Raw genomic sequence first — 72,089 nt, forward strand, 5'->3', positions numbered from 1 at the left:
ATACTGCAACCATCCACTAGAGACCTGGTGGGATTTTTGGGTGCACGAGTACCTATATTGGAATCAGTGTGGTTACAAACTACACTTGGTGAGAATCCTCTATCCAAAACTCTGGATGTTTAATACCTTATGGTTGATTGTTTTAGTCCTCACAACCTAATAATTGGCCGATCCTTTTTGAATAAGTTTGGTGCCATTGTCTCTATAATTCATCTATGTGTTAAGTTTCATGTGTAGAACAACCTTGTTGCAACAATTCACAATGACCACCGTGACGCTTGTCATTGCTATAACATCATTCTCAAAATTTCCATATCTAACTGAGCTATAGGTCCACAAATAAATTTCGTCCACAACTTGCTCGAGCTTTCCTCTTTAACCAAGTTAGACCCATTGGTAGCACAAATTGCGAATCACACTTTTCACAACGCGTACCACTGACCAGCAAGTGCACTGGGTCGTCCAAGTAATACCTTACGTGAGTAAGGGTCGAATCCCACGGAGATTGTTGGTTTGAAGCAATCTATGGTTATCTTGTAAATCTTAGTCAGGAAGTCAATTATGTTTATCAGTTGAATTATGAATAACCAGTAGAGCATAAATTAAAAGTTACTTGTTGTGCAGTAATGGAGAATATGTTGGAGTTTTGGAGATGCTTTGTCCTCTGAATCTCTGCTTTCCTCTGTCTTCTGATTCACGCACGCACGTCCTCCTATGGCAAGCTGTGTGTTGGTGGATCACCGTTGTCAATGGCTACCTTCCATCCTCCCAGTGAAAACTACGCTCACGCGCTCTGTCACAGCACGGCTAATCACCGGTTGGTTCTCGATCCGGTTGGAATAGGATTTACTACCCTTTTGCGTCTGTCACTAACGCCCAGCCTTCAGGAGTTTGAAGCTCGTCACAGTCATTCAATCATTGAATCCTACTCGGAATACCACAGACAAGGTTTAGACTTTCCGGATTCTCATGAATGCCGCCATCAGTTCTAGCTTATACCACGGAGATTCTGATTTAAGAATCTAGAGATACTCATTCAATCGTATATAGAACGGAGGTGGTTGTCAGGCACACGTTCATGGTTTGAGGAAGGTGATGAGTGTCACAGCTCATCACCTCCATCATAATTAAGCGCGAATGAACATCTTAGATAGGAACAAGCGTGTTTGAATGGAAAACAGAAATACTTGCATTAATTCATCGAGACACAGCAGAGCTCCTCACCCCCAACAATGGGGTTTAGAGACTCATGCCGTCAGAGAATACAAAGTTTAGATCTGAAATGTCATGAGATACAAAATAAGTCTCTAAAAGTTGTTTAAATACTAAACCAGTAGCCTAGGGTTACAAAATATGAGTGGACTATGATGGATGATGCAGAGATCCACTTCTGGGGCCCACTTGGTGTGCTGGGGCCCACTTGGTGTGTGCTGGGGCTGAGACTTTAAGCAATTCATGTGCAGAGGCCATTTGTGGAGTTGAACGCCAGTTTTTGTGCCAGTTTGGGCGTTCAACTCCAGTTTTTGACCCTTTTCTGGCGCTGGACGCCAGATTTGGGCAGAAGGCTGGCGTTGAACGCCAGTTTACGTCGTCAATTCTTGTGCAAAGTATGGACTATTATATATTTCTGGAAAGCCCTGGATGTCTACTTTCCAACGCAATTAGAAGCACGCCATTTCGAGTTCTGTAGCTCCAGAAAATCCACTTTGAGTGCAGGGAGGGCAGAATCCAACAGCATCAGCAGTCCTTTTTCAGCCTGAATCAGATTTTTGCTCAGCTCCTTCAATTTCAGCCAGAAAAATACCTGAAATTACAGAAAAACACACAACTCATAGTAAAGTCCAGAAACATGAATTTTTCCTAAAAACTACTGGAAATAAACTAAAAACTAACTAAAACATACTCAAAACTATATGAAATTATCCCCAAAAAGCGTATAAAATATCCGCTCATCACAACACCAAACTTAAACTGTTGCTTGTCCTCAAGCAACTAGACAAATAAAATAGAAGACTAATAGGTTGAGAAGCAATAATATCTCAGAGCTTTTGATTGAAGCTCAGATTCTAATTAGATGAGTGGGACTAGTAGCTTTTTGCTTCTGAACAGTTTTGGCATCTCACTTTATCCATTGAAGCTCAGAGTGATTGGCATCTATAGGAACTCAGAATTCAGATAGTGTTATTGATTCTCTTAGTTCAGTGTGATGATTCTTGAACACAACTTCTTTATGAGTCTTGGCCGTGGCCCTAAGCACTTTGTTTTCCAGTATTACTACCGGATACATAAATGCCACAGACACATAACTGGGTGAACCTTTTCAGATTGTGACTCAGCTTTGCTAAAGTCCCCAATTAGAGGTGTCCAGAGTTCTTAAGCACACTCTTCTTTTTCCTTTGGACCTTGACTTTAACCGCTCAGTCTCAAGTTTTCACTTGACACCTGCACGCCACAAGCACATGGTTAGGGACAGCTTGGTTTAGCCGCTTAGACCAGGATTTCAGTCCTTGAGGCCCTCCTATCCACTGATGCTCAAAGCCTTAGAATCCTTTTTAATTACCCTTGCCTTTTGGTTTTAAGGGTTATTGGCTTTTTCTGCTTGCTTTTGCTTCTTTTTTTTTTTTTTGCAAGCTTTGTTCTTTGCTGCTTTTTCTTGCTTCAAGAATCATTTTTATGATTTTTCAGATTATCAATAACATGTTTCATGTTCATTATTCTTTCAAGAGCCAACATATTTAACAGTCTTAAACAACAAATTCAAAAGACATATGCACTGTTCAAGCATTCATTCAGAAGACAGAAAGCATTGCCACCACATTTAACCAATTAGAATTTGTTTTATTTAAACTCGAGATTTTATTTCTTCTTATTCAAAAGATCTACTATTTTATTCATGTTTAATGATGATGAGAAAAATAAACTATAGCTTGATTGGAGATAAAATCAAAATAGATACTAACTACTACTATATGACTTCTAAGGTACTTTTATAAGGACACTTTCACAGAGTTAAGGCAGAAATTGGAAATTAACAACCTTTATTCTGGGGGTATGGGGGTTCCTCTGATCCTTGGGAGACTTGGTATCACAGAAGATTTTTGGCGCTTCAGTTCCCTTAAGTCACGTCCCTGCTCCTCTTGTTCTTTGAGCATATGGGTCAGCATTTGACTGTGTTTCTTCTGTTGTTTTATTATTTGCTCCATAGCTTCCTATATCTTGGTGACAGACGTCTCAAGATGTTCCCAATATTCTGCTTGAGGAATCTCTGGGAGGAATTCCTGTGCTCTCTTCTTGATATGATCCTCCTGTGCTTGTTGTCTCTCCATTGATGCTTTGGTGATTGACTTTTCAATCAGGATATATTCAGTTATTCCCATCTTGACTCCAGCGTCCTTGCATAGCAGAGAAATCACGCTTGGATAAGCCAACCTGGCCTCTCTTGAATTTTTGTTAGCAATCTTATAGAGCTCTGTTGAAATCAGCTGATGAACCTCCACTTCCTTTCCCATCATGATGCAATGAATCATCACTGCTCTTTTAACTGTGACTTCAGAACGGTTGCTGGTGGGCAACAGAGAACGCCCAATGAAGTCCAGCCATCCTCTGGCAACTGGTTTGAGATCCTCCCTCTTGAGTTGATTTGGGACGCCCTTTGTGTTGGTGGTCCACCTGGCTCCAGGAATACAGATGTCCTCTCCAATTTTATCCAGGCCAATGTCTGCTCTCATCATCCTCCTGTTGAAGGAGTCTGGATCATCCTTTAGCTGAGGTAGCTTCAGTATCTCTCTGATCTTGTCAGGGGTGGTATGAACAATTTTTCCCCTGACCATGGTCCGAAATTCGTAGCAGGCTGTTCCAGATAGTCTTTTCTTGTCAGTCTGCCACATATTAGCATAGAACTCCTGGACCATGTTCCTTCCTACTTTCGTTTCAGGATTAGCTAGGACTTCCCAGTTCCTGATTCGAATTTGCTCCTGGATCTCCGGATATTCTAGGACTTCCCAGTTCCTGATTCGAATTTGCTCCTGGATCTCCGGATATTCATCTTCTTTCAGATCGAATCTAAGTTCCGGGATCACTGATCTCAGACCCATTACTTTAAGATAATGGTCTGAATGTTCTTTAGATAAGAACTTCCCTTGATTCCAAAGTGGTTTTGGAACGCTCTCTTTCTTGTCTCTAGGAGTGTATTGTTTCCCTTTGGGAGCCATGATCTTAGTGATTTCGGAAAAACACACCAAACTTAGAGGTTTGCTTGTCCTCAAGCAAAAGAAAAGAAAGGAGAGGGATAGAAGGAGATTGAGTAGCACTTGTTGATGAAGGAGGGGGGGAGGCCGAACCCAATTTAAAGGGGGGAGGGGTGGATTTTCGAAAAATTGGAGGAGATAAGATAAAAAGATTGAGTTGAAAAAGATAAGATAGAAGATATTGTTTAATTTTGAAAAGATAGGATAGATTTTTGAAAAAGATAATTCTGGATTTTGAAAAAGATAATATGAAAGATATTGAAAAAGATATGGATTAGTTGAAAAGATTTTTGAGTAAAAAAAAAGATAGATTTTTTCAGAAAAGATTTTGAAAAGAGTTGGATTGAATTTGGAAAGATGGATTTTTAAAAATTAGGGTTCTTGATATGTTCATGTAAAAATCATGCATTGAAGCATAAAATTTGAAATTAAAATGGAAATACGTGTGGGATTGCTTGTATTTGGCTCCTTCTTGTCCTCCTGGCGTTTGAACGCCCAAACACTGCCTGTTTTGGGCGTTCAGCGCCCAAATGCTGATCTCCTGGGCGTTCAGCGCCCAGTTGCTGCCATTCCTGGCGTTCAACGCCCAGTGGGTGGCCATTTCTGGCGTTCAGCGCCCAGTGGATGCCCATTTTGGGCGCTGAACGCCCAAAATGCCCCTTTACTGGCGTTTTCTTGCCATTGAGCTCTTTTACTCTGTTTTGTGTGCCGAGGTCTTCTGTAAATGATTATTTACCTTGTTGTCAATGAACTCTATATAAAAAATAAAGATAGAAATAGGGCAAAATGCTTAGAGGATTGTTGCCCCATCGCTGGGTTGCCTCCCAGCAAGCGCTTCTTTGTTGTCTTTAGCTGGACCTTGCTGAGCTTTTAATCTAGCTGCAGCCTTGAGCATTCCTGCTCAGTGTTGCCTTCAAGATAATGCTTGATTCTCTGTCCATTGACAATGAACTTCTTATCAGAATCAATATCTTGAAGCTCCACATAACCATATGGTGACACACTTGTAATCACGTATGGTCCCCTCCACCGGGATTTCAGTTTCCCGGGGAATAGCCTGAGTCTAGAGTTAAACAACAGGACCTTCTGTCCTGGTTCAAAGATTCTAGATGACAGCTTTCTGTCATGCCATTTTTTTTATTTTTCTTTATAAAGTTTGGCATTTTCGAAAGCTGTGAATCTGAATTCCTCTAGCTCATTTAGCTGGAGCAATCGTTTTTCTCCTGCTAATTTGGCATCTAAATTTAGGAATCTGGTTGCCCAATAAGCTTTATGTTCCAGTTCCACGGGCAGGTGACATGCCTTACCATACACAAGTTGGTATGGGGAGGTCCCTATAGGGGTCTTGAATGCTGTTCTGTAAGCCCACAGAGCATCATCCAAGCTCCTTGCCCAATCCTTTCTACGGGTATTTACTGTCCGTTCCAGGATTCTCTTTAATTCTCTGTTAGAGACTTCAGCTTGCCCGTTGGTTTGTGGATGATATGGAGTGGCCACTTTGTGGCGAATTCCATACCGAACCATGGCAGAGTAAAGCTGTTTATTGCAGAAGTGAGTGCCCCCATCACTGATTAACACTCTAGGGACACCAAACCTGCTAAAGATATGTTTTTGGAGGAACTTCAGCACTGTTTTAGTATCATTGGTGGGTGTGGCAATAGCCTCAACCCATTTTGATGCATAGTCAACTGCCACCAGAATATAAGTGTTTGAGTATGATGGTGGGAAAGGTCCCATGAAGTCAATTCCCCATACATCAAACAACTCTATTTCCAAGATTCCTTGTTGAGGCATGGCGTAACCATGAGGCAGATTACCAGCTCTTTGGCAACTGTCACAATTACGTACAAACTCTCGGGAATCTTTATAGAGTGTGGGCCAATAGAAGCCACATTGGAGAACCTTGGTGGCTGTTCGCTCACCTCCGAAATGGCCTCCATATTGAGATCCATGGCAATGCCATAGGATTCTCTGTGCTTCCTCTCTGGGGACACACCTACGGATAATTCCGTCTGCACATCTCTTAAAGAGATAGGGCTCATCCCACAAGTAGTACTTTGCATCAGTAATTAGTTTCTTTTTTTGTATTCTATTGTACTCCTTGGGTATGAACCTTGCAGCTTTATAGTTTGCAATATCGGCAAACCATGGTGCTTCCTGAATGGCAAATAGATGCTCATCAGGGAACGTCTCAGAGATCTCAAGGAAGGGGAGGGACGTCCCTTCCACTGGCTCTATCCGGGACAGATGATCAGCTACTTGGTTCTCTGTCCCTTTTCTGTCTCTTATTTCTATATCAAACTCTTGCAGAAGCAATACCCATCTGATGAGCCTGGGTTTTGAATCCTGCTTTGTGAGTAGATATTTAAGAGCAGCATGGTCAGTATACACAATCACTTTTGATCCTACTAAGTATGATCTGAACTTGTCAATGGCGTAAACCACTGCAAGTAGTTCTTTTTCTGTGGTTGTGTAATTTTTCTGGGCATCATTTAGAACGCGACTGGCATAATAAATGACATGCAGAAGCTTGTCATGCCTCTGTCCCAATACTGCACCAATGGCATGATCACTGGCATCACACATTAACTCAAATGGCAATGTCCAGTCTGGTGCAGAAATGACTGGTGCTGTGACCAGCTTAGCTTTCAGCGTTTCAAACGCCTGCAGGCATGCTGTGTCAAACACAAATGGCGTGTCAGCAGCTAGCAGATTGCTTAGAGGTTTTGCGATTTTTGAAAAATCCTTTATAAACCTCCTATAGAATCCTGCATGCCCCAGAAAGCTTCTGATTGCCTTAACATTGGCAGGTGGTGGTAATTTTTCAATTACCTCTATTTTTGCTTGATCCACCTCTATTCCCTTGTTTGAGATTTTATGCCCAAGAACAATTCCTTCAGTCACCATGAAGTGACACTTTTCCCAGTTTAAAACTAGGTTAGTTTCTTGGCATCTTTTCAGAACAAGTTTCAGGTGATCAAGACAGGAGCTGAATGAGTCTCCATATACTAAGAAGTCATCCATGAAGACTTCCAAAAATTTTTCCACCATGTCAGAGAAAATAGAGAGCATGCATCTCTGGAAGGTTGCAGGTGCATTGCATAGCCCAAAGGGCATCCTTCTATAAGCAAACACTCCGGATGGACATGTGAATGCTGTTTTCTCTTGATCCTGGGGATCTACTGCAATCTGGTTATAGCCTGAGTAGCCATCTAAAAAGCAGTAGTAATCATGACCTGCTAGTCTCTCTAGCATCTGGTCTATGAATGGTAAAGGAAAATGATCCTTTCTGGTGGCTGTATTGAGCCTTCTGTAGTCAATACACATGCGCCACCCTGTAACTGTTCTTGTAGGAACCAGTTCATTTTTTTCATTATGAATCACTGTCATGCCTCCCTTTTTTGGGACGACTTGAACAGGGCTCACCCAGGGGCTATCAGAAATGGGATAAATAATCCCAGCCTCTAGTAATTTGGTGACCTCTTTCTGCACCACTTCCTTCATGGCTGGATTTAGCCGCCTCTGTGGTTGAACCACTGGTTTGGCATTATCTTCCAATAGGATTTTGTGCATGCATCTAGCTGGGCTTATGCCTTTAAGGTCACCTATGGACCACCCAAGAGCTGTCTTGTGTGTCCTTAGCACTTGAATAAGTGCTTCCTCTTCCTGTGAATTTAAAGCAGAGCTTATGATCACTGGAAAAGTGTCACCTTCTCCTAGAAATGCATATTTCAAGGATGGTGGCAGTGGCTTGAGCTCTGGTTTAGGAGGTTTTTCCTCTTTCAGAAAAAAGTTCAGAGGCTCTTTCATGTCCCCTGAATCCTACAAATCAGGCTGAACATCATTAAAGATGTTTTCCAACTCTGATTCGAGACTCTCAGCCATGTTGATCTCTTCTACCAAAGAGTCAATAAGGTCAACTTTCATGCAGTCTGTTGATGTGTCTGGATGCTGCATGGCTTTGACAGCGTTCAACTTGAACTCGTCATCGTTGACTCTCAGGGTTATTTCCCCCTGTTGGACGTCAATGAGGGATCGTCCAGTTGCTAGGAAGGGTCTTCCTAGAATGAGAGTGGCACTCTTGTGCTCCTCCATTTCCAGCACAACAAAGTCAGTGGGAAAGGCGAATGGCCCAACTCTGACAATCATGTCCTCAATCACGCCTGATGGGTATTTAGTGGAACCATCAGCAAGTTGGAGACATATCCGGGTTGGTTTAACTTCTTCAGTTAAGCCAAGCTTCCTGATAGTGGATGCAGGTATTAGGTTGATGCTTGCCCCAAGATCGCATAAAGCTGTCTTGGTGCAATCACCTTCTAATATGCATGGTATCAGAAAACTCCCAGGGTCTTTAAGCTTTTCAGGAAAGCTTTTCAGAATGACTGCACTGCATTCTTCAGTGAGGAGAACTCTTTCTGTTTCTCTCCACTCCTTTTTATGACTCAAGATCTCTTTCATGAACTTGGCATAAGAAGGTATTTGCTCAAGTGCCTCTGCAAATGGAATCTTTATCTCAAGAGTCCTTAGATAATCTGCAAAGCGAGCAAATTGCTTATCCTGCTCCTCTTTCCGGAGTTTTTGAGGATAAGGTATCTTCGCTTTATATTCCTCAACCTTAGTGGTTAAAGAAGCCTTTTTAGAGGGGTTGTTATCAGCACTTGTGTGTGTCTGATCCCTCACTGGTAATTGCGTACCAGAGTCAGAAGCTGGAGTGACGTTAGACGCCAACTCACTGTCTGTTCCTGGCGCCTGAACGCCAGAAATGTGCCCCTGTTGGGTGTTCAACGCTGGATTCTGCCCCATTTCTGGCGTTGAACGCCAATCTTGCCTTGTTTCTGGCGCTGAACGCCAGTTTTGGGCATAGTCTGGGCGTTCAGCGCCAGCCTTCCACCCATTTTCTGGCGTTTTAGTGCCAGAATTATTTTTCCCTGGGCTCTTACTGTCCTCAGGGGAATCTTTGGTGGGTTGCTCATTTCTTGAATTTTTGATGCCTTGAGGTGGGGTATTTAATGTTTTCCCACTTCTTAATTGAATTGCTTGGCATTCTTCTGCTATTTGCTTTGATAGCTGCTGCTTTGTTTGCTTAAACTGTTCTTCCATATGTATATTAGCTATCCTTGTCTCCTGTAACCTGTATTTGAATTCAGCTAGCTGCTTTGTTAGAAAATCTAATTGCTGATTGAATTCAGCAGCTTGTTTTACAGTACTGAATTCAGCAGTTACTGTTTTAACCTCTTCATTCATGGAAGGGTTGCTGCTTAGATACAGATGCTGATTCCTGGCAACTGTATCAATGAGCTCTTGAGCTTCTTCAATTGTCTTTCTCATATGGATAGATCCACCAGCTGAGTAATCTAAAGACATCTGAGCTCCTTCTGCAAGCCCATAGTAGAAGATGTCTAACTGAACCCACTCTGAAAACATTTCAGAGGGGCATTTTCGTAGCATCTCTCTGTATCTCTCCCAGGCATCATAAAGAGATTCATTATCTCCTTGTTTAAAGCCTTGGATGTCCAGCCTTAGCTGTGTCATCCTTTTTGGAGGGAAATATTGATTCAGGAATTTTTCTGTCAGCTGTTTCCATGTTCTTATGCTGGCCTTAGGTTGGTTATTTAACCACCTTTTAGCTTGATCTTTTACAGCAAATGGAAACAGTAATAGTCTGTAGACATCCTGATCTATTTCCTTATCATGTACTGTGTCAGTAATTTGTAAAAATTGTGCCAGAAACTCTGTAGGTTCTTCCTGTGGAAGACCGGAATACTGGCAACTTTGCTGCACCATGATAATGAGCTGAGGATTCAACTCAAAGCTACTAACTCCAATGGAGGGTATGAATATGCTACTCCCATACGAAGTAGTAGAGGGGTTAGAATATGACCCCAAAGTCCTCCTGGACTGTCCATCTCCACTTATGTCCATGATGGATCTATGGATATAACTTGGACTGATTTACCTTTTTATTTATTTTATTTTATAAGAAGTAAATACTTAAATAAAATAAAATAACTAAAAAGAATTTGAATTTTGAAATAAATTTTTTTTTTGTAAAAAAAAAAATTAAAAATAATTAGTTAAAAAAAACGAAATTTTTGAAAAAGAGGGGAGATATTTTCGAAAATTTGAGAGAGATAGAGTTAGTTAGGTAGTTTTGAAAAAGTTAAGAAACAAACAAAAAGTTGGTTAGTTAGTTGAAACAAATTTTGAAAAGATAGGAAGTTAGAAAAGATATTTTGAAAAGATATTTTTGAATTTAGTGAGGAAAGAGAAAAACAATAAGATAGTACAAGATTTAAAAATTTTAGATCTAATGCTCCTTGTTTTTGAAAAATTTGGAGGGAAAACACCAAGGAACACCAAACTTAAAAATTTTAAGATCAAGACACAAGGAAACTCAAGAACACTTTGAAGACTCACAAGAACACAAGAACATGAAGGAAGAACACCAAACATAAAATTTTTAGAAAACCAAACCAAAATTTTCGAAAATCAAAGGGGAATCAACAAGAAAACACCAAACTTAAAGTTTGGCACAAGATTTAATAAAAGAAATATTTTTGAAAAAGAAGGTTTTGAAAAGAGTATAAAAGATTCTAACCCAATCAAATTAATGTTCTAGCCAAATGAGTTATGGGACCTTCAAAAAATTTTAAGAAAGATTATTTTTGAAAACACCAAACTTAAAGTTTGGCACAGGATTTAATAGAAAAATTATTTTTGAAAAAGGTTTTTTAAAAATATGATAGCCAATTATTATGAATGTAAACACCACGTTCTAAATAACTAAGCTATAAGTTTAAAGTATTTTAACAAGGGGTAATTAATAAAAGACTCTAAACCAAAAAAGAAAGATTTTTCCTAATCTAAGCAACAAAATAATCCGTCAGTTGTTCAAACACGAACAATCCCCGGCAACGGCGCCAAAAACTTGGTAGCACAAATTGCGAATCACACTTTTCACAACGCGTACCACTGACCAGCAAGTGCACTGGGTCGTCCAAGTAATACCTTACGTGAGTAAGGGTCGAATCCCACGGAGATTGTTGGTTTGAAGCAATCTATGGTTATCTTGTAAATCTTAGTCAGGAAGTCAATTATGTTTATCAGTTGAATTATGAATAACCAGTAGAGCATAAATTAAAAGTTACTTGTTGTGCAGTAATGGAGAATATGTTGGAGTTTTGGAGATGCTTTGTCCTCTGAATCTCTGCTTTCCTCTGTCTTCTGATTCACGCACGCACGTCCTCCTATGGCAAGCTGTGTGTTGGTGGATCACCGTTGTCAATGGCTACCTTCCATCCTCCCAGTGAAAACTACGCTCACGCGCTCTGTCACAGCACGGCTAATCACCGGTTGGTTCTCGATCCGGTTGGAATAGGATTTACTACCCTTTTGCGTCTGTCACTAACGCCCAGCCTTCAGGAGTTTGAAGCTCGTCACAGTCATTCAATCATTGAATCCTACTCGAAATACCACAGACAAGGTTTAGACTTTCCGGATTCTCATGAATGCCGCCATCAGTTCTAGCTTATACCACGGAGATTCTGATTTAAGAATCTAAGAGATACTCATTCAATCGTATATAGAACGGAGGTGGTTGTCAGGCACACGTTCATGGTTTGAGGAAGGTGATGAGTGTCACAGCTCATCACCTCCATCATAGTTAAGCGCGAATGAACATCTTAGATAGGAACAAGCGTGTTTGAATGGAAAACAGAAATACTTGCATTAATTCATCGAGACACAGCAGAGCTCCTCACCCCCAACAATGGGGTTTAGAGACTCATGCCGTCAGAGAATACAAAGTTTAGATCTGAAATGTCATGAGATACAAAATAAGTCTCTAAAAGTTGTTTAAATACTAAACCAGTAGCCTAGGGTTACAAAATATGAGTGGACTATGATGGATGATGCAGAGATCCACTTCTGGGGCCCACTTGGTGTGCTGGGGCCCACTTGGTGTGTGCTGGGGCTGAGACTTTAAGCAATTCACGTGCAGAGGCCATTTGTGGAGTTGAACGCCAGTTTTTGTGCCAGTTTGGGCGTTCAACTCCAGTTTTTGACCCTTTTCTAGCGCTGGACGCCAGATTTGGGTAGAAGGCTGGCGTTGAACGCCAGTTTACGTCGTCAATTCTTGTGCAAAGTATGGACTATTATATATTTCTGGAAAGCCCTGGATGTCTACTTTCCAAAGCAATTGGATGCACGCCATTTCGAGTTCTGTAGCTCCAGAAAATTTACTTTGAGTGCAGGGAGGTCAGAATCCAACAGCATCAGCAGTCCTTTTTCAGCCTGAATCAGATTTTTGCTCAGCTCCTTCAATTTCAGCCAGAAAAATACCTGAAATTACAGAAAAACACACAACTCATAGTAAAGTCCAGAAACATGAATTTTTCCTAAAAACTACTGGAAATAAACTAAAAACTAACTAAAACATACTCAAAACTATATGAAATTATCCCCAAAAAGCGTATAAAATATCCGCTCATCACCCATGCGCCGAGTTTCAAAATCATCCTACTCCAATGAAGGAGTTACAAAAAGTCACTTTAACTAACGATCCAAACAAGTTTACTTTTGTAGGATTGATGAGTGAGATCTGTGCCGGTCTAGAATTTCTCAATAAAAGGATCACTTCGTTGATAGCATAGTCCAAGTAATTTAAAATGACAAGAAAAATAAGGAACAAGTAATTTAAATGACAAGAAAAATAAATTAATAATTAGAAAATCTCTTAGCAAGGTATGAGAACTGGAAATCCTATCCTAGTTATCCTTATCAGGTGTGATGAGAATTGGATTTTGCTCCCACTTAGTTAACCCTTACTAAATAAAGGAAATTCAAGTGGACTAATTAACATGATTCCTCAAGTCCTAGTCAACTCCTATGGAAAGACTAGCTTTAGAGGGATCCAAATTAATCAGCAATTCCCAAATCTCAATCAACTGCTGAGTTTGACAACTCAAGTGTTACCAATTACTTAACCAAAACCAAAAGGGAAAAATAAATCTAAATTAAATTGAAAGCATCATAAATTGAATAAAACAATCATTAATCTGAAATACCTCAAATTGCATTAAATAGAATATTCAAATCTTAACATGAAGAGTTCATAAGCCAATTGGGCAACATAAGTCAAATACAAGTAGAAGTATTAGAGTAAATAAAAGTAGAAGAGAACATAAAAAGTAAAAGAACATTGAACCTGGTATGAAGAAAATAACCATAAAATAAGAGAAATCCTAAATCCTAATCTTAATCCTAAATCCTAAGAGAGAGGAAAGAGCCTCTCTCTCTAAAAGCTACATCTAAAAACCTAAAATTGTGAATTATGAGGTTGTGTTAATTGTTCTCTGAATGAATGGATTCATTCTCCCACTTTATAGCCTCTAATATGTGTTTTCTGGGCCGAAAACTGGGTCAAAAATAGCCCAGAAATCACCCCCAGCGATTTCTGGTACGTACAGGTCACTGCAAAGTCACGCGGAAGCATCGTCTACGCATTCGCGCGGATTGGATTTTTGCCAGGTCACGCATCCGCGTGATTCACGTGTTCGCGTTATCTGACTTTGGGGTACCTATGGCAAATTATATATCGTTACGAAGCCCCGGACGTTAGCTTTCTAACACAACTAGAACCACGTCATTTGGACCTCTTTAGCTCAAGTTATGGTCGATTTAGTACCAGAAGGTCAGACTGGACAGCTCAGCAATTCCTTCAATTTCTTGCATTCCTTCCACTTTTGCATGCTTCCTTTCCGTTCTCCAAGCCATTCCTGCCCTGTAATCCCTGTAATCCCTTAACGCACATATCACGGCATCGAATGGTAATAAGAGAGGATTAAACATAGCAAAATAAGACCAAAGAAACATGTTTTCAATCGTAGCACAGAATTTAGGAAGGAAAACATAAAACATGCGAATTGTATGAATAAGGGAGTAAAGAATTGATAAAGACCACTCAATTGAGTACAAGATAAACCATAAAATAGTGGTTTATCAGGTGTCACAATCAAAACACAAATATTAACCGAGAGTTTGAAGTCCCAGGTCGTCTTCCCAAGGAACTACTGACCACAAGTGCACAAGTTTCGTTGCGAAATCGGGGGTTTCAATAATGAAATAAACAATTAAAGGAATAAAAGAACAATCAAAATTACAATTAAGAAACTAATAAAGGAGTTAAAGAACTATCAATGTAGTAAGAACAAGTAAAGCTCATGGAATTGCGGTTGAAAACATAAATGAAACCTTGGCTTGGGATGAGTTAGGGAATCCCTTCCTTGTCATAACCACAACTATGCTAATTATAATGGATTAATCTCACCTAGTCAACCCTTAACATCGAAGAGTAAGTCAAGTGAGTATAATTGTTCTTAATCCACAAATCCTAGCTAACTTACTAATTAACTTAGTAAAAAGCTAGCGTTAGTGAAAACAAGGCCAACTAACAACCCAAGAATTATCACTAAATGTTGGACATTATGATTCTAGTATTCCATATACTCATTTCTCCAAGTCAAGGAGTGAAAATTTACTCTATAATCAAAATTGACATTTCATCAAACATATGGTAGGCATATTCTCAAAACATGAAAAAATTGTAAAAATACTTGGAACTATGAACAACCAATGAACAAAATCAATAATGGCAACCAAACAAATATATAATAACCCCTAAATATCAAATTCATTAACTAGAACTCAAAATTTCAAAACTATATATGTATTGGTAAAGTGAATTAAAATATAAGAAAGTGTAGAACAAGTAGTGTAATAAAAGAGAAAATTAAAAAATACTTACAATGGAAATAAGCTAGAATCCAAGATCAAAATTAGAAAATGCAAACTTGTAGTATAAATCCTAACTGAAGCCTAAGAAAGTTGAGAGAAAACCTAAACTAAAACTACCTAAAAACTATCTAAAAATATGTCTAAGTGTGTTGTGTCCCATCTCCCCTTGCTAGCCTTTCCATATATGCTTCAAACCAATCAGAAATGAGCCAGAAAGCCCTCAAAATTGTGAGCCACGTGACTTTTTAATGAAGTCATGCACTGGGACTTGTGCGTACGCATAGATATATGCGTACGCACACTTGCTGATTTCGTCACTTGTGCGTACACACAGATGATTGTGCGTACGCACACTTGACTGAGTGATTCTCCTTTGTTTTCTCCCAATTGCATGCTTCTCTTCCACTCTTATCAAGCCATTCTAACCTATTACACCTGAAATCACTCGTCAAAAACATCAAGGCATCAAATGAAATAAAAATGTAATAAAATTAATTAAATTAAGTGCAAAATAGTATGTTTTCACAATTAGACATAATTTAGAGAGAAAACACAAAAGTATGCTATTTAAGTGAATAAATGTGGGTTTATATGATGAAATCCACTCAATTCAATCCAAAATTTATCGTCAAATATGGACTCATCGAGGATCATCCATGCAAGAAGAAGAGAAAGAAAAACTTCCCAAATTCCTTCAACAAAATGCTGACATATTCTCTTGGACTCCCGCTGACATGCCCAACATTGATCCTTCTGTAATATCTCACAAGCTGGCAATTAACTCCTCAATCTGACCTATAGTGCAGAAAAAGGGTAACCTTGGCTTGAAAAAGAAAGAAGCATCCTTAGATGAGACTGGTGCACGAAATTGTGATCATCAACAATGACGCCAAAGAATTGGAGCTCTCAAACGTGAATCACACTTTGTCACAATTCCGCACAACTAACCAGCAACTGTACTGGGTCGTCCAAGTAATAAACCTTACGTGAGTAAGGGTCGATCCCACGGAGATTGTCGGCTTGAAGCAAGCTATGGTCATCTTGTAAATCTCAGTCAGGCAGATTCAAATGGTGATGGAGGATTGATAATTAAAAGATGAATAAAATATAAAATAAAGATAGAGATACTTATGTAATTTATTGGTGGATTTCAGATAAGCGTATAAAGATGCTTTGTTCCCCTTGAACCTCTGCTTTCCTATTGCCTTCTTCCAATCATTCATACTCCTTTCCATGGCAAGCTTTATGTTGGACATCACCGTTGTCAATGGCTACATCCTGTCCTCTCAGTGAAAATGGTCCTGATGCTCTGTCACAACATCAGCTAATCAGCTGTCGGTTCTCGATCATGTCGGAATAGGATCCATTGATCCTTTTGCGTCTATCACATGCCCCATAATCACGAGTTTGAAGCTCGTCACAGTCATCCCTTCCCAGATCCTACTCGGAATACCACAGACAAGGTTTAGACTTTCCGGATCTCTGGAATGGCTGTCATTAATTCTAGCCTATACCACGAAGGTTCCAATCTTAGATTAGAAACCCAAGAGATTCACACTCAATCGAAGGTAGAACGGAGGTGGTTGTCAGGCACACGTTCATAGGTGAGAATGATGACAAGTGTCACGGATCATCACATTCATCAAGTTGAAGAACAAGTGATATCTTAGAGAAGAAGTAGGCGTGAATTAAATAGAAAAACAGTAGTAATTGCATTAATTCATGAGGAACAGCAGAGCTCCACACCTTAATCTATGGTGTGTAGAAACTCCACCATTGAAAATACATAAGAACAAAGTCTAGGCATGGCCGTGAGGCCAGCCTCCAAACGTGCATAAGACTCTCAAAGATCAAAAGTATATCAAGTGTCTCTAAATACAATAGCAAAAGGTCCTATTTATAGAGAACTAGTAGCCTAGGGTTTACAAAAATCAGTAATTAATGCAGAAATCTTCTTTCGGACCCACTTGGTGTGTGCTTGGGCTGAGCATTGAAGCATTTTCATGTAGAGACTTTTCTTGGAGTTAAACGCCAGCTTTTGTGCCAGTTTGGGCGTTTAACTCCAACTTTTGTGCCAGTTTTGGAGTTAAACGCCAGAATTCTTGAGCTGAATTGGAACGCCTGTTTGGTCCATCAAATCTCGGGCAAAGTATAGACTATTATATATTGCTGGAAAGCCCAGGATGTCTACTTTCCAACGCAATTGAGAGCGCGCTAATTGGGCTTCTATAGCTCCAGAAAATCCACTTTAAGTGCAGGGAGGTCAGAATCCAACAGCATCTGCAGTCATTTTTCAGCCTCTGAATTAGATTTTTGCTCAGGTCCCTCAATTTCAGCCAGAAAATACCTGAAATCACAGAAAAACACACAAACTCATAGTAAAGTCTAGAAGAGTGATTTTTAAATAAAAACTAATAAAAATATAATAAAAACTAATTAAAATATACTAAAAATATACTAAAAACAATGCCAAAAAGCGTATAAATTATCCGCTCATCACAACACCAAACTTAAATTGTTGCTTGTTCCCAAGCAACTGAAAAATCAAATAGGATAAAAAGAAGAGAACATACAATGAATTCCAAAAACATCTATGAAGATCAGTATTAATTAGATGAGCGAGGCTTTTAGCTTTTTGCTTCTGAACAGTTTTGGCATCTCACTTTATCCCTTGAAGTTCATAATGATTGGCATCTATAGGAACTCAGAATCCAGATAGTGTTATTGATTCTCCTAGTTAAGTATGTTGATTCTTGAACACAGCTACTTTATGAGTCTTGGCCGTGGCCCTAAGCACTTTGTTTTCCAGTATTACCACCGGATACATAAATGCCACAGACACATAACTCGGTGAACCTTTTCAGATTGTGACTCAGCTTTGCTAGAGTCCCCAATTAGAGGTGTCCAGGGTTCTTAAGCACACTCTTCTTTTTGCTTTGGACCTCGACTTTAACCGCTCAGTCTCAAGTTTTCACTTGACACCTTCACGCCACAAGCACATGGTTAGGGACAGCTTGGTTTAGCCGCTTAGGCCAGGATTTTATTCCTGTGGGCCCTCCTATCCATTGATGCTCAAAGCCTTGGATCCTTTTTATCACCCTTGCCTTTTGGTTTAAAGGGGTATTGGCTTTTTCTGCTTGCTTTTTTTTTTTCGCAAGCTTTTCACTGCAAATCAATTTTATGATTTTTCAGATCATCAGATAACATTTCTCCTTTTCCTTTCATTCTTTCAAGAGCCAACAACTTTAACATTCATAAATAATCAAATTCAAAAAGATGCACTATTCAAGCATTCATTCAGAAACACAATAGTATTGCCACCACATCAAAATAATTAAACTGTTTTAAAATTTGAAATTCATGCACTTCTTTTTCTTTTTCAATTGAAAACATTTTTCATTTAAGAAAGGTGATGGATTCATTTTCATAGCTTTAAGGCATAGACACTTAGACACTAATGATCATGTAATAAAGACACAAACATAAACATAAAGCACATTTTTCGAAAAAAAAAAACAGAAAAATAAAGAACAAGAAAATTAAAGAACGGGTCCACCTTAGTGATGGCGGCTTGTTCTTCCTCTTGAAGATCTTATGGAGTGCTTGAGCTCCTCAATGTCTCTTCCTTGCCTTTGTTGCTCCTCTCTCATGATTCTTTGATCTTCTCTAATTTCATGGAGGAGGATGGAATGCTCTTGGTGCTCCACCCTTAGTTGTCCCATGTTGGAACTTAATTTTCCTAGGGAGGTGTTGATTTGCTCCCAATAGTTTTGTGGAGGAAGATGCATCCCTTGAGGCATCTCAGGGATTTTATGATGAGGAATTTCCTCATGCTCTTAATGAGGTTCTCTTGTTTTCTCCATCCTTTTCTTAGTGATGGGTTTGTCCTCATCAATGAGAATGTCTCCCTCTATGTCAATTCCAACCGAATTGCAAAGGTGACAAATGAGATGAGGGAAGGATAACCTTGCCAAAGGAGAGGACTTGTCCGCCACCTTGTAGAGTTCTTGGGATATAACCTCATGAACTTTCACTTCCTCTCCAATCATGATGCTATGTATCATGATAGCACGGTCTATAGTATCTTCGGACCGGTTGCTAGTGGGAATGATTGAGCGTTGGATGAACTCCAACCATCTCCTAGCCACGGGCTTGAGGTCATGCCTTCTTAGTTGAACCGGCTTTCCTCTTGAATCACTCTTCCATTGAGCGCCCTCTTCACATATGTCCATGAGGACTTGGTCCAACCTTTGATCAAAGTTGACCCTTCTAGTGTATGGGTGTGCATCTCCTTGCATCATGGGCAAGTTAAATGCAAACCTTACATTTTCCGGACTAAAATCTAAGTATTTCCCTCGAACCATTGTAAGCCAATTCTTAGGGTCCGGGTTCACACTTTGATCATGGTCTTGGTGATCCATGCATTGGCATAGAACTCTTGAACCATTAAGATTCCGACTTGTTGAATGGGGTTGGTGAGAACTTCCCAACCTCTTCTTCGGATCTCATGTCGGATCTCCGGATACTCATTCTTTTTGAGTTTGAAAGGGACCTCGGGGATCACTTTCTTCTTGGCCACAACTTCATAGAAGTGGTCTTGATGCACCCTTGAGAGGAATCTCTCCATCTCCCATGACTTGGAGGTAGAAGCTTTTGCCTTCCCTTTCCTCTTTCTAGAGGTTTCTCCGGCCTTTGGTGCCATAAATGGTTATGGAAAAACAAAAAGCTTTAGCTTTTACCACACCAAACTTAGAAGGTTGCTCGTCCTCGAGCAAAAGAAGAAAGAAGATAGTAGAAGAAGAAGAAATAGAGGAGATGAAGTGGGCTTTGTGATTCGGCCAAGGGGGAGAAGTGTTGGTTAGGTTGTGTGAAAATGAAGGAGTGAAGATGGGTTTATATAGGGGTGAGAGGGGTGTGTATGGTTCGGCTATAGAGGATGGGTTTGGGAGTTAAAGTGGTTTGAATTTGAATGGTGAGGTAGGTGGAGTTTTATGAAGGATGGATGTGAGTGGTGAAGAGAATGGTGGGATAGGTGGGGATCCTGTGGGGTCCATAGATCCTGAGGTGTCAAGGATATCTCATCCCTGCACCAAGTGGCGTGCAAAACGCCCCTTTCTGCCAATCCTGGCGTTAAACGCCAGGCTGCTGCCTATTTCTGGCATTTAACACCAGCTTCTTGCCCATTCCTGGCGTTAAACGCCAGTCTGGTGCCCATTTCTGGCGTTAAACGCCCAGAATGGTGCCAGACTGGGCGTTAAACGCCCATTCTGCTACCTTTACTGGCGTTTAAACGCCAGTAACTGTCTCCTCCAAGGTGTTCTGTTTTTTATTCTGTTTTTCACTTTGTTTTTGCTTTTTCAATTGTTTTTGTGACTTCACATGATCATCAACCTACAGAAAACATAAAATAACAATAGAAAATAGAAATTTAATATAGATAAGTAACAATTGGGTTGCCTCCCAACAAGCGCTTCTTTAATGTCAATAGCTTGACAGTGGGCTCTCATGGAGCCTCACAGATGTTCAGAGCATTGTTGGAACCTCACAACACCAAACTTAGAGTTTGACTGTGGGGGCTCTGTTTGACTCTGTATTGAGAGAAGCTCTTCATGTTTCCTCTCCATGGTGTCAGAGGGATATCCTTGAGCTTTAAACACAAGAGAGTCTTCATTCACTTGAATGATCAATTCTCCTCTGTCAACATCAATCACAGCCTTTGCTGTGGCTAGAAAGGGTCTGCCAAGGATGATGGATTCATCTATACACTTCCCAGTTTCTATGATTATGAAATCAACAGGGATGTAATGGTCTTCAACCTTTACCAAGACATCCTCTACAAGTCCATAAGCCTGTTTCTTTGAATTGTCTGCCATCTCTAGTGAGATTCTTGCAGCTTGTACCTCAATGATCCCTAGCTTCTCCATTACAGAGAGAGGCATAAGGTTTATGCTTGACCCTAGGTCACACAGAGCCTTCTCAAAGGTCATGGTGCCTATGGTACAAAGGATTGAGTATTTTCCAGGGTCTTGTCTCTTCAGAGGTAATTGATGACATGTCACCATGTCATGTTTTTCTATGCTTTTTCATTTGTTTTCAATAGGTTTTATGCACTTTCTTGAGCCATAAGCAAGCCAATTGGGTAGATTTTCATGTTTCCTTTGATTTAATCAACCATGTATGAATTCATGCTATTTCATGAGGTTTTGTGCTATAATTGTCACATATTATGAAAGAATGAATATCTCATGATTTTGAGCATAGCTTTGATGTGTTTGGTTGATTAATGATAGGTGAAGAAAGCTTGGAGAAAGGTTGATGCAAGAAGGAAGGGCTAGGAGGAAGAGAGAACAAAAAGTTTGAGCAAAAGTTTGCCTCAAACTTTAGCTCAAACTTTTGGATTAATTATGAACCAGGAAGTAAAAGCTGGAGCAAAAGTTAGACCCCTAACTTTTTGGCTAACTTTTGGGCAAAAGTTGGAACAAAAGTTAGACCCCTAACTTTTTGGCTAACTTTTGGCATGAAAAATACTCCCTGGACTAGCAAAAGTTTGCGCCAACGTTAGCCCCTAACTTTTTGGCTAACGTTGGCGCCATGAATAACCAAGGGAAGGCCAACGTTGGAGCAAAAGTTAGACCCCTAACTTTTGCCCCAACGTTGGTATCAGCAAAACAAGGGTGCTGATGTGAAAAGTTGGAGCAAAAGTTAGCCCCTAACTTTTACTCCAACTTTTACTCAAGCTTTCATGATTCCAAACCCGGTTCAATTCGGTTCTTCTCCAAACTCCAAGAGCAATCAACCAAGGCCTCTATCAACTCAATTCCATCAAGAGCAAGGGCCCAATTGTCATCACTCAAAGGCACAAGAGATAGATAAAATAGGAATTTCATTTAATTGTAATTTGTTTTTAATTTCATTTTCATTTTCATTTTGTAAAGCCTATATAAGGCATCATTTTCATATTTGTTAGGAGGAGGCGAGCTCTACTAGGGAGCATTAGGAATATAGAACTCTCTCTCTTTAGTTTTTCTTTTTGTTTTGAATCTTGGGTTGAGAATTGAAGAAATTCTGTTTCAATCTCAACTTGAGAATTCTCTCTGTTTTCCTCTTCTGCAAACTTTCAGTGAATTGCAATTTGAATTAAAACTCTCTTTACTGCTTTCATCTCTATTTCTTCTGCAAATTGTTTACTGTTGGATCAAGGAAGGAATTGAGATCTAGACTTGTTTTCTAGTCTCATTGATTTCCTGAGATCTTTACTTGTCTTTTTAAATTTCACAATTGAACTGCATTTCATTTTCTGTTCGGTTCCTCAATTCAATTTACATTAAGCCTGCTGCAAATCTCATTTACTTTCCTGCACGTGTGTTCCTCTGCATTTTACATTTGAGCCACTGTGATCTGAATTTACTTTTCATGCAATTTTAATTTCCTTGCAATTGTTCTAAGCTTTGATTTACTGCTTTCATTTAATTTCCCTGCACCCAGTCCCCTTTACTTTTCATGCAAATTTACTTTTCTTGCAATTTAAGTTTCAGCTATTTTACTTTCTTGTTCTTTAAGTTACTGTCCAATTTACTTTCTGCACTTTAATTTTCCTTGTCATTTACTTTCTGCTGCATCAATTATCACACAAATGTTAGCTTGACTAAACTAATCACCCACTAAAGTTGCTTGATCCATCAATCCCTGTGGGATCGACCTCACTCCCGTGAGTTTTATTACTTGATACAACCCGGTGCACTTGCCGGTTAGTTTTGGGTGTTTTGGAGAAATTCGTTTCTCTACGAAAATATCCCATCAGTAATCTCTGCTTAGTCAAGTCATCCACTTCTTTAATGAGCAATGGAGGTTAATCCTCCCAAGTCTCATTACCAAACAACCTGGCATTTAGCTTCATGATTGCTCTAAGGTACTTAGCAACTTGCTCCTCAGTAACATCTTCATCCTCTTCAGAGGAAGAATACTCATCAGAGCTCATGAATGGCAAGAGTAAATTCAATGGAATCTTTATGGTCTCAAAATGAGCCTCAGATTCCCATGGTTCCTCATTAGGGAACTCCATGGAGGTCAGTGGGTGTACATTGAGGTCTTCCTCAGTGGGAATTACTGCCTCTTCCTCCTCTCCATGTTCGGCCATGTGAGATGTGGTTATGGCCTTGCACTCTCTTTTTGGATTCTCTTCTGTATTGCTAGGGAGAGTGCTACGAGGGAGTTCAGTAATTTTCTTACTCAGCTGACCCAATTGTGCCTCTAAATTTCTAATGGAGGACCTTGTTTCAGTCATGAAACTTTGAGTGGTTTTGATTAGATCAGAGACAATGGTTGCTAAGTCAGGGGAGTCCTGCTAAGGATGCTCTGTCTGTTGCTGAGAAGATGATGGAAAAGGCTTGCTATTGCTAAACCTGTTTCTTCCACCATTGTTGTTGTTGAAACCTTGTTGAGGTCTCTGTTAATCCTTCCATGAGAAATTTGGATGATTTCTCCATGAAGGATTATAGGTGTTTCCATAGGGTTCTCCCATGTAATTCACCTCTTCCATTGCTGGGTTCTCAGGATCATAAGCTTCTTCTTCAGAGGAAGCTTCCTTAGTACTGCCTGTTGCTGCTTGCATTTCAGACAGACTCTGAGAAATCATATTGACTTGCTGAGTCAATATTTTATTCTGAGCCAATATGGCATTCAGAGTATCAATCTCAAGAACTCTTTTCTTCTGAGTTGACCCATTATTCACAGGATTCCTTTCAGAGGTGTACATGAATTGGTTATTTGCAACCATTTCAATGAGTTCTTGAGCTTCTGCAGGTGTTTTCCTCAGATGAAGAGATCCTCCAGCAGAGCTATCCAATGACATCTTGGATAGTTCAGACAGGCCATCATAGAAGATTCCTATGATGCTCCATTCTGAAAGCATGTCAGAAGGGCACCTTCTGATCAATTGCTTGTATCTCTCCCAAGCTTCATAGTGGGACTCACCATCCTTCTGTCTAAAGGTTTGGACTTCCACTCTAAGCTTACTCAATTTTTTAGGTGGAAAGAACTTTGCCAAGAAGGCATTGACTAGCTTTTCCCAAGAGTTCAGGCTTTCCTTAGGTTGTGAATCCAACCATGTTCTAGCTCTGTCTCTTACAGAGAAAGGAAAGAGCATAAGTCTGTAGACTTCAGGGTCAAACCCATTTGTCTTGACAGTGTCACAGATTTGCAAGAATTCAGCTAAGAACTGATGAGGATCTTCCAATGAAAGTCCATGAAACTTGCAATTCTATTGCATTAGAGAAACTAATTGAGGCTTAAACTCAAAGTTGTTTGCTCCAATGGCAGGGATAGAGATGCTTCTCCCATAGAAATCAGGAGTAGGTGCAGTAAAGTCACCAAGCACCTTCCTTGCATTGTTGGCATTGTTGTTATTTTCGGCTGCCATGGTTTCTTCTTCTTTGAAGAGTTCTGTTAGGCCCTCTAAAGAGAATTGTTCTTTAGCTTCTCTTAGCTTTCTCTTCAAGGTCCTTTCAGGTTCAGGATCAGCTTGAACAAGTATGCCTTTATCTTTGTTCCTGCTCATATGAAGGAGAAGAGAACAAGAAAGTGGGGAATCCTCTATGTCACAGTATAGAGATTCCTTGAGGTGTCAGAGGAAAAGAAGAATAGAAGGAGGAGGTGGAGAAGAGGGAATTCGAACTTTTCAAGAGGGACAGAGTTCGAATTGCACCTTGATGAGGAGTCTTAGTCCCTTAAATAGAAGGATGTGAGAAGAGGGGAAGAATTTTCAAAAATAAAGTAAAAGATTTTGAAGAAATTTGAAAATTTGATTGAGATTTTCGAAAACTAAGATTGGGAAAGAAATCAAGTGATTTTTTGAAAAAGATTTTGAAATTAGAAAAAGATATGATTGAAAAAATTAATTTTGAAAAAGGGTGTGATTGAAAAGATATGATTGAGTAAATATGATTGAAAATCAAATTAAAAAGAGAAAGTTTTAAAACTAAAGTTGATTACTTGACTAACAAGAAATTAAAAGATATGATTCTAAAATTTAAAATTTGATCCTTTCTTAATAGGCAAGTAACAACTTGAAAATTTTTGAAGTAAATCTTGAATTATAACATGGATTTTCGAAAATAAAAAAAATGGAAAGAAATTGATTTTGAAAGAGATATGATTGAAAAGATATGATTTGAAAAAGATTTGATTTTGAAAAATTATGAAAACTTGAAAAAAATGTGAATTAAAAACAAAATCTTCCCTCTAGTGTGATCCTGGCGTTAAACGCCCAGAATGGTGCCCATTCTGGCATTTAACGCCCAAATCTCTACCTTTTTGGGCGTTAAACGCCCAGCCAAGTACCCTGGCTGGCGTTTAAACGCCAGTTTTCCTTCTTCACTGGGCGTTTTGAACGCCCAGCTTTTTCTGTTTGATTCCTCTGTTGAATGTTCTGAATCTTCAATTCTCTGTATTATTGACTCGAAAAGACATAGTTTTGAAAAATATTTTTGAATTTTTGATGATGAGAAACAATAAAAATGCAACTAAGATCAAATAAACAATGCATGCAAGACACCAAACTTAAATGTTTGTATACTAAGGACTATAACAATGTAAAAATGCATATGAAAAACAACAAAACACACAAAACAAGAGAATTTAAAGATCAGAGCAATGAAATCATCAAGAACAACTTGAAGATTAACGAAGAACATAATGCATGTATTCGAAAAATGCAAGAATAAAGACATGCAATTGACACCAAACTTAAAAGTTGATACTAGACTCAAACAAGAAACATAAAAATATTTTTGATTTTATGGTTTTATAATTTTTTGTATTTTTTTCGAAAATTATATAGAAAAGAAAATAAAGAGAATCAAAACTTTTAATGAGAATTCCAGGAATCATGCAATGTTAGTCTAAAGCTTCAGTCTAAAAAGATTAGACATGTTTGGCCAAGCTTCAGCAGGATATTACATTCAATAGCTAAATTGATGAGAATCAATCAGCTTTTGTGATGGTGGGAACATCACCTTGAAACTCTAGAATTCATTCTTAAAAATTCTGAAGAAAAGATACCTAATCTAAGCAACAAGATGAACCATCAGTTGTCCAAACTCGAACAATCCCCGGCAACGGCGCCAAAAACTTGGTGCACGAAATTGTGATCATCAATAATGGCGCCAAAGACTTGGAGCTCTCAAACGTGAATCACACTTTGTCACAATTCCGCACAACTAACCAGCAAGTGCACTGGGTCGTCCAAGTAATAAACCTTACGTGACTAAGGGTCGATCCCACGGAGATTGTCGGCTTGAAGCAAGTTATGGTCATCTTGTAAATCTCAGTCAGGAAGATTCAAATGGTGATGGAGGATTGATAATTAAAAGATGAATAAAACATAAAATAAAGATAGAGATACTTATGTAATTCATTGGTGGATTTCAGATAAGCGTATGAAGATGCTTTGTTCCCCTTGAACCTCTGCTTTCCTATTGCCTTCTTCCAATCATTCATACTCCTTTCCATGGCAAGCTTTATGTTGGGCATCACCGTTGTCAATGGCTACATCCCGTCCTCTCAGTGAAAATGGTCCTGATGCTCTGTCACAACATCGACTAATCAGCTGTCGGTTCTCGATCATGTCGGAATAGGATCCATTGATCCTTTTGCGTCTGTCACACGCCCCACAATCGCGAGTTTGAAGCTCGTCACAGTCATCCCTTCCCAGATCCTACTCGGAATACCACAGACAAGTTTTAGACTTTCCGGATCTCAGGAATGGCTGCCATTAATTCTAGCCTATACCATGAAGGTTCTAATCTTAGATTAGAAACCCAAGAGATTCACACTCAATCGAAGGTAGAACGGAGGTGGTTGTCAGGCACACGTTCATAGGTGAGAATGATGACGAGTGTCACGAATCATCACATTCATCAAGTTGAAGAATAAGTGATATCTTAGAGAAGAAGTAGGCATGAATTGAATAGAAAAACAGTAGTAATTGCATTAAGTCATGAGGAACAGCAGAGCTCCACACCTTAATCTATGGTGTGTAGATACTCCACCGTTGAAAATAGATAAGAACAAGGTCTAGGCATGGCCGTGAGGCCAGCCTCCAAACGTGCATAAGACTCTCAAAGATCAAAAGTATATCAAGTGTCTCTAAATACAATAGCAAAAGGTCCTATTTATAGAGAACTAGTAGCCTAGGGTTTACAGAAATCAGTAATTAATGCAGAAATCTTCTTCCGGACCCACTTGGTGTGTGCTTGGGCTGAGCATTAAAGCATTTTCGTGTAGAGACTTTTCTTGGAGTTAAACGCCAGCTTTTGTGCCAGTTTGGGCGTTTAACTCCAACTTTTGTGCCAGTTTTGGAGTTAAACGCCAGAATTCTTGAGCTGACTTAGAATGCCTGTTTGGGCCATCAAATCTCGGGCAAAGTATGAACTATTATATATTGCTGGAAAGCCCAAGATGTCTACTTTCCGACGTAATTGAGAGCGCGCCAATTGGTCTTCTGTAGCTCCAGAAAATTCATTTTGAGTGCAGGGAGGTCAGAATCCAATAGCATCTGCAGTCCTTTTTCAGCCTCTGAATCAGATTTTTACTCAGGTCCCACAATTTCAGCCAGAAAATACCTGAAATCACAGAAAAACACACAAACTCATAGTAAAGTCCAGAAGAGTGATTTTTAAATAAAAACTAATAAAAATATAATAAAAACTAATTAAAATATACTAAAAACATACTAAAAACAATGCCAAAAAGCGTATAAATTATCCGCTTATTAGAGACCCAAATGTTCATTGATGCCAATTTCATTCGCAAAATCAGGTTCACAACATGGTTAGCTAATGTTGTCATCGTAAAGAAACATAATAGTAATTGGCGCATGTGCGTTGACTTCACTGATTTTAAATAAAGCATTTCCTAAATATGCATATCCTTCCATCCATTGAACTTTAAGTTTTATGGATGCATATTCTGGTTATAACCAGATCCTCACGCACCTATCAAACCAAGATAAAACAGCTTTCATAACTGAATACGGTAATTTTTGCTATAAAGTTATGTCTTTTACCCTTAAGAATGCAAAGGCTACTTATTAGAGACTCATGGACAAAATGTTTGCCAAGAAAATTGGTTGAAGCATCGAAGTCTACGTCGATGACATGGTTGCAAAATTCAAAGTCAGGAAATCTCACATGGATGACCTTTTGGAGATTTTTGCACAAATCCTAAAATATAACATAAGATTAAACTGTGACAAATTTGCCTTTGGTGTCCAAGGATGTAAATTTCTCGGCTCTTTGCTGACAAGAAACCTTGAAAAATGCTAAGCTATTTTGGATATGCAAAGTCCTCAGACAGTTAAAAAGGTCCAACGATTAACAGGGAGACTCGCTGCTTTATCAAGATTTTTACCTTGTTTAGCTTCCAAATCTTTCTACTTTTTTCAATCACTCAAAAAGAAAAACAAATTCAGATGGGATGATTAATGTGATACTGCTTTTTAAAATTTAAAAAACATTCTTTCAAAACCTCCCATTTTGTAAAAGACTGAACTTGGAGAAGAGCTTTATCTTTATCTATCCATTACTGACTGGGCAATTAGTTCTGTTCTTGTTATAGAGAGGGACAAGATGCAAAGGCCTATTTACTTCATTGGCAAATCTCTCCAAAATTCCGAGCTTCACTATCCGAAGATAGAAAAGCTCGCCCTTGCCTTGGTCTTCTCCACTAGGTGTCTCCGACCTTATTTCCTGAGTCATATCATCAATGTTCGAATTGAACAACCGCTATGACAACTCCTGACAAAACCAGAGTTAGCTGGACGATTAATAAAATGGTCTATCAAACTATCCCAATTTGATATCAGATATCAAGCCCGAAGATCAATCAAATAAGAATACCTTGCTGACTTTGTTGCCGAGTTTACTGCTCCTACCTCCGATGATATGCGAGCAGAATGGACATTTTACGTCAACGGTGCCTCTAACTCTCAAGGGTTAAGGGCGGGGATTCTTCTCGAAGATGGTAATGAAATTATTTTAGAACACTCCTTACACTTCTCTTTCAAGGCTAACAATAATCAGGCCGAATATGAAGCACTAATGCAGGCCTAAGGTTAGCCATTGAGTTAAGCATTGCTGAAATAAAGGTACATTGTGACTCCTTATAAGTAGTGCAATAGGTAAATCAATCTTTTCAAGTCAAAGATTCTCTCCTAACAAAATACCTAGATATTGTCAACTCACTCATATCTCATTTTTCAAAAATTGAAATTCATCATATTCCAAGGGAACGAAATTACCGAGTTGACATTTTGTCAAAACTCGCCAGTACACAATCACACACGGCTACTCTCTTACAATCCACTATGATTACACCAAGCATTCATTTCATTAATATTTGCCACATTTCTAATGAGGATGATTGGTGATGGCCTTATATCCAACATCTAAAAACTGGAAATATTTCCCCTAAAATTAGTAATTTGAAGAAATTCAGGAGACAAGCTTCATTCTTTACATTGTTTAATGATAACTTGTATAGGCGAGGATATACTCGTCCTCTGTTAACACAACTAGAAAATGGATTAATACAAACAGATTTACAGATAGATTTAGTCTTTGTTACAGACGGATTTTTGGATACTGACGAAATTACCGACGGATTTTGTCCCTTTGTAAAAGCCTCGTCGGAAATTACTTACCGACGGATTTTTTTCCGTTGAAAAATTACCGACAGATTTTTACCAGTTATCGACGGATTTTTCCTCTGTAAATTCTCCATCCATTTTCCTGAAACGTCGAACTTTTTGACAAATTTTTTGACGGATTTTCCGTCGGTAATTACAGACAGATTTTCCGACAGATTTTCTGTCGATAATTACAGACAAATTTTCTGACAGATTTTTCGTCTATAATTATAGACAGATTTTTCGACAGATTTTTTGTCTGTAATTTGAACCTTGGAAAATCATCCCACACTCTGAATACAGACAGAAAATCCGTCTGTAAATCCGTCAGTAAGATAAAATAGAATTTTTTAAAATTTTTCTATTGCAAAATAAATACTTTAGATTTGTTTTCTAAATTACTCCATCAAACACACTGTAAATTGAAAAAAAGAAAGCCAAAAATCACATAGATAAACATAATATTCATTACATGATATCTATAAAATTGGATGTTATTTTTCAACACCATTATCCAATATCTCACTGTCTCAATAAAAAAGATACCCCAAAATTTCTTTTAAACTACAACAGATAAGGGCCGGACTTTCAGCCTAAATTTTAAAACTATTTCCTCATGCTCTCTTTAAAGTTTAAACTCTCCAATCTAATCTGAGTTACATGATTCTTCACTCCATGGTAGAATGTTGTGTGGCTGAAACTTGAAAATATTTGTTCATCTACTTATTCTTCTTTGATTTGTTTGCATTGGACTGAGCATATGCAGTTCCCTAGTGTCAAAAAATAGGACATGGACAGATTTCAGAAGCCTAGCAATGTTTTATTGGATTAAGAAAAAGTGAAGGAGGATAACAAGAACACAACTTTAAAATAGAACTGCAAGAAAGAGAGAGATGCTTGCATGCTCTTGAAGCACATTTAATTTGTTCTACAGGAACACTCACAGCCACTGATTTCTGATTTTTTATGTAACTTCTAGAAAATGTTATAAATAAATAAAAAGTGGCTATAAATTTTCCTAGAACATGCATTGAAAATTCTGCAGGAGACATAGAATCCGATATTGTTGTATACGGCATTCATACAGACCTCGATCCATTCATCCATTGAAGCATCTGTTGATCTAGTCCCAACTTCAACCATTGTTCAAACAATCTGCCACAGTGGTAGAGCATTTATTGAACATGTTTTTCACTCAAGGGACCCTGGCCTAACTAACGTGGGTCCACCACTCCAATGTAGCAAAACAATAATATCTTTGTGTAAAGTTGCAAACAATAGTTTCCTATTCCTATAGCACAAGGACACTACTGTATAAGCTATCAAATTTTCTAAATGGAACTAAAAACTGAGCTTAATTAAGTTAAGGGAATTAACTAACCTCAATGTCCTTAGTCATTTGGGAGAGCAAGAATTCCTCAAATTTCGGCAAGCTGTATTGCTTTGGGCGAGTATCCTCCAAGAAATAGTTTTGTAGGAAATCATTTGTGCTCATACTTATCACATACAATGCATTCCTTATAATGAATTCAGCTCTTTTCTCTCTCAACAATTTCCTCATGTGAATCTTGTAATGCTCAAAATACTCTAGTTGTTTGGATACTGGTAGAACATTCTGTTTCACGAAATTAAATAGACTCCACATTAATTTTCAAATATATGTTTGTTGCATAGTTATAATAATATAGAAGCTAAGTTAGCTAAGAGGTCATCATCATACATAGATTAGAATGTCATACCGAAATATTGGTAGTAAGATCATCATACATAGATACTACTTCCAAGTTCCAATAATAATAACTGCTAGAAAAGACTAAGGTCTTAATCAATTGAATGAAAGTATAAATAATAATAACTGCTAGAAAGACTAAGCATCTGTTGGAGCCCTCTTTGTTTTCTGAGAAAATATTCATAACATTATCAGAAAGAGTATGAAAGTGGCTTGAGAGATAGAAAAAAAGTTTAGAGTTTTATTTTATAATTTAAATCATAATCAGCTTCGTTTCTCAATATTATATATGCTTGAACAAAAAAAATGTAACAAAGCCACCGGCCTCGGCAACTTCAACAGTGCCATTAAAGAAGGTATTCTGGTAAGGATGCTAGTCTATCTCATACAAAATAGTGCCAACAAGGTCAAAAGTTCCAGGCTAAAATCACATGTATCAAAGTTTATTGAGTTACCATCATTTTTCAAACCAACAAGCAGTTCTGTCTCTTCTCTAGTGGTAGTGTCCACAACTTTATCTGAATCTGAATCAGACTGGCATCTAGCAACTAGCAAAGAAGAAAAGAACTAACTTCAATCATGGTCATGCACAGAATGCATAAAAACAAACATGCATACAAGTTATTTGTCAGACTGAGTGAGATCCAATTCCTAGGGAATGAGAGCAAATAAACCAAAAGATCATAGAGAGAGTAAAATACTAAAATACAAGCTCTATCAAGCTTATCATCAAAACCATGCTAACAGAACAACCATGCATATGAACAAAACCAGATAAATGTAGCATTCATTTAGTGGCATAACATTTTGTCAACACTTCACGAGATTCATGATTCGAATTGAGAATTTGCTTTGAAAAATTCACTAACAAATCAATATCGAATTTATTTCAACCCTATTGAATGTTTCCATAATTGGTCCTAAAATATAATGCCAGTAGTGAAAAGTGAGACCTATAAAAAAATGCAGAATTCAATTTCCTATGATTTCTCAACAACCTAACAGTAACGGAAACCAAAAAATAAAAAAGGAGAGATTTTTGCAAAAATGAACCTGAGAGAACAGCTTGAATAGCGTCCAATTGCTTGCCCCTGAAATTTGGGTAACCAAAATGCCATCGCAGAAGCTTCACCAAAGCTTCCTTGCTGCACAGAGCCTTCATCTTGTTCGCATTGCCGCTTTTTGCGTCCCTCAACGGCAATGCTGCTTTTCTCTGCATTTCAATTCCAACCTGGAGGGTGAAAAAAAAAACAAAAATAGAGGATCGATTAATTGATCACTCGAATTTGAAGCAGAATTGGGAAGTTCTGTATCAATAGAGGAACAAAAAGTAGACGCCTTTTGTGTCAGGGTTTCGTGTGTGTTGCAGTGTTCGCGGGATTTTCTTTCTTGCTTTCAGTTTTCTTTGTAGAGTTAATTATAAGTATTAAAACCTCAATAGCCTCAAAGTGTTTGAGATCATTGATAAACCCCTTTGTAGGGTGATGAGAGAACTTTTGCGTGGTCTAGAAATTACGGATAAATCCTCGTTGTAAGTATAGTTTCTAAACCTTCAAAAGTCCTTTCATACAAATATTTTGGTTGTCACAAGTAACAAACCCCTTTGAAATTGATAACCGAGTATTCAAACCTCGGGTCGTCTTCTCAAGGAATTGCAGGGAAGTATGTTCTTATTATTGGTTATGAGTTTTGTAAATTGGGGGGTTTTGGAGCTTGGGCAATGAGCACAGATATATTTAAATGACAAATAAAATAAATAAATAACTGTAAAATAAACTTTTGGCAAGGTATGAGAAATTGGAAGTCCAGTCTAGTTATCCTTATCAATGATGATGAAAACTGAATCTTAATTCCACTTAGTTAACCTTTGCTATAACAAGGGAAGGTCAAGCGACTAATTAGTTAGATCTTTGAATCCTAGTTAATTCCTAAGAAAAGATTGGGATTATTGAAGATTAATTCAATTAGCAAGGATAACAATTATCAATTATGCTATTGAGTTAGATAATTCCTGAGTTACTGATTTCTTAACCAAGACCAAAAGGGAAAATATCTAAATTAAATTAAAAGCATTCATATAAATAAAGCAAAGCAAAATTAAGTCTGAAAATACCTCGAATTGCATTCACAAAAGAACTTAAATCTGACATACAAATTAAATTAGAGAAATAAAAAAAAAGAACATTGAACCTGGGATTGAGAGTCACTCCTAAAACTAAGAGAAGTCCTAAATCCTAATCCTAAGAGAGACGAGAGAACCTCTCTCTCTAAAAAACTACATCTACTTCTAAAATTGTGAATATGAAAATCTGTTCATGAATGGATGTATTCTCCCACTTTATAGCCTCTAATCTGTGTTTTTTGAGCCGCAAACTGGGTCGAAAACAGCCCAGAATTCGCTGGTCTCGAATTTAACCACGCTGGAATTCTGTCACTGCGACGCGGCCGCATGGAGCACGCGATCGCGTCACCTAGCGTTAGGGAAACTATAGCACATTATATATCAAATCAAAGCTTCGGACGTTAGCTTTCCAACGCAACTAGAACTGCGTCGTTTGGACCTCTGTAGCTCAAGTTATGACTGTTTGAATGCGAAGAGGTCAGGATGACAGCTTTGCAGTTTCTTCAACTTTTTGTATTCCTTCCACTTTTGCATGCTTCCTTTCCATCCTCTAAACCATTCCTGCCCTGTAATCTCTGAAATCACTTAACACACATATCAAGGCATCTAGTGGTAATAAGAGAGGATTAATATTAGCAATTATAAGATCAAAGAAGCATGTTTCCAATCATAGCACAAATTCTGGGAAGGAATTGTAAAACATGCAAATAGTATGAATAAGTGGGTAAAGAGTTGATAAAAACCACTCAATTAAGCACAAGATAAACCATAAAATAGTGGTTTATCAACCTTCCCACACTTAAACAATAGCATGTCCTCATGCTAAGCTCAAGAGAAACTATAAAGGTGAAGAGGAATGATAGAATGTATGAAATGCAACCTACCTATATGAATGCAACTACATACAAAAATGTTTCTATACTTGGTTAAAAGCAAATAAGTTCTCCAAGACAAACATAAATCAGATTTCACTAATTCAAATTATACAATAAGAGACAAGTAAACTTGTAAGAAGATAGCTCATGAAAGCAGGGAACATAGAATTAAGCACTGAACCCTTACTGGTAGTGTATATCACTCTAGTCTCTCAAGTGTATAGGGTAATTCACTCTAGTCTTCTCTAATCATGCTTTCTAAAACTTTGTTCTTCATCTAACCAATCAACAAAATTTAGTATACCAATGCAAACATCATGAGGTCTTTTCAAGGTTGTAATGGGACTAAGGTAAGGGTAAGGATATATATATATATATATATATATATATATATATATATATATATATATATATATATATATATATATATATAAGGCTAAGTGAGCTAACAAATTGAATCCTTGACTAGTCTAAGATCTCACCTAACATATACATACTTTATACAATTTTAAAATACTTTACCTAACTACCCAAATTTTTCCCACTTGTATTACATGCTCATGTATCAAACTTATTTTTTAATTTTGTCCCATGTGCATTGATTCTTTTTATTTTGCATTTGGGATAATATTATTTTTCTCTTTTATTTTTCTCTTTTATTTTCTTTTTTTTCTTTCTTTTTTCTTTTTTTTTGTATCCCCTTATTTAATTACTTATATATATATATATATGTTATTTTTTTTTTCAATGCACATGGTAATTTAATTATTTTGATTTCGCATGAGCATGCTTTCCAAATTTTCAAATAACTTATTCAATTTAATTCCCTACTTTTTCATATCATCCCATGTTCCCATAAAATTTCCCACACTTAAATTATACACAATATCTATCTTAAGCTAACCAAGGATTCAACTTGGGATTTTTATTTTATTTTTCTGCTTAAGGCTAGTAATGTGGTTATGAAAATAGAAGGGGTAAAAAGTTCAAAGTGGCTAACAAGGGTGTTGTAAAAGGTAGGCTTATTTGGGATAAGTGAGCTAATAACAAATAATGGCCTCAATATGCAAGCATGTAAATACACTAAATAGTGGACATATAGAATGGAACAAAGTAAAGATTGCAATCATAATGAAGAAAACACACAAGAATAAAAATTTATGGTTAAATAGTGTAACCATATAAATAAGCTCAAATCTCACAGGTTGTGTGTTCTTTAGCTCAAAAACCATGTTCCAAATACAACTTCCAAACAAGTTTTAATATAAATTTTTTCAAATTAGTGAAATGCTCTAAAAGGTTTCTTGAAAAAAGAAAATATTACTTCAACCAAGTGGTAAAATATGCAAAAAATCAAACAAATATGCAATCAAACATGCAAATGCAACAATAAACAAACAGATAAAATAAAAAATTTGGTGTTGAGTCAAGAAATAACTAACCCATGGAGATCGGTATCGACCTCCCCACACTTAAAGATTGCACCGTCCTCGGTGCATGCTGAGATGTGCAAGTGGACGGGTGGCTTCAACTGATGCTTTTCGCTATAGATTGTGCAGATTGACTTGCTTGTCTCCCCATGTAAGCGTCTTTCGGTTCTCTTCCTGGTGGCCATCCTGAAAGAAAAAGGGAAGAAGGGTAACCCAATAATAGAGATAAGAAAATAAATGAAGTATGGTTGGGTTAATGCCAAATGATAAGGGTCTCATTTACATGGAAGCTTCAACATGTACGTGAGAAAATAATATAAGCACATGGCATACCAGTGGTGCAAAATTTGCAACAATGGAGAAGATAGTGGGGAAAGAGAGATAATATAAATTCATGTCAATGCAAGAGTAATACAGATATAAAAGATTGGCATTGATTTAAATAATATTACTCAATAAGAATGAAACAAGTCACTAAGCACCAAGAAAATACCAGAAAAGATGTAACAGTTGAATAAGAACATTTGAACACCAATAATAATTTTAAAAATATGCAATGAATGAAAGTATGCAAATAAATTAAATAAAATAGAATGGAAGTGAGAGAAAATAAGAAAGCAAGAAGAAAGAAATAAGAAAAGATAAGAAAAATAAGGATTAGAGAAGAAAAGATAAGAAATTTGGCTGATCTGGATATTCTGTGCGCCGCTTGTGACGCGGACGCGTGAGTGACGCAGTCGCGTGGTGCGCAAGAAGGTCAGGAGACGCGGACGCGTGGGTCACGCGATCGCGTGGCTTGTTTTGTGCGATTGGCGCGAGTGCAGCCTCGCGGTCGCGCAACTCTCTGTTCGAAACTCTTTTTGCCAAAAATCTGGGTGACGCGATCGCGTGGTTGACGCGGTCGCGTGGGTGGCCATCTTTTGAAAACGACGCGAACGCGTAGGGCACGCGTTCGTGTGGGAGGGCTTGGGCTTCCAGCACGAGTCCAGCCCAACTCTAGCTCAACTTTCTTCCATGCACCCATTTACGTCGACTTCTCAGAGCCACGCGGTCGCGTGGGTGACGCGATCGCGTGGGAAGCTATTTTTCCAATTGACGCGGCCGCGTCAGCGATGCGGTCACGTGGATCAATTTTTGCCATTAGCGCGCCTCCAGCCACGCTTTCGCGTGACTCTCTATTCAATTCTTTTCTCCCCAACGCACTAGTGACGCGGACGCGTCAGCGACGCTGCCGCGTCGCGTGCGTGCTTTTTTTTTATCTGAAAAAAATGTAGAATGCAGTGTTAATATGAATGTGATGCAAAACTCCAGGTTCAATATAATAAAATAAAATAAAACTCAAAAACAAATAAAACTAAATAAAAATAAAAAAGGAACGATCATACCATGGTGGGTTGTCTCCCACCTAGCACTTTTAGTTAAAGTCCTTAAGTTGGACATTTGATGAGCTTCCTGTTATGGTGGCTTATGCTTGAACTCATCCAGGAATCTCCACCAATGTTTGTAATTCCAATGGCCTCCGGGATCCCAAATTAGGCACAGAAAGCTTTCAAGTAAGTTAAAGCAAGTGACAAGGCCCCAAGAGTGTTGATTTCTAGACTGGATTCCGGGGTCCCAAATCTTGCTTTTGCAACTGTTTTCTTGTTGATCATCATGATTCCATCCGGGTAGCAAGCAATCTGAATTCTCACTAAAGTGGCCAAACAACTTCCTAGACCCATTCAGCTGAGCTTTACACCAACCTTTGCGTTTAAACTTAAAGCTTCCAACCATGATGAACTTTGCAGGACAATTCTTACCACTGACCATCTTTCTCTTACTCTTTATGCCATAAAGAGCTCTAAGTTGACCATCCGTCTCCAGTAGCCCATATTCAAGTGGAATTAGAAAGCTAAGGGATATGAATTTTACCCACTTGAATTTTGTGAAGGATGATGGCAACTTAGGGGGATGGGTCTCCAATAACTTTGGCAAGGTGATTTCAAGCTCCACTCCCTTGTGCTCTTTGACAACTTCCACCTCTTTGCAAGCTTCTTCAATTTTAACCTCTTCCTCTTGGTAGCTTTCTTCCAGTTCAATCTTTTCTTCACTGCTCACCAAGGGCATGGAAGGAGGCTCTGTGACTGGACTTCCCAATGGAGGTACAACATCTCTTAAGTCTGCAACCACTTCTTCCTTTTTAATAATTGCTACTTTGTCCAGTTGTTTAAGTATAAAATCGTACTCATCCTCGATGGTTTTCTTTCCATGAGAACTCCTTTAACCGACTCTTTCATCTTCAAGGGTCTCTACTACCTTCACCTTTAGGGCCTCCTCTAGCTCCTTATGAAGTATAGATTCGCGAAGATGATCCATTCTCTCTTTTTCCATGTCAATAGCATCATTGAGATCATGTTGCTCTTGGATTGATGGATGTAGGTACTCTTCCATGGATGGTGGTGATGGGATAGAGAGATCATTCTGTGGTTGACAAGGAAGTGCACTAGAGCTTGAGGGTTGATTATTGAAGGTATTTGGTGGTCTGATTTGGGCGAAGAGAGCTTGTATAGTAGAGTTTAGATCGGCAAGTGCTTTCTCCATGGAGGTTTGGGGTGGTTCTATGTATGGCTCATTCGGTTCATAGGGTGGTTGGTATGGTGGATGTGGGTTAGGGTCATATGGAGGTGAATGGCGGAAAGGGGCTTGTGAGTATAGTGGTCCAAAGTCATGTTGAGGAGAGGATTCATAGGCATATGGTGGTGGTTGTTGATAGTCTATTGGAGGTGGTTGTTGTCATGAGGGTTGATCAAATTCTTGTGGCTCCTTGATGAGCGGATAATTTATACGCTTTTTGGCATTGTTTTTAGTATGTTTTTAGTAGGATCTAGTTACTTTTAGGGATGTTTTTATTAGTTTTTATGTTAAATTCACATTTCTGGACTTTACTATGAGTTTGTGTGTTTTTCTGTGATTTCAGGTATTTTCTGGCTGAAATTGAGGGACTTGAGCAAAAATCAGATTCAGAGGTTGAAGAAGAACTGTTGATGCTGTTGGATTCTGACCTCCCTGCACTCAAAGTGGATTTTCTGGAGCTACAAAACTCAAAATGGCGCGCTTTCAATTGTGTTAGAAATTACACATCCAGGGCTTTCTAGCAATATATAATAGTCCATACTTTGGCCGAGTTTATATGACACAAAAGGGCGTTGAACGCTAGTTCTACGCTGCAGTCTGAGGTTAAACGCCAGAAACACGTCACGAACCAGAGTTGAACGCCAAAAATACGTTACAACTTGGCGTTCAACTCCAGAAGAAGCCTCTGCACGTGTAAACTTCAAGCTCAGCCCAAGCACACAGTAAGTGGGCCCCGGAAGTGGCTTTATGCATCAATTACTTATTTCTGTAAACCCTAGTAACTAGTTTAGTATAAATAGAACTTTTTACTAGTCTTTTAGACATCTTATGATTTTTAGTTCATCTTAGGATCATATTGATCACGTTTGGGGGCTGGTCTCTCGGCCATGCCTGAACCTTCATCTTTTATGTATTTTTCAACTGTAGAGTTTCTACACTCCATAGATTAAGGTGTGGAGCTCTGATGTTCCTCATGATTTAATGCAAAGTACTACTATTTCTTTATTCAATTCAACTTATTCCGCTTCTAAGATATTCATTCGCACTTCAATATGAATGTGATGAACGTGACAATCATCATCATTCCCTTACGAACGCGTGCCTGACAACCACTTCCGTTCCACCTTAGATTGAATGAATATCTCTTGGATCTCTTAATCAGAATCTTCGTGGTATAAGCTAGATTGATGGCGGCATTCATGAGAGTCCGAAAAGTCTAAACCTTATCTGTGGTATTCCGAGTAGGATTCAGGGATTGAGTGACTGTGACGAACTTCAAACTCACGAGTGCTGGGCGTAGTGACAGACGCAAAAAGAGGGTGAATCCTATTCCAGTATGATCGAGAACCTCAGATGATTAGCCGTGCTGTGACAGAGCATTTGGATCTTTTTCACAAGAGGATGGGATGTAGCCATTGACAACGGTGATGCCCTTACATAAAGCTTGCCATAGAAAGGAGTAGGACTGATTGGATGAAGACAGCAGGAAACCAGAAGTTTAGAAGAACGAAAGCACCTCTATACGCTTATCTGAAATTCTCACCAATGAATTACATAAGTATTTCTATATTTATCTTCCATTTATTTATTATTATTATTCGAAAACTCCATAACCATTTGATATCCGCCTGAATGAGATTTACAAGATGTCCAAAGCTTGCTTCATACCAACAATTTCCGTGGAATCGACCCTTACTCACGTAAGGTTTATTACTTGGACGACCCAGTGCACTTGCTGGTTAGTTGTGCGAAGTTGTGAAGATATGTTTGGACCATGGTATTGTGCACCAGTTTGTTGGCGCCATTACCAGGGAGAGAAAGAACAACAAATTTTACAACTTCAGAGTAACAATTTCGCATACCAAGTTTTTGGCGCCGTTGCCGGGGATTGTTTGAGTTTGGACAACTGACGGTTCATCTTGTTGCTCTGATTGGGTAACTTTCTTTTCGTTTTCTTTTCAAAAAAAAATTTTTTTTATTTATGTTCTTCAGAATTTTTAAGAATGAATCCTAGTGTTTCATGAAGCATGTTGAAGCCTGGCTGGCTGTAAAGCCATGTCTAAATTCTTTTAGACTGAGGCTTCCAAACCACCATCACAAGAGCAAGCTAGCTGTTGCTGATCCTCCTGCTGCTGTATGCCTGATGTGTATTCTAAAAGCTTGGCTGGCCATTGGCCATGTCTAGTATTTTGGACCGGAGCTTTCATTGAAAGCTTGGCTGGCTAGTGAGCCATGTCTAATTCCTGGACTGGAACTTTAGACTAAGAATGCAAGATTCCTGGAATTCATATTAAAAATTTTGGAATTCTTATTTTTCTTTTTCAAATTAATTTTCGAAAAATACAAAAAAATTTAGAAAATCATAAAAATAAAAAATATTTCATGTTTCTTGTTTGAGTCTTGAGTCAAATTGTAAGTTTGGTGTCAATTGCATATTCATTTTACATTTTTCGAAAATTCATGCATTCATGCATTGCATTCATCATGATCTTCAAGTTGTTCTTGATAAACCTTCTTGATTGATCTTCATATTATATTGTTTTGTGTCTTTTCTTGTTTTTCATATGCATTCTTGCATTCATAGTGTCTATACATGAAAAATTTCAAAGTTTGGTGTCTTGCATGTTTTCTTTTCTTGAAAATTTTTCAAAAAAAAAAAAAATAAGTCTTGATGTTCATCTTGATCTTCAAAGTGTTCTTGATGTTCATCTTGACATTCATAGTGTTCTTGCATGCATTCATTGTTTTGATCTAAAAATTCTCATGCATTGAGTCTTTTTCATATTTTTCTCTTTCATCATTAAAAATTCAAAAATAAAAAAAAATATCTTTCCCTTTTTCACTAATAAATTTTCGAAAATTTGAGTTGACTTTTTCAAAACTTTTTAAAATTTAGTTGTTTCTTATGAGTCAAATCAAATTTTCAATTTAAAAATCTTATCTTTTCAAAATCTTTTTCAAAAATCAAATCTTTTTTATTTTTCTCATTTATTTTCAAAAATTTTAAAAATATTTTTCAAAAATTATCTCATAATTTTCGAAAATATCATCAAAAATTAATGTTTCGATTCAAAAATTTCAACTTTTGTTACTTGCTTGTTAAGAAAGATTCAAACTTTAAGTTCTAGAATCATATCTTGTGATTACTTGTGAATCAAGTCATTAATTTTGATTTTTAAAAATCAAATCTTTTTCAAAAACTTTGATTTCAAAATCTTTTTCTAACTTCTTATCTTTTCAAATTTAATTTTCAAATCTTATCTTTTTATTTCAATCATATCTTTTCTAACTTCTTATCTTCTTATCTTTTCAAAATTGAATTTCAAATCTTTCTCAACTAACTAATTGACTTTTTATTTGTTTCTTATCTTTTTCAAAACTACCTAACTAACTATCCCTCTCTAATTTTCGAAAATACCTCCCTCTTTTTCAAAAAATTCTTTTTAATTAATTAATTGTTTAAATTTCAATTTTAATTTTAATTCTCCTTTAATTCTCGAAAATCATTAACTCCTTTTCAAAAATTATTTTCGAAAATTCTCTTCTCTCTCTCATCCTCTTCTATTTATTTATTCATCTACTGACACTTCATCTCACCCAAATTCGAACCACCTCTTTCTTCTGTGTTCGAATATTCTCTTCTTCCCTTCTTTACATTACATTCTTTTCTTCTTCTACTCACACAGGGGAACCTCTATACCTGGGTAAAAAGGATCCCTATTATTATTATTTTTCTGTTCCCTCTTTTTCATATGAGCAGGAGCAAGGACAAGAACATTCTTGTTGAAGCAGACCCTGAACCTGAAAGGACTCTGAAGAGGAAACTAAGAGAAGCTAAAATACAACAATCCAGAGATAACCTTACAGAAATTTTCGAACAAGAAGAGGAGATGGCAGCCAAAAATAATAATAATAATGCAAGGAGGATGCTTGGTGACTTTACTGCACCTAATTCCAATTTACATGGAAGAAGCATCTCCATCCCTACCATTGGAGCAAACAATTTTAAGCTAAAACCTCAATTAGTTTCTCTGATGTAACAAAACTACAAGTTTCATGGACTTCCATCTGAAGATATTTTTCAGTTCTTAACTGAATTCTTGCAGATCTGTGATACTGTTAAGACTAATAGAGTAGATCATAAAGTCTACAGGCTTATGCTTTTCCCTTTTGCTGTAAGAGACAGAGCTAGAGTGTGGTTGGACTCTCAACCCAAAGATAGCCTGAACTCTTGGGATAAGCTGGTCACGGCTTTCTTAGCCAAGTTCTTTCCTCCTCAAAAGCTTAGTAAGCTTAGAGTGGATGTTCAAACCTTCAGACAGAAAGAAGGTGAATCCCTCTATGAAGCTTGCGAGAGATACAAGGAACTGACCAAAAAGTGTCCTTCTGACATGCTTTCAGAATGGACCATCCTGGATATATTCTATGATGGTCTGTTTGAATTAGCTAAGATGTCATTGGATACTTCTGCAGGTGGATCCATTCACCTAACGAAAACGCTTGCAGAAGCTCAAGAACTCATTAACATGGTTGCTAACAACCAGTTTATGTACACTTCTGAGAGGAATCCTGTAAGTAATGGGACGCCTCAGAAGAAGGGAGTTCTTGAAATTGATACTCTGAATACCATATTGGCTCAGAATAAAATATTGACTCAGCAAGTCAATATGATTTCTCAGAGTCTGAATGGAATGCAAGCTGCATCCAACAGTACTCAAGAGGCATCTTCTGAAGAAGAAGCTTATGATCCTGAAAACCCTGCAATAGCAGAGGTGAATTACATGGGTGAACCATATGGAAACACCTATAATCCCTCATGGAGAAATCACCCAAATCTCTCATGGAAGGATCAACAAAAGCCTCAACAAGGCTTTAATAATGGTGGAAGAAACAGGTTTAGCAATAGTAAGCCTTTTCCATCATCCACTCAGCAAAAGACAGAGAACTCTGAACAAAATACCTCTAATTTAGCAAACTTAGTCTCTGATCTATTTAAGGCCACTATGAGTTTTATGAATGAAACAAGGTTCTCCATTAGAAATTTGGAGGCACAAGTGGGACAGCTGAGTAAAAGAATCACTGAAACCCCTCCTAGTACTCTCCCAAGCAATACAGAAGAAAATCCAAAAGGAGAGTGCAAGGCCATTGACATTGTCAACACGGCCAAACCTAGAGAGGAAGGGGAGGACGTGAATCCCAAGGAGGAAGACCTCCTGGGACGTCCAATGATCAATAAGAAGTATCCCTTTGAGGAACCAAAGGACTCTGAGGCTCATCTAGAGACCATAGAGATTCCATTGAACCTCCTTACGCCCTTCATGAGCTCTGATGAGTATTCTTCTTCTGAAGAGAATGAAGATGTTACTGAAGAGCAAGTTGCCAAGTTCCTTGGTGCAATCATGAAGCTGAATGCCAATCTATTTGGTGATGAGACGTGGGGAGATGAACCTCCCCTGTTCACCAATGAACTAAATGCATTGGATCAACTGAGATTGCCTCAGAAGAAACAGGATTCTGGAAAGTTCCTGATACCTTGTACCATAGGTACCATGACCTTTGAGAAGGCTCTATGTGACCTTGGGTTAGGAATAAATCTCATGCCACTCTCTGTAATGGAGAAACTGGGAATCTTTGAGGTACAAGCTGCTAAAATCTCATTAGAGATGGCAGACAATTCCAGAAAACAGGCTTATGGACAAGTAGAGGACATATTAGTAAAGGTTGAAGGTCTTTACATCCATGCTGATTTCATAATCCTAGATACTGGGAAGGATGAGGATGAATCCATCATCCTTGGAAGACCATTCCTAGCCACAGCAAGAGCTGTGATTGATGTTGACAGAGGTGAACTAGTCCTTCAATTGAATGAGGACTCCCTTGTGTTCAAAACTCAAGGTCATCCTTCTGTGAACATAGAAAAGAGGCACAGTAAGCTTCTCTCAAAACAGAGTCAACCAGAGCCCCCACAGTCAAGCTCTAAGTTTGGTGTTGGGAGGCCACAACCAAACTCTAAGTTTGGTGTTGTACTCCCATATCCAAACTCTAAGTTTGGTGCTGGGAAGTCTCAACAATGCTCTGAACATCTGTGAGGCTCCATGAGAGCCCACTGTCAAGCTATTGACATTAAAGAAGCGGTTGTTGGGAGGCAACCTAATTTTTATTTATCTAATTTTAATTTATTTTTATTGTTATTTCATGTTTTTTTAGGTTCATGATCATGTGGAGTCACAAAATAAATCAAAAAATCAAAAACGGAATAAAAAATGCCAGTAAGGAGCATCTGGCTGGCGTTCAACGCCAGAACAGAGCATAGAGCTGGCCCTGAACGCCAGAAACAAGCATAGAACTGGCGTTCAACGCTAGAAACATGCTGCATTTAGGCGTTGAACGCCCAGAACAAGCATCAGTTCGGCGTTTAAATGCCAGAATTGCATGCAAAGGCATTTTACATGCCTAATTGGTGCAGGGATGTAAATCCTTGACACCTCAAGATCTGTGGACCTCACAGGATCATCTCAGGATCTGTGGACCCCACAGGATCCCCACCTTCCCTCTTCATAATCCTAGATTCTTCCACACCTTCTTCTTCATCTATTCTTTCTTCTTTTGCTCGAGGGCGAGCAACATTGTAAGTTTGGTGTGGTAAAAGCATAGCTTTTTTTTTTGTTTTTCCATAACCATTGATGGCACCTAAGGCCAGAGAAACCTCTATAAAGAGGAAAGGGAAGACAAAAGCTTCCATCTCCGAGTCATAGGAGATGGAGAGATTCATCTCAAGGGTCTATAGCTCAGTGGTAGAACATTTGACTGCAAATCAAAAGATCCCTGAGATACCTTAGGGGATACATTTTCCCCCACACAATTATTGGGAGCAACAAAGATAAAGAAGAGACATAGAAGAGCTCAAGGACATCATTGGTTCCTCAAGAAGAAAACGCCACCATCACTAAGATAGACTCATTCCTTGTTCTTAAATTTACTGTTTTTCGATTTTTGAGCTTTATGTTTAATTATGTTCGTGTCTTATTACATGATCATTAGTATTTAAGTGTCTATGCCTTAAAGTAGTGATTATGAATCCATCACCTCTCTTAAATAAAAAAATGTTTTAATTCAAAAGAACAAGAAGTACATGAGTTTTGAATTTATCCTTGAACTTAGTTTAATTATATTGATGTGGTGACAATACTTTTTGTTTTCTGAATGAATGCTTGAACAGTGCATATGTCTTTTGAAGTTGTTGTTTAAGAATGTTAAATATGTTGGCTCTTGAAAGAATGATGACAAGGAGACATGTTATTTGATAATCTAAAAAATCATAAAAATGATTCTTGAAGCAAGAAAAAGCAGTGAATACAAAAGCTTGCAGAAAAAAAAAAAGAAAAAAATAGCGAAAAAAAATAGAAAAAAAAAGAGAAAAAGCAAGTAGAAAAAGCCAAAAGCTCTTAAAACCAAAAGGCAAGAGCAAAAAACCAATAACCCTTAAAAACAAAAGGCAAGGGTAAATAAAAAGGATCCCAAGGCTTTGAGCATCAGTGGATAGGAGGGCCTAAAGGAATAAAATCCTGGCCTAAGCGGCTAAACCAAGCTGTCCCTAACCATGTGCTTGTGGCGTGAAGGTGTCAAGTGAAAACTTGAGACTGAGCGGTTAAAGTCAAGGTCCAAAGCAAAAGAAGAGTGTGCTTAAGAACCCTGGACACCTCTAATTGGGGACTTTAGCAAAGCTGAGTCACAATCTGAAAAGGTTCACCCAATTATGTGTCTGTGTCATTTATGTATCCGGTGGTAATACTAGAAAACAAAGTGCTTAGGGCCACGACCAAGACTCATAAAGTAGCTGTGTACAAGAATCAACATACTGAACTAGGAGAATCAATAACACTATCTGAACTCTGAGTTCCTATAGATGCCAATCATTCTGAACTTCAATGGATAAAGTGAGATGCCAAAACTATTCAAGAGGCAAAAAGCTACAAGTCCCGCTCATCTGATTGGAGCTATGTTTCATTGATAGTTTCGAATTTATAGTATATTCTCTTCTTTTTATCCTATTTGATTTTTAGTTGCTTGGGGACAAGAAACAATTTAAGTTTGGTGTTGTGATGAACGGATAATTTATACGCTTTTTGGCATTGTTTTTAGTATGTTTTTAGTAGGATCTAGTTACTTTTAGGGATGTTTTTATTAGTTTTTATGTTAAATTCACATTTCTGGACTTTACTATGAGTTTGTGTGTTTTTCTGTGATTTCAGGTATTTTCTGGCTGAAATTGAGGGACTTGAGCAAAAATCAGATTCAGAGGTTGAAGAAGGACTGCTGATGCTGTTGGATTCTAACCTCCCTCCACTCAAAGTGGATTTTCTGGAGCTACAGAACTCAAAATGGCAAACTTCCAATTGTGTTGGAAAGTAGACATCTAGGGCTTTTCAGAAATATATAATAGTTCATACTTTGGCCGCGTTTAAATGACGCAAAAGGGCGTTGAACGCCAGTTCTACGCTGCAGTCTGGAGTTAAACGCCAAAAACACGTCACGAACCAGAGTTGAACGCCAAAAACACGTTACAACTTGGCGTTCAACTCCAGAAGAAGCCTCTGTACGTGTAAACTTCAAGCTCAGCCCAAGCACACACTAAGTGGGCCTCGGAAGTGGATTTATGCATCAATTACTTATTTCTGTAAACCCTAGTAACTAGTTTAGTATAAATAGAACTTTTTACTTGTCTTTTAGACATCTTATGATTTTTAGTTCATCTTAGTATCATATTGATCACGTTTGGGGGCTGGCCTCTCGGACATGCCTGAACCTTCATCACTTATGTATTTTTCAACAGTAGAGTTTCTACACTCCATAGATTAAGGTGTGGAGCTCTGCTGTTCCTCATGATTTAATGCAAAGTACTACTGTTTCTTTATTCAATTCAACTTATTCCGCTTCTAAGATATTCATTCGCACTTTAATATGAATGTGATGAACGTGACAATCATCATCATTCCCTTACGAACGCGTGCCTGACAACCACTTCCGTTCCACCTTAGATTTAATGAATATCTCTTGGATCTATTAATCAGAATCTTCGTGGTATAAGCTAGATTGATGGCGGCATTCATGAGAGTCCGAAAAGTCTAAACCTTGTCTGTGGTATTCCGAGTAGGATTCAGAGATTGAGTGACTGTGACGAACTTCAAACTCGCAAGTGCTGGGCGTAGTGACAGACGCAAAAGGAGGGTGAATCCTATTACAGTATGATCGAGAACCTCAGATGATTAGCCGTGCTGTGACAGAGCATTTGGATCTTTTTCACAAGAGGATGGGATGTAGCCATTGACAACGGTGATGCCCTTACATAAAGCTTGCCATGGAAAGGAGTAGGACTGATTGGATGAAGACAGCAGGAAAGCAGAAGTTCAGAAGAACGAAAGCACCTCTATACGCTTATCTGAAATTCTCACCAATGAATTACATAAGTATTTCTATCTTTATCTTCCATTTATTTATTATTATTATTCGAAAACTCCAAAACCATTTGATATCCGCCTTACTGAGATTTACAAGATGACCATAGCTTGTTTCATACCAATAATTTCCGTGGAATCGACCCTTACTCACGTAAGGTTTATTACTTGGACAACCCAGTGCACTTGCTGGTTAGTTGTACGAAGTTATGAAGATATGTTTGGACCATGGTATTGTGCACCAGTTTGTTGGCGCCATTACCAGGGAGAGAACGAACAACAAATTTTACAACCTCAGAGTAACAATTTCGCATACCACTCCTCCTATCTTTGATTCTCCCAACCTTGATGCCTGTTCTCATTATAGTTTCCATTCCTAACAACAACATTGGAATCAAACTTGAAGCGAGATGGGTGAGAATTCATAGTAGCTAATAAAAAGCAAAAATAAAAATAAATTTAAATTAAAAGGTTATCGAAATTTAAATTTTGAATTTGAAAATTAAATTTTGAAATTTGAATTTTAAATTTTTTTGAAATTTGAATTTTTGAAATTTGAAATTTGAAAATTTTTTTAAATTTGAATTTTGAAAATTTTTAAATTTGAATTTTGAAATTTGATTTTTGAAATAAGATAAGATAAAATAAAAATTTTAAAATAAAAACCAATAACCTTTTAACTTAAGAAAAGGCAAAAATAAAAACAAAAATAAAAACAAATAAACAAGCAAAAAGGGAAAATATTTACAATAACCAATAATAAGGCACACGTTTGCAATTCCCCGGCAACGGCGCCATTTTGATGAGAGAACTTTTGCGTGGTCTAGAAATTGCGGATAAATCCTCATTGCAAGTATAGTTTCTAAACCTTCAAAAGTCCTTTCATACAAACGTTTTTGTTGTCACAAGTAACAAACCTCTTTGAACTTGATAACCGAGTATTCAAACCTCGGGTCGTCTTCTCAAGGAATTGCAGGAAAGTATGTTCTTATTATTGGTTATGAGTTTTGTAAATTGGGGGGTTTTGAAGCTTGGGCAATGAGCACAGATATATTTAAATGACAAATAAAATAAATAAATAACTGTAAAATAAACTTTTGGCAAGGTATGAGAAATTGGAAGTCCAGTCTAGTTATCCTTATCAATGATGATGAAAACTGAATCTTAATTCCACTTAGTTAACCTTTGCTATAACAAGGGAAGGTCAAGCGACTAATTAGCTAGATCTTTGAATCCTAGTTAATTCCTAAGAAAAGATTGGGATTATTGAAGATCAATTCAATTAGCAAGGATAACAATTATCAATTATGCTATTGAGTTGGATAAGTCCTGAGTTACTGATTTCTTAACCAAGACCAAAAGGGAAAATATCTAAATTAAATTAAAAGCATTCATATAAATAAAGCAAAGCAAAATTAAGTCTGAAAATACCTCAAATTGCATTCACAAAAGAACTTAAATCTGACATACAAATTAAATTGGAGAAATAAATAAAAAGAACATTGAACCTGGGATTGAGAGTCACTCCTAAAACTAAGAGAAGTCCTAAATCCTAATCCTAAGAGAGAGGAGAGAACCTCTCTCTCTAAAAAACTACATCTACTCCTAAAATTGTGAATATGAAAACCTGTTCATGAATGGATGCATTCTCCCACTTTATAGCCTCTAATCTGTGTTTTCTGGGTCGCAAACTGGGTCGAAAACAGCCCAGAATTCGCTGGTCTCGAATTTAACCACGCTGGAATTCCGTAACTGCGACGCGGCCGCATGGAGCACGCGGTCGCGTCACCTAGCATCAGAAAAACTATAGCATATTATATATCAAATCGAAGCCCCAGACGTTAGCTTTCCAACGCAACTAGAACCGCGTCGTTTGGACCTCTGTAGCTTAAGTTTTGACTGTTTGAATGCGAAGAGGTCAGGCTGACAGCTTTGCAGTTTCTTCAACTTCTTGTATTCCTTCCACTTTTGCATGCTTCCTTTCCATCCTCTAAACTATTTCTGCCCTGTAATCTCTGAAATCACTTAACACACATATCAAGACATCTAGTGGTAATAAGAGAGGATTAATATTAGCAATTATAAGATCAAAGAAGCATGTTTCCAATCATAGCACAAATTCTGGGAAGGAATTGTAAAACACGCAAATAGTATGAATAAGTGGGTAAAGAGTTGATAAAAACCACTCAATTAAGCACAAGATAAACCATAAAATAGTGGTTTATCATAGGGTTTATCTTGTGTTGCATTTAGAGCATTTTGATAACCTTTCCTCACATTTATCCAATGAAATAGCCTGGTTTTGTGATTGTCTCCATACTTGTGCTTAGATGTGAAAATATGCTTTTTAGACCTTTAATTTGATAATTTTGATTTGCCTTTGATTCCACTAGATGCCTTGATGTGTTTGCTAGTGATTTCAGGTTGAAAAGGGCTAGGAAGAGATCAAAGGAGTGAAAGGAAAGCATACAAAATGGAGAAATCATGAAAAGCCAAAAGTTTGGAAAACCCCAAGGGCACGCACGCGCACTATGCGCTTACGCGCAGATCGCGAAATTCTCTAGGGGCGCACGTGCCTGGCGATTTTGGAGGGTTTCCAGCCCCATTTGGAGCTGAGTTTTTGGCGGGAAAGAGACTAAAAAGACCAAGGAATGAAGGGGGAGGGGGATCATCTAACATAACACACATTAGGCTAGTTTAGTTTGAGTTTTAGAGAGAGAAGCTCTCACTTCTCTCTAGAATTAGAATTAGGATTAGGTTTAGTTCAATAATTTATATCTAGGTTTCAATTCATGCTTTCCTCTTCTTCTACCTTTCAATTCTATGTTGTTACATTCATCATTCTTCTATTGTTGTTATTTCTTTCTTCCATTTTGTTTGTAGATCTACTCTTGTTCATTCTATTTTCTTTTAATGCAATTTGAGGTAATTCAAGTAGATCTTGTTTTCTTTGATTGTTGTTATTAATTCCTTGCAATAAGTAGTTGTTAGATTTCATTGCTGTTATCAATTTACTTTGCTTTACTTTTTTGCCTTCCAAGTGTTTGATAAAATGCTTGGTTGGATTTTAGTGTATATTTTGTTCCTCTTGGCTATGGTAGAGTAATTAGTGACGCTTGAGTTATCTAATTCCCTTGTTGATTGATAATTAGAAGTTGCTAATTGATTTGGATACCACTAAAGCTAGTCTTTCCCTTGGGAGTTGGCTAGGACTTGTGGAATCAAGTTAATTCATCCACTTGACTTTCCTCCATTGTTAGAGGTTAACTAAGTGGTAGCAATGGATAATTGTGGTCACAATTGAGGAGGATAACTAGGATAGGACTTCTAATTCTCACAACCTTGCCAAGAGCCTTCTAGTTGTTAGTTTATTTTCATTGTCATTTACTTGTCATGTTTCTTATCAAAAACCCCAAACATAACTCATAACCAATAACAAGACACTTCATTGTAATTCCTAGGGAGAACGACCCGAGGTTCAATACTTCGGTTTATAAATTTAGGGGTTTGTTACTTGTGACAAACAATCTTTTGTATGAAAGGACTATTGTTGGTTTAGAAACTATACTTACAACGTGATTTCAATTGTGAATTCTAGACCACACAAAAGTTCACTCATCAAAATGGCACCGTTGTCGGGGACTTGCCATGGTGTTATGTTATTGGTTATTGTATATATGTGAATATTGTAAATAGCTTTGCTATTTGTAGGATTTTGTTTCATTATATCTACTTAGCTTTTGTTTCTTATTTTCTCTTGCTATCATGAATTCTTACTTTGGCTATGAGTTTGGTTCTAATTGTGTTGTAGAAAATGTGAACTTCAATGATGACACTCATTATGGATGGAACCAACAAAGATGGGAGGAGTCTCAAGGAATTGATCACTCCTATTGGCAACAACCTCCGGATGCGTATCGATATAATTTCCATCCTAATACATGTCAATTCAACGGCTATGGTGAATCCTTTTATGATAATCAATTACCACCATCATATGCCTATGACTCTTATCCTCAACATGAACCTCAACCATTCTCACAAGCCTCTCATTACTAAACACCTTCCTATGATCTATACCCCTCACATGACCAATCACCCATACCATATTCTTATGACCATTATGAGCAAGAACCTTTAGAGCCACCACAACCCTATCAAGATTACCACCAAGAACCACCTTAATGCACACCATCTCCACACCCTTACTTTGAAGGATCACCTTTCTACTATGAACCCTCTCTCCAAAATAATGAACCCTTTTATCCACCCCAAGCCCCAATAGATGATTCTCTCACCTTGCTACTTCAAGGCCAAGCGGATATGCAAAGGAACACCTTAGAGTTTGTGACCAATCTGACTAAGGTAGTGCATACTTTAGCCTACCAATACTTGAATACTCAAGGTGCTTCCGTGGCCACATGTGAAAAATCAAAGGAGGAGCAAAGCATGAAAGAGAGATTGGAAAATTCGGTGGAGAAGAAGGAAGAGTCGAATTTTGTGTTAGAACAATTGGAGGAGCCTATGGTTAGCGAAGAAAAGGAAGAAGTGGTTGAAGATTTAAGAGATGTTGAAAGTCCAAGGGAACGTAGCATCATGGAGCACTCTTCCAAGAAGCTTGATATTTATGTTGAGAACGGTGCACAACCTCCAAGGCATATCATAGTTGGAGACATGGAAGAGGCTTATCAAGAGATGGATTCAATCATGGATGAATTCCTATCTACAATGGAATCCTCTACCATTGGACATGATGTTGAAATTGTAGAAGAATGTGCAAAACCTCCCATACATTTGGTGAGCAATGAAGAAGAGAATGAATTAGAAGAGAGCCACCAAAAGGAAAAAGTCAGCATGGTGTATATCGAAATTGAAGAATATGAAGAGGTTGATCAAGAGATGAATTCATTCATCAATGAATTCCTATCCAAAATTGAATCACCTCTCATTGGGCAAGAAATTGAAGCTTTTGAAGACAACACCAAGCCAAGTGATAAAGGGAAAAAGGTTGAAATTGAAGAAGCTTGCGAAGAGGTGGAAACAATTAAAGAAGAGCCTAAAGAAGTAGACCTAGCATTGTCTAAGTGTGGAGAGGTCTCCCTCCCCAAGTCACTATCCAACACAACATTTAAGTGGGTAAAATTCTTATTCCTAAGCTTTACTTTCTCACTTGAATATGGTTTGATTGAAAATGATGGTCAACTTAGAGCTCTTTGTAGAGTTAAAAGTAGAAGAGAGTTGTGTAGTGGTTGGAGGTTTGGAATTAGACTCATCAAGGTCAAAACCTCAAAGTATAGGGACTATAATCGGATGAATGCTACTTTACATGGGTCTAGGAAGAAGACTTGGTGTACTCAAGAGAATTCTATGTATCAACCACCCGGATGGAAGAATCTTGGCAATCAACTAGAAGATGGGTGTGAGAACAAGATATGGGATCCCGGAGCGAAGCATGTAGACCAACCATGGGAACTCATATCTTGGGTAGAACTTTGCCCAAGCATGGTGAATTTGGTTGGAACTTCTGTCAACCATTTGAGGCACAATGATCCTTGGAGATTCAAGTATGAGTACAAGCATAAGCCACCATGACAAGAGCTTCCCAAATGTCCAACTTAAAGACTTAAACTAAAAGTGCTAGGTGGGAGACACCCCACCATGGTAAACTCTTTCCATTCTCTTGTATATATACTTAATAAGTGATTTGAGTTACCATCATAGGTAGTTTTCTTCTTTAAGATACTCTTATACATTTTGTTTTGATTGATAGGTTGTTATAGTGTATTTTGATTAGTCTAAACTGTTGTTAAAGTAGGTTACTTGAAGTGCAAGTTATGTTTGTTTTTCACTTGAAATTTTTGTTTATTTTGCATTTTAGTTGATATTGAGTTATAGGTGGTGTTAGGTACATGTTTGGGCATTTTGTAGTACTTAAAAAAAAGGGGGAGGGGAGGGGGGAAGGGCGCGCACATGCTGTACGCGCACGCGTCCATAAGCGGATGCAGCCCCTATAGATTTTCCAGAGAGTTGGGCCTCTCTTGTGCAAACATTGAGCTTTTAGCCCAACTAGTCCCATGCGGACGCGCACAGTATGAGTGCGCGTCCCTGCAACGTTGAGGGGAAACACGCGAGCGCGTACATCGCGCCCGCGCACACCTAGACCAGATGGCCAAGCATGCAGACGCACGCATTGGGCGTACCCGCCCCTCAGCGGCTGGCCCCAGCCCATACTTCGTCCAGAGAGTTGTGCTGGTGCTGGGCCAGCATTGAGCCCCTAGCCCAACTCTTCGCACGCGCGCGTGCACATTACGCGTGCGCGTCCTTGCTAGTTCCACAAGTCACGCATGAGCGCACATGATGCTCCCGCGCCCATCCCCAAAAAAATCTTCAATGTATGCGGACGCGCACGGTGCGCGCCCGCGTCGATTCTAAAATGGGATAACCCTAAAGCGCGACGAACAATCGTGCAGACGCACCATCTCCCAACCCACCTTTCTTCTCCTTCCACCCCTCTCACCCACATCCCGCCTCTGACCACCGCGCCGGCGCGCCTCCGCTACCGTCGCCCCCTACCTTTCTTCCTCCACCCTCACCCCGTTTTCTCTCTCTCTCTCTCTCTCCCTCTCGCTCATTGCTCTTCTCTCACTCCCTCGCTCTCTCTGTCTTCTCTCAGCCGCCACCGCGCCGGCCCCTGTTGCGCCGCCGTGGCGTCGCTGCCGCCACCATCTGAGGCGGGCACTACATTTCCGTTCCCCCTTCCTCCCTGCTGCCTATCCTCCCCACTCCATTCCTGGTCTGCTCCCAGGTCGCTCCCCTGTTCCCCTTATTCCGTTATTTCTTTGTTCAGTAGTTTATTGTTAATTTGTTATTAATTAGAATTTAATTTTCTTTTCGTTACATGTTAGGATAGCTAGAGATATCTACTGTTAGGTAGTTAGGTTCTGGATAGAGGATTCTAGGCCTGATATTTGCGCCGTATTTGTTTACCTATCTGAGCTTATTTTGATTGATTGCTGCGTGATATTGATTGCTTTGCTGAGTGATAATTGCGCCTGTTGCATTTCTCATTTTGTAATTCTTTTGCTGCTGCCTGGCTTTGTGACTTCGATTGGGCATCACGAACATTATTTTTCTGCTACTATTTGGTTATGCCTCTTGCTTCTTAGATTCATGTGACTTTCCTGCTGATTAGTTGTTGTCCGGAAACATCCGAATTACTGCCGAAATGCTGCTCAATTTTCTAGAATTGCTTTGCTTTCAAACATCTTGCTTATGATTGAATTTATTGGCTTTGAAATTGCTTATTCACCATGCTATATCAAGTTCAATTCTTAGGTATCCTTGTGTCAGTTTTTCCATATTTCATACGTTTCCTATGACTCGATTTAAACCATTCCTTGTTTACACTTTTCAAGTTAGTTGAATGTCTTATTCTTGTGCTTCACTCCCCATTCAATCTAACTTGAAATTTTGTGCGTATGGTTCTTGCATTGCAAATAGTTGATGAATTCTACTTGTGTAACTGTTAAACCTTGCAATATCAATTATTGCAAAGAATTGATTGATGACTTGTTTTCAATTAATTGCATCATTCGTAATTTTATATTTCATCATCAATGACTACACTTCCCTCATGAGTGTAAACGTGCTTGTGTACACATTTTGCAATTCTCTTTCAATTAAGCTGTTTTCCATCATAACATAACTACGAATCTCATTTTTTTTAACTCACTAACTAGTTTAACCTCCTAACTTCAATTTTCATTTTACTTAACTGTTTAACCGTTCTTTTGAGTTATGATGGTAGATGCGCCTAATATAGTCACTTCATGACTATCCCATTGCTTGCTTTCTATCTCTCTACTTGGTTAAGTGCTTATATATCCTATTTGATTTTCAGGATGGCCGATAGAGGAATGGAAAAGTCCACTACCTCCAAAAAGAGAAAGAAATCTCAGGCTCTTACCCTTTCCCCTTATGTCAATTATGCAAAGAATCTGATTAATAAGGTGGATAAGGAGAATCAACTAAAACCACCCACCGATGCATACATGTTCCCAAATCTCTACTGTGAGCTCTGTTTTCCCGCCTATCGGAAGACAGGCCTGAATATTGAGAAGAAATTGGCCTTACCCGATGACCTGAAGGAACCCATTGAGGCCCGTATTCAGGGATTGGGCCTTGGCTTTATTGATAGGGATTTGGGCCGGATCAACACTTCTTGGGTCATGGAGTCCACCAACACCAGGCCCAAGGGGATGCTATTCACCTCTCTGACTAGGGAGGCTAGGACCTGGCAGCAGATATTCGCGCACTATGTCCTGCCTACTACACACTTTTCTGTGATCCCGATGGATATGCTTCTTCTAATTGGCTGTGTCATGGAAGGGAAGGAGGTATATTTCCCCCGGCTGATCAGGAGAAGCATGTGGTGCGCTCACATCCGTGGCCTTCTGCCATTTTCCACCATGATCACTAGGATGGTTAAGTTAGCCGGCGCCCCATGGAGGGATGATGATGCGATTCCACCACCCCCGGACGAGGATGAGAAGGAAGTTACTATCCCGTGGGGTGGATGGGTGCATGAGAAGCCTCCTTCCAGGCGCCGCTCTCGAGCTCGAGCAGTAGTCGAGGCAGCTAGACCCTCATCTTCCACAGTAGCAGCAGGACCATCTTCTTCTATAGCACCAGTAGCATTTCCACCACCAGCACCTCAGCCAACCTACTTACTGGTTCAGCATCTTTTCCGGTTCATGGAGCGCGGCCAGCGTCAGATCATGCGTTGCTTGGATCGGATTGACCAGATGTTTATGGCCTAGGGCCTTGAGCTGCCCCCTCTCCCAGAGTCCCCCGGTTCAGATGAAGAGACCCACGAGGAGGAGCATGTGGATTTACATGATGAGGATACTCATGAGGAGGAGCCGGTTCATGTGGAGGCACCATCCCAGACCCAGGCTACTCAGGAGACACCTCAGCCCCAGCCAGAGCCAGAGCCGACCGGCGTACCTCTCCCTGAGCCTGAGGATTAGCATCGGGGACGATGGTTGATCTTAAGTGTGGGGAGGTTGCCGTTGGCACCATTGGTGGATCGGTGAACATTTTGGCATATTTCCTAGTTATATTCTCCTAGTTATCTTGTTTTGCACACTGTTGTATATATTGGTTGTTTTGGATTACTCTAGATACTTTTGCCTTAGTTGTTGCATGCTTTGTCATTTTGGATGTTAGATTTCATACTTTAGTTGGATTTTTCTTATATAGTTATCTTTTAGCTTATGGTTGTGATTAGAAATTGTTTTAGAATTGTTAAGACCTAGTTAACCCTTTTCATATGAAACCTGTTTTGATTGAAAAGAAAAGGGTGAACTAAGGAATTTTTATAAACTCTCAATCACAACATTGCATTAATAAGCTTAGCCAAAATGATAAAATTTTCAAAAGAATCTATCTATAGAGCACACCCCAATTGATTGAAAATTTTTGTAACTTGCTTGAATTCATACTTTGTGAAGCATGTAGTGAGCCAAGAACACAAGCATGTGAGATTTGAGCCTATTGATGTGGTTATATTTTATAACCACCCATTTTCCATTCTTGTGTGTGATTATCTCTTTCTATGATTGTGATCCTTGGTTTGCTTGATTCTATATGTCCATCTATTCCTTGTATTCATGCATTTATATGATTGAGGCCATTATTTCGATTAGCTCACTTACCCAAATAGCCTACCTTCTATCCTCCATTGTTAACCAATTTTGAGCATACGCTTAACCCAATTGTTCTTATTTTAGCACATTACAAGCCTAAAGCAGAAAACAATAAAGTCCCTTATTTGGATCTTTGATTGGCTTAGGCTAGTGAGAGTGTCTTATATTCGAGTTTGGGGAGATTAGGAACATTGGTTGGGATAAAATAGTAGTTTTATATTTTTATTGAAATTATTGAGAATTGGGTACATGCTCATGTATTAATAAAATGTATAGACCTTATTCATTGATGTCTTGTATATAGTTTGAAAGAAAAACAAAAGAAAAAGAAAAAAAAAGGGAAAAAGAAATACATGAAAAAAAAAAAGAAAAAGAAAAAAAAAGGAAGAAAGAAAGAAATAAGAAGGGGATAAAAATGCCCCAAAGTAAAGTCAATAAGAATCAATGCATATGTGTTGTGATCAAGAAAAGGAAATGCATGAGTATGTTGAAAAAAAGTGAGGAAAATGGGTAGTTAGGTTAGTTTTGAAGTTGTATAGGATGTCATAGGTTAGGTGGGAAGATCTAGGTTAATCAAAGATTCAAATCTCTAGCCCACTTAACCATATATGATCCTACCTTTATCCCAACCCCATTACAACCTATGAGAAAGACCTCATGATGAATGAATGCATACATTGAATGATTATTGATTGTTAGATGAAGAACAAACTTTGGAAAACATGATTAGGGGAGAATTGAGTGAATCAACTCCTAAACACTTGAGTGAATAGAGCGGATACACATCTGGCGAGGGTTCGACTGCTCAAATCACATGTATTCACCATTATCATCTATGTTCATGCAAGTTTGTAAATTCCTATAGTAATTCAATACAATTGTGGGTTGGATTCAACTTCCATTGTTTGAGCCCTTTGTGTTTACATGTATTCTTTTAGAATTTGATTTGTTTTGACCAAGCATTAGCATTCATATAATTAGTTGCATTCATTTGGATCATTGCATATAGGTAGTTTAATTGCATTAAATAAATGTCATACCCTTTGCTTCATTCTTGGTTAAGCATGAGGACATGCTTGGTTTAAGTGTAGGGAGGTTGATAAACCCCCTTTGTAGGGTTTATCTTGTGTTGCATTTAGAGCATTTTGATAACCTTTCCTCACATTTATCCAATAAAATAGCATGGTTTTGTGATTGTCTCCATACTTGTGCTTAGATGTGAAAATATGCTTTTTAGACCTTTAATTTGATAATTTTGATTTGCCTTTGATTCCACTAGATGCCTTGATGTGTTTTCTAGTGATTTCAGGTTGAAAAGGGCTAGGAAGAGATCAAAGGAGTGAAAGGAAAGCATACAAAATGGAGAAATCATGAAAAGCCAAAAGTTTGGAAAACCCCATGGGCGCGCACGCGCACTATGTGCTTACGCGCAGATCGCGAAATTCTCCAGGGGCGCGCGCGCGCACTCTGTGTGCACGCGCCGATGACCACGCGTAATTTTTAAAGAGAAAAACGTGCTGGCAATTTTGGAGGGTTTCCAGCCCCATTTGGAGCTGAGTTTTTGGCGGGAAATAGACTAAAAAGACCAAGGAATGAAGGGGGAGGGGGATCATCTAACATAACACACATTAGGCTAGTTTAGTTTGAGTTTTAGAGAGAGAAGCTCTCACTTCTCTCTAGGATTAGAATTAGGATTAGGTTTAGTTCAATAATTTAGATCTAGGTTTCAATTCATGCTTTCCTCTTCTTCTACCTTTCAATTCTATGTTGTTACATTCATCATTCTTCTATTGTTGTTATTTCTTTCTTCCATTTTGGTTGTAGATCTACTCTTGTTCATTCTATTTTCTTTTAATGCAATTTGAGGTAATTCATGTAGATCTTGTTTTCTTTGATTGTTGTTATTAATTCCTTGCAATAAGTAGTTGTTAGATTTCATTGCTGTTATCAATTTACTTTGCTTTACTTTTATGTCTTCCAAGTGTTTGATAAAATGCTTGGTTGGATTTTAGTGTAGATTTTGTTACTCTTGGCTATGGTAGAGTAATTAGTGACGCTTGAGTTATCTAATTCCCTTGTTGATTAATAATTAGAAGTTGCTAATTGATTTGGATACCACTAAAGCTAGTCTTTCCCTTGGGAGTTGTCTAGGACTTGTGGAATCAAGTTAATTCATTCACTTGACTTTTCTCCATGGTTAGAGGTTAACTAAGTGGTAGCAATGGATAATTGTGGTCACAATTGAGGAGGATAACTAGGATAGGACTTCTAATTCTCACAACCTTGCCAAGAGCCTTCTAGTTGTTAGTTTATTTTCATTGTCATTTTCTTTTCATGTTTCTTATCAAAAACCCCAAACATAACTCATAACCAATAACAAGACACTTCATTGTAATTCCTAGGGAGAACGACCCGAGGTTCAATACTTCGGTTTATAAATTTAGGGGTTTGTTACTTGTGACAAACAATCTTTTGTATGAAAGGACTATTGTTGGTTTAGAAACTATACTTACAACGAGATTTCAATTGTGAATTCTAGACCACACAAAAGTTCAATCATCAATCACTAAGGCTCTAATATGATTGCTATATCAGAATTCAAATGTTTCTCACTTTTTTCCCGAGAAACTGCCCTATGCGTGCTTTCCATCTACCACATTTGTGCAGGGTAACTCCCCTGTATTTGGAGCTACCCCTCGAATAACCAGTGCTCTGCCTATTGATAAACCCTGATTTTGTGGTTTATCTTGTACTTAATTTGGGAGATTTTATCAACTTTTCTCACATTTTTTTAATGAAATAGCATGGTTTTACAATTCTTCCTGAATTTGTGCTTATGTGTGAAAACATGTTTTTTTAGGCCTTAAAATAGCTAAATTTAACTCACTTTAATTCCATTCGATACCTTGATATATTTGTTGAGTGATTTCAAGTTCATAAGGCAAGTATTGGATGGAAGAAGCGAGGAGAAAAGCATGCAAAGTGGGAGAACTCATGAAGAAATGAAGGAACCGCAAAGCTGTCAAGACTGACCTCTTCACACTCAATCGACCATAACTTGAGCTACAGAGGTCCAAATGAGGCGGTTTTAGTTGCGTTAGAAAGCTAACATCCGGGCATAGTTGTAAAAACCGGACCGGACCGGCCGGTTCGACCGGAAAACTGGTGAACCGGACCCTATACCGGTCCGGTCCAGTATTTGAACCGCACAAGGAATTGAACCGGTCAAACTCGGTGTGAACCGGTACGAACCGGTCAAAACCGGTGCGAACCGGTCAAAACCGGTGAGGTGGTCTGACCGAACCGTTTGGAAGAAAATATTTCCAAAATGCTTGAGGTAGGGTTTGAACCCTTGTCCTCAAGGAAACCAAAATGCTCCACAACCACCAGACCATTATGTTTTCTATTAAAATATATGCAAATTATAATACATATAGATATCTTCTATCAAATAGTTTACTTTTATTTAATTTATTTTAATTTTAATTATAAATTCACTCCTTCTTAAATTAATTATATTTTTATTTAACAATAATGATATAAATTCACTTATTTTTTTATAATTATATAATATCTATTAATATTATTTTTTAATAAATACTTGTAGTATATAATAGTATAAAAGATATAAACTAATTAATAAATTATTAAAATTTAAAAATAATAGTTATTTTAATATAAAAACAAAATAAAAATATTTATGATAGAGTAAAAATAATAAAATATTTATTGTTCATGTTCCATATTGTTTTAAAATAACTTGATATTTTAAAATGTTAGTAAAAATATGTATTTTAAATTTTAATTTTAAACTTTTAACTATTTTTTATTTTTTATTTACATAGGACCGAGTCAACCGGTTCAACCAGTAACCCAGCGGTTGAACCAGTGACCCAGTGACCCAGTGACCTGACCGGTTCGATCACCGGGTCGGTTCTGACAACTATGCATCCGGGGCTTTAAAATGATATAAAATTTTTCATAGTTTCCTGATGTATAAAGGCGCGCACATGCCATGTATGCATGCACACCGATGGAGCACGTGGTTCACTAAAGTGAAATCGTGGCCAGCGATTTTGCAGCTCATTTTGGGCCCAATCCAACTCATTTCTGATGCTATTTCATGTAGAATTCAAGCTTAGACAAAGGGGGAGCAATTGTTTTTTTTTTGGCAACATGTAGCTTAGTTTCTAGAGAGAGAAGCTCCATCTTCTCTCTAGAATTAGGGTTCTTAGGATATTTTCATCTTAGATCTAGGTTTTGATTATTGTTCTCATCTTGTCTCTTCTACAATTTCATGCTTCTACATTTTGATTCTCTTAGTTTTCTTGTTAATTTTCTTTTTATGCTCTCTTTTATGTCCATGAATGCTCATGTTGGATTTAGATATCTTTTAATGAAATTTAATGTTTGATGTCTTATAATTGTTGATTTGAGTTGTTGATTTACTTTCTTACAATTGGTAGTTGGTAGATTTATTATTCTTGCAATTTTTCACTATGATTTCCTTTTATGCCTTCCAAGTGTTTGAAAAAATGCTTGGTTGGGCTTTAGAGTAGAATTTGAGCATTCTTGGCTTGGGACGAGTAATTGGGCAATCTTGAGTCATTAATACCCAACTTAGATTGGTGATCTAGAGTTGTTAGTTAATATGATTTCTATTGACTCTAATCTCTTGCTAATTCTATTAGTGAGTTAATTAGGACATTTGGATTGAGGTTAACTAGTCTTGTTTGATTTTCTCTAATGGAAGATAACTTACACCTTCTTCCAACATTGGGGATGACGAAATAAGATAAATTATTGTTAATTATTGTCATTAATGACTAGGATGGAAAGCCTATGATCTCAATCCTTTCCATGAATGTCTCTCTTTAATAATTGTTTCTCTTTATTACTTGTCCTCCTTAATTTCTTATTTGATTTACTTTTCTTGCCATTTACTTTTCTTTCCCTTTTATAAACAAAACCCCTTTATCCCTTCATAGCCAATAATCATACACTTCATTGCAATTCCTTGTAAGACGACCCGGAGTCTAAATACTTCGGTTAATTTTCATTGGGGTTTGTACTTGTGACAACCAAATTTTTGATGTGAGAATTGTTTGTTGGTTTGGAACTATGCTTACAACGAGGTTCTTATTACTATAAGAGAAATTCTAGACCATCGAGCAAATCTCATCTATCAAAATGGTGCCGTTGCCAGGGAATGGTTGCAACATATGCCTTGATATTGGTTATGTGAATATGTGAATATTGTAGATAGTTTACTTTCTTTTAATACTTAGCCATAGTTTAGATTTATTTTGTATGTGTGCTATGACTCCCAAGTTTGATGACTCGGTCTCAACCGAATTCTAGTTTAGCCGAGTTCGATCCTGAGATTCAAAGAACTTTGTTACACACTCGGCAAGCTAGACGGCAGTTGGATTATACGGCTAGTACTTCAGCCTCTCTTGAGGAACATACCGAATCACTAGACGGTACCGACAGTGACTTGGAGTCTGTTATTTCCTATTCTTCTGTTGGCACTACTAATTCATCTTTACATCCTACAGGTGAGTCATACATGGCAGAGCCATGACGGATCACTTTGCATGAGCAAGGAGTTCCGGATATTATACTTCAGCCTTTGCAAGAAAGGTATCCTAACCTTGATCCAAACTTTGAGTTGAAGAGTAGCTTGATAAATCTACTTCCTAAGTATCATGGGTTGTCGGGTCAAGATCCCATCCGACATCTAAGAGATTTTCAAGTTGCTTGTTCTACAGCTCGAAGGCATGGAGCTGATGAGTTGGCTATTATGGTTTTTGCCTTCCTTTTCTCTCTTGAAGGGCAAGCAAAAACGTAGTTTTATTCACAACTGGATGAGATTGTGACTAATTAGGATTTCTTGAGAAGAAAGTTTCTAGATAAATTCTTCCCACCGGAGAAGACCGACTACATCTGGAAGGAGATTTCGGGTATAATGCAAAAGGACCAAGAGAGTTTGTATGAGTATTGGACTCGGTTCAAGAGGCTATTGGAATCTTGTCCACACCATGGGTTGAACACTCACTTTCTCATTAGTTACTTCACCGGAGGTCTTTGTGCGGAAGATAGAAGATTGCTTATCGCTTCTAGTGGCGGTTCCCTTTCAAAGAACAAGACAGAGGGAGAAGCTTGGAAATTGATAAATGACATTGCTGAGGCTACACAACATGTAAGGGTGATAAGTAATCCTCTCAAGGGAGTGGTAGAACCGTTCCCTTCCGAAGCAAGCTTAACCAAGGCGCTTGGGGACATGACTACTATCCTCACTCAAATACAAAAAGATCAAAAGGAATACTACTCCATCCAAGCCATCCAAGCCCCACCTCAAGTTGCTCAACTTGAAGGCCCTCCTAGAATTTGTGGTTTGTGCTCTAGCACCACACATTACACTTATCAATGCCATCAAATTCAAGAGGAGCATGCCCTTGTTGTAGCCAATGTGAACTATAACAACCGTCTGCCCTATCCTTCTCAAGGCCAAAACAACTACTCTCATGGTAGTAATCAAAATCAAGGGTGGAGGGACAATGCACAAGGGAGCAATCAAAACCGAAGATGGAACAATTCTTCTTCTCATTACAACAATAACCAATCTTCATCTCAATACCAACACAAGAACAACAACCACCAAGCCAACCAAAATCACCACAACCAAAACCAAAATAACTACACCAAATACCAAGCACCACACCATAGACAACAATCCAACCAATCCTTTTCATCTTCCACTAATCAATTTGATGAGCTTAGAGCCGCTATGGAGAAACGGGACGAGAGCTACAAGGCTCAATTCGATACCATGGGTGCTCAATTGGCCAATATTACTGACATGATTTCGAAAATGTCCATGTCCTCCCCCAACAACACCAACCTACCCTCAAGCTCTTCTAGCCTTCCTTCCCAACTCCAACCAAACCCCAAGGGCGGTCTCAACGCCATTACTCTACGGTCGAGGACTACATTGGAGGAGATACCTCCTAGGGTCATGGAAGACATTCATGAAGAAGAGGTGGTCGTTGAAGCTCCACATGAGGGGAGGAGGTAGACAAAAAGCATGATAAAGAAGGAGTGAGCCTTAAGGAACCCAAGAAGAAAGCTATAGTGGATGAGTCTATTCCTGTCCCATTCTCTTCCTTGGTGAAGAAAGCAAAGAAGACGCCGGAATTTGATTTAAACATGCTTCAAGTGTTCAAGAAGGTTGAGGTAACCATACCACTTCTTGATGCTATTCAACAAATTCTGAAGTATGCAAAATTTCTGAAAGACTTGTGTACTCACAAGGATAGGATAGGAGAGATGGAGACATTATCCTTGGGTAGTTCAATTTCTTCCTTAATGGAACCTATTCCAAAGAAATGTGGTGACCCTAGACCTTGTTTGGTGTCTTGTTGTATTGGTGGACGCACTTTTTATGATTGTATGTGTGATCTAGGAGCTTGCGTAAGCATCATGCCATTATCCATTTTTGTGCGGTTGAATTTAGCTCTATTAAAGAAGTCAGCGGCGAAGTTTACATTAGCCGATAAGAGTGTGATCACTGTGATGGGAATAGAGGAAGATGTACTTGTGGCAATCAAGGATTTGGTCTTTCCGGTTGACTTTTACATCCTTGAAATGCCTCCAACAGAAAATAGAAGCTCATCCTCCATTCTACTTGGTAGACCCTTCCTCAAGACCTCTAAATTCAAGTTAGATGCCTTCACCAGCACATATTCCTTTGAGGTTGGAAACCAGACTATGAAGTTCAATTTGGAAGAAGCCATGAAGCATCCTCCTGAAGAGCATTCCATTCTCCGATGTGATGTAATCGATGAAGTGGTAGCGGAAGTGCAAGAAGAAGACCACAACAAGCTATGCCACCCTATTGTTGAAGAGACGGATGACCAAGAGGATGAACATAAGGAAGTTGTTGAGAATGAACTCCGTGAGCGTGATGAAAAGGAACCTCAGCTTGAGGCAAAGAGTGAACCGAAGCCTCTTCCATCTCATTTGAAGTATGCTTTCTTAGAGGACAACCAAAAGTTTCCGGTCATTATTGCTAGTGAGCTTTCTAGTGAAGAAGAAGAAAAGCTCCTAGATGTTCTAAGAAGGTACAAGAAGGCAATTGGTTGGAGCCTAGCTGATATTGTGGGGATTGACCCTCGCAAGTGCATGCATCATATATTTCTCCAAGAAGGAGCTAGGCCGGTTAGGCAACCGCAAAGGAGGCTCAACCCGACCATCCTTGATGTGGTAAAGAAGGAGATCACTAGGCTACTTGATGCGGGTATCATCTACCCAATTTCTGACAGTGAGAGGGTAAGCCCAGTCCAGGTTGTTCCCAAGAAGTCGGGCATCACTGCGGTTAAAAAGGATGATGGTGAAGTGGTCACCAAGAGAGTACAAAATGCATGGCGAGTGTGCATCGATTATAGGAGGTTGAACGCCGCTACAAGAAAGGACCACTACCTTTTGCCCTTTATCGACCAGATGTTAGACCGTTTGGCGGGTAAATCCCATTATTGCTTTCTTGATGGATTCACTGGATACTTCCAGATTCACATTGCTCCTGAAGATCAGGAAAAGACAACATTCACTTGTCCTTTTGGCACCTTTGCCTACAAAAGGATGCCATTTGGACTATGTAATGCACCTGCTACTTTTCAGCGGTGTATGACCAGTGTCTTTTTCGATCTAATGGAGAATTGTCTGGAAGTCTTTATGGATGACTTCAGTGTTTATGGAACTTCATTTGATTGTTTCTTAGAGAAGTTGGCCAAGGTCTTAGCTAGATGTGTTGACACTAACCTTGTATTGAATTTTGAAAAATATCACTTTTTGGTAAGACAAGGTATAGTGTTAGGACATGTAGTTTCTCATGAAGGCATTTTAGTAGACCCGGCCAAGGTCGATGTTATCACCACTTTACCTCATCCCTCATCTGTGAGAGAGGTCCGCTCGTTTTTGGGACATGCAGGATTCTATAGGCACTTTATCAAAGATTTCAGCAAAATTGCTTTGCCATTGTCGCGCCTACTCCAAAAAGATGTGGATTTTGAGTTTGACAGTGCATGTGTGAATGCGTTTGAAGAGCTAAGGAGAGTTCTTACCACAGCACCGATTGTGCGAGGCCCCAATTGGATGTTGCCATTCGAGATAATGTGCGATGCGTCAAACCATGCTGTAGGTGCCGCGCTTGCACAGCGCGATGGTAAATTCCCTTATGTCATTGCTTACTCTTTTAAGACACTAGATGTAGCACAATCCAACTATACCACTACCGAAAAGGAACTCCTAGCTATTGTTCATGCTTTAGATAAATTTAGATCGTATTTGCTAGGGTCCAAGATAGTGGTATACACGGATCATGCAGCTTTAAAGTACTTATTGACAAAGAATGAGTCAAAGCCTAGACTCATACGTTAGATCTTGCTTTTGCAAGAATTCGACATTGAGATTAAGGACCGGAGTGGGTCTCAAAACTTAGTTGCGGATCATTTAAGCCGCCTTGAGAATTTAAAATTTGACCCATTTCCGATCAATGACTCATTCCCATTGGATAGTTTGCATGCTGTGTCGGATAGCTTTCCTTGGTTTGCCCCAATGGCGAACTACTTGGTTGCGAAAATCTTTCCTCCCAACTTTTCTAAAAACCAAAGGGACAAGTTGAGGAGTGATTCCAAATACTATATTTGGGATGACCCTCACTTGTGGAAGAGGGGCGTAGACCAAGTGTAACAACCCTAATTTTTGAGTACGTGAGATCTTTTCTGAAAGTACGGATTTCACCAGAAGATCAGAAAAGGGAACACCTCTGATGTATCATCAAGCATCTCAATCCTCATTGTCATTATGTCATCTTTAAGCTAGAACCTCTTTTGGGGCAAGCTTAACAATGCAATCGCGAAAAACCTAGTTTTTGAACCATATCGGTTAGGGGCTTTGATTTTGTTTTTTGTAAATAGTCTCAGTTTGACGAACCGGACTCGATTCATGAGAGAAGAGAGATAATAGTATAATATTATTATTATATAATTACTAGAAGCTTCTTAAATGATATTATAAGGTTACCTGGTCAGTTTTAGTTAAAAACAGAAAATCAGTTTAACCGGGTTCACAATTTACTAGTGCAGCTTAGCACCAGCACTCTCTGATGACTTTAGCAATGCTAAGGTCTCATTATACATGTTTTACTCTCATAATAAATATGTTCTTAGTGTCATTTATGCTAGTAGCTCAGAAAATAATTTTTAGAGATGTTTTTACAAGTGTTCCGATACATCTAGTTTTAGTAGTTATACACCTAAGATATTTTAATATTATTTTAACCCACCTCCAAGCCAACCAATGACAACTCACCCTACACCCCCCAAAACCCCCAAGGCTGGTTCATTTGCTCCTTGTGGCCGAAATTTCCAAGAGAGAAAAAGAGAGAAAAGTTCTTAGTTCCAAATCTTCAAAGCTTGATTTCTGCTGAACTAAAACTCCAATCAAAATTCCAACCCAACCAAAATGATCCTCTCTTCTTTCTCTACATGATCATATGACTTATCAAGGCTGGAATCAAGGTGAGTTGGCCGCACCATCTCCCTTTTGATTCGGTTTCAAGGAAACATGCTTAAACATGTGTTTTCTTAATATTCTTCCTTAGGAATCATGCTTAACTTGACTTGAGGGCCAAGAAACGTGAATTTTCAGAAAGTCTAAGGTTATAAATAACTTCCTAACATGCTGAGTGATATTTGGTTAGTTGAGGGTTTTTGGATTTAAAGTTGTTCTTGATGTGATTTAGGAGGAAAAAGTGCTAAAGGACCACCTGAAAGTCTAACTGAATTAGGAGCAGCAAAACCAGGTAGGGTGTCACGAAATTAATCTTGATTATTTGTGTTTGAATTGTGTGAATATTGTATGATTTGGCTGTACTAAAAATTGGTTACATATATGATTGATTCTTGGTGAAAATTTGGTGAAATTTTGATGAAATTTGATGAAATTCAAGCTTTAAAGTTCATGTTCTTGGAGCAGCTGGAAAAACGAAACCCCTAGGCTTAAATTGAGGTTCAATTTGTGTTAAAATTATGTAGAAAAGATGGGGTTTTAGTGGCTGCTAATTTATTATGAATTATGGTAAAAATCGGTTGCTGAATAGACTGAAAAACGGGTAAGAACAGAGAAAGAATCTGAAGAATTTATGAAGAAGATGAAGAACACTTTGAGTATGATGAAGAACAATGAAGTAAAAGTTTTGGTGTTTGGGGGGTTATTTGGTAATTTCTGAAAGTTAGGGTGGTTAAAGTAGAAATATTAAAAGTTACGGGTGGTAAATAGTAAATTTTAAAGGTTAAAAGTAAAAAGTAAGGTAATTTTCGAAAAATTAATAATAAAATAATAAATAATAATAAAATATTAAATAATAATATATAATTAAAAATAATATTTTAATAACAATAATAAAATAATGCAGAAAAGGCAGTTTTCTGTAAAAGTTTTAGAAAGACAATTTTAAGCGCAGAATCTCATAATTACCTTCATAAAACACTTAGGGAGTGGTAAGAACATATTAGTAAGGCAAAGATAAAAGAAAGATAAGAAGTTGAAGAAAAGATAAAAATCGAAGTAAAAGTCTGTAAAGTATTAATGACAAAAAAACAGACAGAGACTAGCGAACGAACTAGGGCAACATAGTTAGTCCTTGAATTGCGAATAGGGTTCGGTATTATATGAAAAGTTAAACTGTTTCAGTATAGAATCCTGCATGTCCCAAAAACGAGCGGACCTCCCTCACAGATGAGGGATGAGGTAAAGTGGTGATAACATCGACCTTGGCCGGGTCTACTGAAATGCCTTCATGAGAAACTACATGTCCCAACACTATACCTTGTCTTACCAAAAAGTGACATTTTCAAAATTCAATACAAGGTTAGTGTCAACACATCTAGCTAAGACCTTGGCCAAGTTCTCTAAGAAACAATCAAATGAAGTTCCATAAACACTGAAGTCATCCATAAAGACTTCCAGATAATTCTTCATTAGATCGAAAAAGACACTGGTCATACACCGCTGAAAAGTAGCAGGTGCATTACATAGTCCAAATGGCATCCTTTTGTAGGCAAAGGTGCCAAAAGGACAAGTGAATGTTGTCTTTTCCTGATCTTCAGGAGCAATGTGAATCTGGAAGTATCCAGTGAATCCATCAAGAAAGCAATAATGGGATTTACCCGCCAAACGGTCCAACATCTGGTCGATAAAGGGCAAAAGGTAGTGGTCCTTTCTTGTAGCGGCGTTTAACCTCCTATAATCGATGCACACTCGCCATGCATTTTGTACTCTCTTGGTGACCACTTCACCATCATCCTTTTTAACCGCAGTGATGCCCGACTTCTTGGGAACAACCTGGACTGGGCTTACCCACTCACTGTCAGAAATTGGGTAGATGATACCCGCATCAAGTAGCCTAGTGACCTCCTTCTTTACCACATCAAGGATGGTCGGGTTGAGCCTCCTTTGCGGTTGCCTAACCGGCCTAGCTCCTTCTTGGAGAAATATACGATGCATGCACTTGCGAGGGTCAATCCCCACAATATCAGCTAGGCTCCAACCAATTACCTTCTTGTACCTTCTTAGAACATCTAGGAGCTTTTCTTCTTCTTCACTAGAAATCTCACTGATAAACCACTATTTTATGGTTTATATTGTGTTTAATTGTGTGGTTTTATCATGATCCTTACCCACTTATTCATTAATTTAGCATGCATTTATATTTCCTTCCTGAAATCATTACATGATTGAAAACAGCTTCCTAGAGACTTTTAATTATGCATTTTAATTCTACTTTATTCCATTCGATGCCGTGATCTGTGTGTTAAGCGTTTCAGGCTTTATAGGGCATGAATGAGTTGGAGATTGGAAAGGAAGCTAGCAAAAATGGAAGGAACACAAGAAATTGAGGAGATAACCAGCGAGAAGTGACGCGGCCCATGGCTCATGTGACCGCGCGAAAGAGGAGAAATCGCAGTGACGCGGCCACATGGCTCACGCGACCGCGCGGACTAGAAAAGCACGAGTGACGCGGAGGCGTGGACGACGCGAACGCGTGGCAAGGAAAAGCGCGAATGACGCGTCCGCATGGATGACGTGATCGCGTGACATGCGCGATCTGCATAATCTGCAGGATTCGCTGGGGGCGATTTTGGACCCTATTTTGACCCAGTTCTCGGCCCAGAACAGCAGACTAGAGCCAGAGAACATGCAGAAACCAGAGACAACATTCATTCTACACAGTTTTAGTTTTTAGATATAGTTTTACTCCTCCCCTAGGTTTTCTCTCTAGACATTGATATTTCTTAGGATTTTATTTTCTCTAGCTTTTTGCATTGGGATATTGAGAAGAGTTATCACCTCATCAAGACTTCGTCATTCTAGTTCGTTTTCTTTACTTGGCTTACTCTTCCATGTTCTTTGCTTTGTTTAATTTTACCATTGGAATATTTTTAGGATTATTTAATACAAGGATCATTTTTATTTTTAATTGACTATTTTAATTTTTATTTACAATGTCTTTCTTTAATTCCTTCTCATATGCTATGAATTTTACCTTTACAATGAGTGAGTAGTTCCCTAACTTGATGGGGAGTTGATTGAAAGGAACCCTTGAGTTGGAAGGTTCAAGAGAAAGATTGTAATTGGGTTATTGTTGGTTTGCTCTCTAATTCCTGACACCAATCCTCCCAAGAGTGGATTGGGACTTGTGGATAGAACGGTATTCCAACTTGTTTTACCTTCCCTTACTCAATAAAGGATAACTAAACGAAATAACTCTCAATTGTCAATTAACCTTAAGAGTGTTCCATCAAGAATAGGGCTTCCATGTAATCAACTTCCAGTCAAGGCTTTTATTTACATTATTCAATTTCATCAATTTAATTTCCTGTTTACTCAACTCAAACCTTTTCGAAAACATCTGATTAATAAAATAGCACCCCTTCCTGCAACTCGTTGGGAGACGACCTAGGATTCATACTCCCAGTATTTTAAATTTCAATTTTCTGTGACACCTTTCTAAATTGAGCGGTGAATTTCTGGCGAGTTAAGAACTATACTTGCAATGTATATATTCTAATAATTTTTAATTCACCAATTTCTGCCCGCATCAATTTTTGGCGCTGTTGCCGGGGACTTGCAATAGAGTCTATCACCTTAGCCATCCTTTGAGCTCGGAGCTTATCAAAGTTAATGGACATCGTTTAAAGATGTACCATGGCGAAAAGCGGAAAAAAGACAAGGAACTCGAGATCTTCCTCTTGGAAGATCCCCACATAGCCAAAGACTGAGCTAGTGGAGCGTCCAACTTACGGACGTTAAAGCAAAGTGCTAGGTGGGAGACAACCCACCATGGTATGATCGTTCTTTTCTCTATTTTTAG

At 38.4% G+C, this 72,089-nt stretch overlaps 2 non-coding genes across 2 annotated transcripts; one reads left to right on the top strand and one right to left on the bottom strand.

Moving 5' to 3' along the window:
* Positions 1–23,946: 23,946 nt before the first annotated feature.
* LOC148577708 (small nucleolar RNA R71) lies at positions 23,947–24,054 on the top strand. Its single transcript, XR_015903409.1, has one exon. It is a non-coding gene; the product is annotated as a small nucleolar RNA R71 (small nucleolar RNA).
* Positions 24,055–42,782: 18,728 nt separating this feature from the next.
* Positions 42,783–42,890, bottom strand: LOC148577709 (small nucleolar RNA R71). Its single transcript, XR_015902884.1, has one exon. It is a non-coding gene; the product is annotated as a small nucleolar RNA R71 (small nucleolar RNA).
* Positions 42,891–72,089: the final 29,199 nt, after the last annotated feature.

This window comes from Arachis ipaensis, chromosome B1, assembly GCF_059453495.1.
Source record: "Arachis ipaensis isolate K30076 ecotype BB chromosome B1, ASM5945349v1, whole genome shotgun sequence".
Taxonomy (NCBI): Eukaryota; Viridiplantae; Streptophyta; class Magnoliopsida; order Fabales; family Fabaceae; genus Arachis; species Arachis ipaensis.